General features: G+C 41.4%; 2 protein-coding genes across 2 annotated transcripts; one reads left to right on the top strand and one right to left on the bottom strand.

Annotated features, from left to right (window-relative positions):
* Positions 1 to 1,591: 1,591 nt before the first annotated feature.
* Positions 1,592 to 15,166, top strand: myoc (myocilin). Its single transcript, XM_062038867.1, has 5 exons — positions 1,592 to 2,191; positions 9,019 to 9,084; positions 9,158 to 9,241; positions 11,635 to 11,846; positions 13,822 to 15,166. The coding sequence occupies exons 1-5, from the start codon at positions 1,756 to 1,758 to the stop codon at positions 14,401 to 14,403; spliced, it is 1,380 nt and encodes a 459-aa protein (XP_061894851.1). The 5' UTR covers positions 1,592 to 1,755; the 3' UTR covers positions 14,404 to 15,166.
* A 4,862-nt stretch (positions 15,167 to 20,028) lies between these two features.
* On the bottom strand, positions 20,029 to 63,074 carry prrc2c (proline-rich coiled-coil 2C). Its single transcript, XM_062039052.1, has 34 exons — positions 62,730 to 63,074; positions 48,717 to 48,884; positions 48,426 to 48,600; positions 45,652 to 45,761; positions 45,416 to 45,538; positions 44,987 to 45,285; positions 44,835 to 44,914; positions 44,591 to 44,730; positions 43,021 to 43,108; positions 42,775 to 42,958; positions 42,059 to 42,704; positions 41,777 to 41,952; positions 41,428 to 41,689; positions 41,122 to 41,332; positions 38,592 to 41,036; positions 37,075 to 37,229; positions 36,836 to 36,990; positions 36,341 to 36,722; positions 36,179 to 36,264; positions 35,903 to 36,097; positions 33,720 to 33,977; positions 33,548 to 33,640; positions 33,332 to 33,433; positions 30,729 to 30,897; positions 30,431 to 30,649; positions 30,226 to 30,347; positions 27,541 to 27,695; positions 27,244 to 27,475; positions 27,055 to 27,165; positions 26,793 to 26,987; positions 26,617 to 26,717; positions 21,860 to 21,986; positions 21,527 to 21,778; positions 20,029 to 21,448 (listed from the first exon to the last, which is right to left on the bottom strand). The coding sequence occupies exons 2-34, from the start codon at positions 48,829 to 48,831 to the stop codon at positions 21,215 to 21,217; spliced, it is 8,397 nt and encodes a 2,798-aa protein (XP_061895036.1). The 5' UTR covers positions 48,832 to 48,884; positions 62,730 to 63,074; the 3' UTR covers positions 20,029 to 21,214.
* Between the last annotated feature and the right edge of the window lie 9,015 nt (positions 63,075 to 72,089).

Raw genomic sequence — 72,089 nt, 5'->3', positions numbered from 1 at the left:
GTGGTCTGACGAGTCCACATTTCAAATTGTTTTTTTGGATATGTGAACGTTGTGTCCTCCGGACCAAAGAGGAAAAGAACCATCCGGACTGTTATAGGCGCAAAGTTCAAAAGCCAGCATCTGTGATGGTATGGGGGTGTAATAGTGCCCAAGGCATGGGTAACTTACACATCTGTGAAGGCCCCATTAATGCTGAAAGGTACATACAGGTTTTGGAGCAACATATGTTGCCATCCAAGCAACATCTTTTTCATGGATGCCCCTGCTTATTTCAGCAAGACAAATACCAAGCCACATTCTGCACGTGCTACAATAGCGTGGCTTCGTAGTAAAAGAGTGCGGATACTAGACTGGCCTGCCTGTAGTCCAGACCTGTGTCCCATTGAAAATGTGTGGCGCATTATGAAGCCTAAAGTACCAACAACTGTTGAACAACTTAAGCTGTACTTCAAGCAAGAATGGGAAATAATTCCACATGAAAAACTTCAAAAATGTGTCTCCTCAGTTCCCAAACGTTTACTGAGTGTTGTTAAAAGGAAAGGCCATGCAACAAAGTGGTAAAAAGGCCCCTGTGCCAACTTTTTTGCAGTGTTGCTGCCATTAAATTTTAAGTTAAGTTTCTCAGTTCGAACATTAAATATCTTGTCTTTGCAGTCTATTCAATTGAATATAGGTTGACAAGGATTTGTAAATCATTGTATTCTGTTTTTATTTACCATTTACACAACGTGCCAACTTCACTGGTTTTGGGTTTTATACATACATACATATATATATATATACTAAGCAATGTCAAGAATATATCTTAGCTTTGCGTTACAGGTGTCAAAGAAAACGAGTGTAATATCTAATAATATTTATTTTTAATGATGGATTCGTTTTACCAAGACGATATGCTGATAAAAGAAAGCTCTGGGTTAAAAATTAGGTGCACTTAGCACAGCCCTGCTTTAAAGTAAAATGTAATATTAAAGTGCTCAAAGTTAAAGATGACGATATAATTCAGCCTCAAAACATCAAGAATTTCATTACACCAGTACCTCTGTTTTCTTACGAAGAGTGGGGCCTATGAAAAGCGAGGTTTTTTCTTGCAGCCACTAGGCGGCATTGTTGCAAGATCTCAGGGTAGGGTTATGCTATGTTGTTGTATTTGTATTCACCCCAGTTGTACACTCTACTTACTCATTTATTCATTTAGTTGGTCATTATTTGTCCATACAATGTATTCTAAGTAGATTGGTATTTTAAGTTGGCGCTGTGACCACCTGGAGGTGTCATCGGTTGACTCGTGGTAACCCCCCAACCCTTCCGACTGCCGCCCCTGGGGCCTGATGAAAGGGGACACCCCCCCCCTTTCAGGAGGTAACCGTATACCAACTTCCTTGTCAGCGATAAACCTCATTTAAACTCCCTGGAAGGCATGAGAATGAGGATATGAAATAAAAGACAGGAAAATAAAAAAAGTTGTTTGGGTTATTGAGGCATTAAAAATAGAAAGTGCTGGAAAAGCATCCCCCCCTCCTCTTCCTACGTAAATCCAGCTTTCTCCACTCCCTCCCTCCTTTACACCTCTTTCACTCTTTCCCTCCTTCCTCGCAAGCCCTCCAGGTTGTATAAATATCAGTGAGGACTTCGGGGAGAGGTCAGTGTAAGCGACTTGCAGGAAAGACAATCCCAGAGCTGAAGACAACCTGCATTTGGGATTTAAAAGCACCTGAAGTTCCCCCCAAAAAAGCCGACTTCCTTACCTCCATCATGTTCCTCTTGCTCTGCCTTGTGGGGTTTCTGGCCCGAGGGGACGCTCAGGACCGCGCCGCTCTGTGGAGAGGGAACGACCGCAGCGGGCGATGCCAGTACACCTTCACGGTGGCCAGCCCCACTGAGGCCAGCTGCCCGCAGACTGGAAGCCCCGAGGTGGAGGGCCTGAAGGCCAGACTCTCCCTGCTGGAGACCCTGGTGTCCAGGCTCCCCGGCGGCACCCCGCAGGATGGAGGCCGGAGCCAGTCCCACCTTCAGGAGGCGCTGACCCGCGCGATGGGGGAGAGGAACCTGCTGCAGGGGGAGAAGGAACGCCTCGAGAGGGAACTGGGGGGTCTTCAGCGACGCCTGGAGGACACGCAGAGGGAGATGGAGAGGCTGAGGAACAAACCCTGCCCACCCCAGACCCCCATGGTCCCGCCAAGGCCTGGAGGTAAGAAACACAACAATATGGTCAGTGTGGTGGCAAGTTATCAATATCAGTAAGGCAACCTGAGTGGGTCTTCAAAACAGATCTCAGGTCAGTTAATGCTTATTAAAGGCTCAGCCAAAAAGCACATTTTATTGGCTTGGACTTACAAAAGAAACTACTTTTTTTGTCATTAGGTTTTATCTATAAATAATTTATACAGTATTTTATTTGGTAATAAAAATATACTGATAAAAAAAGCTCAATATGAATTATTAATAAAATATATTTAAAAAAGCCAAATAAAATGTAAAAAAAGGTTTTATGCATATATAATTCTATTCTATTTTACGTAGGAAACATATCGATTTTTAATGAATTATTAAATAAAAAAATATAATAATAGATTTTTTAAAAAGGTATGGTCACCTAAATTGGAAAAATTAATTCCTCAACTTTTTAAGATATATATTTAACATATTTTTGGTAGAGTGGCCGTGCCAGCAATCGGAGGGTAGCTGGTTACTGGGGTTCAATCCCCGCCTTCTACCATCCTAGTCACGTCCGTTGTGTCCTTGGGCAAGACACTTCACCCTTGCCCCTGATGGGTGCTGGTAGCGCCTTGCATGGCAGCTCCCTCCATCAGTGTGTGAATGTGTGTGTGAATGGGTGAATGTGGAAATACTGTCAAAGCGCTTTGAGTACCTTGAAGGTAGAAAAGCGCTATACAAGTATAACCCATTTATCATTATTTATTTAACACTTCTTTTTTTTTTTAGCAACATGCTTATTTTTTTTGCTTAAATGTTTTCATAACTACAGAGCTGCTATTTTAATTATTTATGTATTCATTACTATTCTACTGATGATATAAAATTGCTTTTTATTACATACATGTATTTCTTTAATCACACATATAATTCAAATGTTTTTCCTGCGCGTCATAGTTGTCCCTGTTGAACACCCACTGAAGTGACCTAACATGGATCCTTGCTTAATTAAAAGGCTTGAGTCAGTATGACGTAGCAATCATTGTTTTCCTTAAAATGCAGTGATGTGATGCACACAAAAATGCGCAGTCCTCCTCTGGTGATGACAGATTCAGAGGTCATTGGTAGGTTTTGGAAAGAAGTGATGACACGTGTCGTCTATGTGTGGAACATCACTCACAACACACAACTCCTGTGCAAGCATGACATGTCCTGCTAGCACTCAACAGAGAGAGAGCAATGGCGGACGTTTGGGTCCAAACACACACACACGAAGGTCAGGTCGCAGACTATTTATGAGTCTTGATGACGGGGGGGCTTCCCTTCCACATGGCGAGCAGGGTGCAAAGTGCTTGGTTAGGAATGAGGGGGGATGCGCTTGAAATGTGACCTGGAAGTAAAGGTCCCGAGCGCAGTCTTTTAATGACGGCAGGTGGGGGCGGGGGGGCGGAGTCCACGCCATACATGGAGGAGACATGTACGAGCCAAGAATGTTAAGCTGCATGATTGTGTCTGCAGATGCTAAACATTCATCTAATTAACCTTCCCTGCTCGGCTGGTAAGCACCCCCAAAAGACCTTCTCTTGCAGTCATAAATCCTTCCTGGTGTTTACACCTGCAGGTTGAAGCACATGTAAAATGCATCACACGCATCTCGCTGCAACCACACAACTCTGCCCACTTAATACACAAATTCAGTTAACTCAGTCTGCACCGATTGACTAGGGTTTCTGTTGGAGTCCCGCCTTCCTGCGCGGTCATTGGCGATGAGTTGACGAGTCGTCATTTAGGTCAGGGGTCGGCAACACAAAACGCTGAAAGAGACCAAAAATATAAAAAACAAATCTGTCTGGAGCCGCAAAAAATGAAAAGCCGTATGTATATAAGTGTTATAATGAAGGCAAGACATGATGTAAGTGTCTATATTAGCCTACTATCAAAATGACTATGTGTCACGGGCTGAAGCAAATCTACGTTGACAGAAATGTTGAAATTTAATATTTATTCTACACATTTTTACAACATTAGAAACCATTAGTAAATCAGAGGCTACTCAGAAGGTGCGATAACTCCTGGAAATTAATGGCCAAAGTTATAGTTGTGTGTTTCCAAGTTAAGGCTGTCTTGTTTTAATCGGTTTATTACAATCTTTGGCAAGCTAGGTAATGTTTGCAGTGGTCTGGAACAACATGGCACACAAACAACTATCACAAATGCAGCCAATATTACACACAGATAATGTGTCATGAGACATGCAAATATAAATTAAATACACAGAGGACATAAGTAAAGGAAATTAAATGAGCTCAAATATACCTACAAATGAGGCATAATGATGCAATATGTATACATTTGACTAGTCTGCACTTGATACAGTCATTGGTCCGCCTTCATGCCAGTTTTTACAGAAAAGTGACTAGTCTGGACCTTATACAGTCATTGGTCAGTCTACATGTAAGTAATGGCACACAGCAAAGTGACTAGTCTGCACTTTTTACAGTCATTGGTCAGTCTGAAAGTCCGTTTTTACAGAAAAGTGACCAGTCTGCACCTTATACAGTCATTGGTCAGTCTACATGTAAGTAATGGCACACAGCAAAGTGACTAGTCTGCACTTTTTTACAGTCATTGGTCAGTCTAAATGTCAGTTTTTACAGAAAAGTGACTAGTCTGCACCTTATACCGTCATTGGTCAGTCCACATGTCGGTTTTTACAGAAAATTGACTGGCCTGCACTTTATGCAGTCATTGGTCAGTCTACATGTTAGTAATGGCACACAGCAAAGTGACCAGTCTGCACTTTTTACAGTCATTGGTCAGTCTACATGTAAGTAATGGCACACAGCAAAGCGACCAGTCTGCACTTTATATCGTCATTGGTCAGTCTCCATGTCATTTTTTACAGCAAAGTGACTAGTCTGCACTTTATATCGTCATTGGTCAGTCTCCATGTCATTTTTTACAGCAAAGTGACTAGCCTGCACTTTATACAGTCATTGGTCAGTCTACATGTAAGTAATGGCACAAAGAAAAGTGACTAGTCTGCACTTTTTACAGTCATTGGTCAGTCTAAATTTTAGTTTTTACAGAACAGTGACTAGTCTGCACCTTATACAGTCATTGGTTAGTTTACATGTAAGTAATGGCACACAGCAAAGTTACTAGTCTGCACTTTTTACAGTCATTGGTCAGTCTAAATGTCAGTTTTTACAGAAAAGTGACTAGTCTGCACCTTATACCGTCATTGGTCAGTCTAAGTCTACATGTCAGTTTTTACAGCAAAGTGACTAGTCTGCACGTTATACAGTCATTGGTCAGTCTAAGTCTACATGTCAGTTTTTACAGCAAAGTGACTAGTCTGCACGTTATACAGTCATTGGTCAGTCTACATGTCGGTTTTTACAGAAAAGTGACTAGTCTGCACTTTATACAGTCATTGGTCAGTCTACATGTAAGTAATGGCACACAGCAAAGCGACCAGTCTGCACTTTATATCGTCATTGGTCAGTCTCCATGTCATTTTTTACAGCAAAGTGACTAGTCTGCACTTTTTAGTCATTGGTCAGTCTACATGTCGGTTTTTACAGAAAAGTGACTAGCCTGCACTTTATAGTCATTGGTCAGTCTACATGTAAGTAATGGCACAAAGAAAAGTGACTAGTCTGCACTTTTTACAGTCATTGGTCAGTCTAAATTTTAGTTTTTACAGAACAGTGACTAGTCTGCACCTTATACAGTCATTGGTTAGTTTACATGTAAGTAATGGCACACAGCAAAGTTACTAGTCTGCACTTTTTACAGTCATTGGTCAGTCTAAATGTCAGTTTTTACAGAAAAGTGACTAGTCTGCACCTTATACCGTCATTGGTCAGTCTACATGTCAGTTTTTACAGCAAAGTGACTAGTCTGCACGTTATACAGTCATTGGTCAGTCTACATGTCGGTTTTTACAGAAAAGTGACTAGTCTGCACTTTATACAGTCATTGGTCAGTCTACATGTAAGTAATGGCACACAGCAAAGCGACCAGTCTGCACTTTATATCGTCATTGGTCAGTCTCCATGTCATTTTTTTACAGCAAAGTGACTAGTCTGCACTTTTTATAGTCATTGGTCAGTCTACATGTCGGTTTTTACAGAAAAGTGACTGGCCTGCACTTTATAGAGTCATTGGTCAGTCTACATGTAAGTAATGGCACAAAGCAAAGTGACTATTCTGCACCTTTTATAGTCATTGGTCAGTCTACATGTCGGTTTTTACAGAAAAGTGACTAGGCTGCACTTTATACAGTCATTGGTAAGTCTACATGTCAGTAATGGCACACAGCAAAGTGACTAGTTTGCACTTTATACAGTTATGAGTTAGTCATGGCACACAGAAGAGTGATTGGTCATTATTTTTTGCAATGTATGCCGTTATTGGTCAGTCTACACATCTATTTTTACACAGCACAGTGATGGGTCTGCACTTTATGCAATCATTGGTCAGTCTACATGTGGCACACAGCCTGTGACTGGTCATAATATCCCTCACAAGTATTGCAGTTTATGGTCAAGTCTACATGTGGATGTTTACACCTCATGTAGTCATTGCAGAGTCTTCATTGAAACACTAAATATGATCAACTTAATTTAAGCCACAACATCAACATCACAGACTGAGGTCTGTCCAAGCCTAAAAAGGCTGATGGAGGCGGGTTTAGTAGAAGGTTTAAGACCCAATGAAAACCTTTGGTGATTCTAAACCAAGATGGGGGCACATCTGGAGTGTGTTCACACATTGGGGAATTGAACAGGGCTGTTTACCTGAAATTATGATAAACGGCTACATCCATTAACCTCGGGGCCTGCCTTCTGTTTTTTGTACTCTTGCTGACCCCATGTGACTTCTTTCCGTGTCCCGTCATCATTTTTTGTTTGCATGACTCCATCAGCACTTGCTTCCACATGCAAATCATTAAAAAAAAAAAGGTGTTCCGCATCATTAAACCTCTTTGTTTGTGCCATTCGGACACCGCACGTGCAGAACGGCAGCCTGCAACGTGCGTTTGGCTTTGCCAGACGTTGTTTTCGTGTGGCGCAGCGTACAAAACTAGACAATTTCAAAGAGGACGGCGTGAAGGTGCGGGCCAACCAAGCGGACAGTGTGGGGGCGCCACACGGGTGCCATGAGCGTGTCACGTCATCTTCCGACTGGCTGTCTCCACAGCAGCTGGGAATGCGTTCAGCGGGTGTCCCTTTCCTGCTGTCATTGCTGTCACGCGCCCTCACAAATACACTTTTATTCGTGTGTGTACTTTGTCTGCTAACAACCTCAAATATATCAGACACAAATAACACTTCCTGTCATTAAATACTTGCTGTGTGGTCTGTCATGCCCCCCTGGGGGACAGTCATTTTTACATTTTGTCACGCCCCCCCTAAGTTGAAATACTGTTAATAATCTGATCATATATATTTATTTACCTATTAACTTAGTTAACTTGTTAAAAAAATAGCTTATTCTATTTAAAGATATTATACAATAAATCCCTATTACTTCCCATATTCATGGTAAGTCCATAGCTATGTAGAAGGGCTGCTCTCGGTTTGGTACGTACTTCGGTATCAAGGCCACGGTTCGGAAAAGGTATAGACACCACTGGTGTGTGTTGACGAGGGCTGGAACAATTAATTAAACATTGTAATTGATTAATTCGATTAGAAAAAAGCTTAATTGATATTCTGTTGCTGTGATTGATCATCGAATGAGTGTAACTAATAAACATTTATAAAATCCGGACTGCATGAAATAAGGTAAAACAAGTTAAATAGAAGATCGTTAAAGAAGGTAGAATCTAAATAGTAGGTAAATAAAATGTAAAAGAAAGTAAAACAAGTTAAATAAAAGGTAAAATATGATATAAGAAGGTACAAGGTAATCAAAGTAAATTGAAGGTAAAAAAAAGGTAAATAGAAGATAAAACAAACTAAATGGAAGAAAAAGGAAGGTAAAAGAAGGTAAATCAAGTTCAACAGAAAGTAGAAGAAGGTAAATTAAAAGGTAAAATAAGAGAAGATAAATAGAAGGTAAAAATAGGTCAATAAAAAGGTAAAGGAAGGTGAATAGAAGATAAAATTAGGTAAATAGAAAGTAAAGGAATATAAATAAAAGGTACAAGAAGGTAAATAGAAGCAAAAATAAGGTAAATGAAAGGTACACAAAGGTAAATAGAAGGTACAATTAGGTAAATAAAAGGTACAGGAAAGTAAATAGAAGCTAAAGGGGGCGGGGGGGAGGGGGGTCACCCACATCTGCGGTCCTCTCCAAGGTTTGTCATTGTTATCCCACTGGGTTGAGTTTTTCCTTGCCCTGATGTGGGATCTGAACCGAGGATGTCGTTGTGGCTTGTGCAGCCCTTTGAGACACTTGTGATTTAGGGCTATATAAATAAACATTGATTGATTGATTGATTGACTGATTGAAAATAATGTAAATGAAAGGTACACGAAGGTAAATAGAAGGTAAAATTAGGTAAATAAAACGTAAATAGAAGGTAAAGGAATATAAGTAGAAGGTAAAATAAAAGGTACAAGAACGTAAATAGAAGCTAAAATAAGGTAAATGAAAGGTACACGAAGGTAAATAGAAGGTAAACGAAAGTAAATAGAAGGTAGTGAGGGTTATGGCAAGCAGAAAAATATTTGCATTTTAACTATTTTCCCTAAAATACACATTGAGGTTATTAAAGTGTGTTTTATCTGATTACTCTATTAACCGAACAAACTAATCGATAGATTACTCAACTACTAAAATAATCGACAGCTGTAACCCCAATGTAAACGGAAACGAGCCCTTGGATAAACTTCTTTGTGTCTCCAGGTTCGAACCCCATGTCTCACTTGTTGGCGCATCCCAACAGGCAGGGAGACAGCAGCAGTTTGAGAGGTGAGTCCACGGCGGTCACGTTACACCATCACAAAAAGCTCAACATGACGCTTACAACTGTTTTTTGTGGCAGACTCAACGTGGCAGCAGGGACACGCTGGCTTCCAGGAGCTCAAAGCCGAGGTGACCGAGGTCCCCGCTCCCGAGGCCTACACAGGTTGGAAAACTGGATTCTTATCTGAAAAATGAATTACGCAACATAAACACTGTTTAGTTGGAGCTAAAAGTCAATTGTGTTTTTGGACGAGTAGTTAGAGCTGGGAAAGAGCCATTCCCAATGAAGGTAAACCTTAGTACCGCAGCCAAAAATATACATTTTGGTGCAAGTCTGGTTTGATAAATGGTCATTGTTCTATAAATCAGGAAGTAGCCTGCTCTAAAACAAACATTTGATTGGTTGGTAACTTGATCAGTCTACTTGTCAATTACTATTCGCAGTAGATAGGTATCGGATCTGGAACTTTTTTGGCACCGACCAAATTCCGCCGGTCCTACTGGGCACCGATTCAGATAAAATCCAATGGTGTTATGTTTCGGTACCGGAGTTGCGCCTCACGTCACAGCCGGTTGAAGTGCTCTTGGCAATCATTCCGGAAGCAAACTACCTCTCGGTAATGTTGCAATTTTCAATGTCAACAAAGAAACTGATTTAAAAAAACGCCCCAACGTAAGTTAAGTAAGTCTCCACTATTCCAAAAATGCATTAGCTTTGCTAAGGACATTCTACTGATTAGCATTAGCGATTTTAACTTTTTAATTTCAATGCCTTCAAATGTGTACGTGAAAACTACAACTAAGATGCACGTTACAATCAAACAGCTGGTGCGTAACTAGTACAATACTTACAGTATTAACACTTTGTACGGCGCAACAGACAGCAAAGCCCGCAATGACCAACACACCATAAATCAGGGGTGTCAAACGTACGGCCCGAGGGCCGGATCAGGCCCGCGAACAGGTGTTATCCGGCCCGCGGGATGAGTTTTTATGAAAGAAACTGCTGTTCTAAATGTGTCCACTAGATATCGCAATAGCAATTCTTTGTATCTTTGTAGATGATGCTACATATCTACAAAATAAACCACATGATGTTAGTGCATCAGTCGAGGAAAATGATCAAACTACATGAATAATATTCTGTAATTTGATTTTGATACAATTTGTTTATCTTGATAGATTGAAAATGAACACCAATGAGTTGACTGATGAACATTATCACATAATTTATTCAGAAAATATAAATAACGACAAATAAAGATAGAATACTATTAACCGCAACAGGTAAGTGTAAAAAAAAACAACAACATTATGATTTGTACAATTACAGAATGTGCTTGTTCTATTTTTAAACAAAGAAAATAATCTGAAGTTGTCTTTATTTTTACATTATCGTGCCGTGATTTTACCTGTCCGGCCCACTTGGGAGTAGATTTTTCTCCATGTGGCCCCAATCTAAAATGAGTTTGACACCCCTGATGTAAATGATACACTACTGCTAACGTCTTGGACTTGGAACTGCAGTTGCAACTTAAGTGTCAAACATGCAAATGAGATAAGAAATGTGATAATGAAACAAAATAAAACAAGTGGACAGAAGTTATTATAATAAGCCAATTTTTAAATGTTGCAATAAAAAATGTGATTTTCTTATCAAAAACAATTAGTATTTATTTACACACAAAAGTCCCGAAAAACGGTACAGTATCGATTCCCAGGTACCAGGAATCTGTAACGTATCAGTTCAAATGTGAACAGTACCCATCCCTAACACATACCCTTGTGTGAATGTCTCAGTCAATGGTCAATCTATAAGTATATTTTGCTGGACTGTCTACTCATTTTGTCCAGTCACTGGTCAGTCCACATGTCAATCATTACACAAAGCATAGTTACAATCTCTCATTTCTTTTGGACTTTGGTCAGCCTACCAATGACTGACCTAACTAGTAACTCCCGGTAAGTAGTCACTCACACAAAGCACAGCTATCTGGTCCAAATGCAGCTCTATCACTCTAGTCATTGGTCAGTCTACATGTCAATCATTACATGCAACAACAAGGACTGACCTCAACACGCTCTTGAAATGAAGTTAAGTGCTTTCTTGTTTGGATAAATGAGTAGAGCTAGAAAGGAACCAGTCCAAAAACTACACACTAGGTAAAGAACACAAAGTGGCAGCGCTTTGATGATGACGTCTCTCACATCTTCCTCTGCTTCCACCCGTCTGACCCGCAAACATGACACTGACCCCACCCCCAATAACAAAAAACACCCCCATGGTGACAGTCTCAAAGCAAATACTGCTATTAATACTGCAGCATTAGGGGGTGCGAATACCAGGCTAGTGCGCCATGGCAACAGGATGTCTCACTCCGATGACTTTGACGACATAGACAAATTCCCACCAAACTCCCAAATCTTACACCCGAGACCGCGGGTGTGTTTTCAGGAGGCGAGAAAAACACCTTCACTTTTGAGCACAGGCTGTTTTTCTAGGTCGAGTTCAGTTAGAAACTCTTCTAAGAAACTCCCTCCCGTCTTCTTCTTCAGGTTGTGGCGTGCTGGTGTCAGTGGCTGAGCCAGTCACTCACAGGAAAGCCGAAAGTATCGCAGGAAAATATGGCGTCTGGATGCAAGACCCCGAGGCGGTGACCCCGTATGGGCAAGAAATGGTGTGGCGCATCGACACCATCGGCTCTGACGTCAAGCAGATGTTTGGGTACGAGGACATGGAGCAGCTCTCTCGGGGCTTCCCCTCCAAGGTGAGTGTCACAGTACCATATTTCCTCAAATAAATAGTCAACTGTGCTCTAAATTATGCCTCGGCCTTGCAATTATATCTATAGATCAGTGGTTCTTAACCTTGTTGGAGGTAGCGAACCCCACCAGTTTCATATGCGCATTCACCGAACCCTTCTTTCGTGAAAAAAAAAGTTTTTTTTTTCATATTCAAGACAGAGTTATATATTTTTTTTACTGGTGCACAAAATGAACCGTGCATGAACAAAACCAACACAGTGCATGAACTCACAACAAATGACACACCTGCAAATCAGATGGAAAATTAGAGGGAACATTGTTTGGGGATATCCATAATACGCCGATAGGGAGAAGTTTTTATTTACACCATGAGTCGGGTGTGTCTTGACCTCCGCGGCGGAGGCTCCGCCGAACCCCTGAGGCCAACTCGCCGAACCCCTAGGGTTCGATCGAACCCAGGTTAAGAACCACTGCTATAGACTATACCAGGGGTCGGCAACCCAAAATGTCGACAGAGCCATATTGGACCAAAAATAAATAAAAAAATCTGTCTGGAGCCGCAAAAAATGTAATAATAATATATTGTTATAATAAAGGCAACACATGATGTAAGTGTCTATAATAGCCTACTATCAAAGGCTGACGCAAATCTTCGTATTTTCATTTTTATTCTACACATTTTTGCAACATAGGAATCAAATGGAGGCTTCTCACAGGATGAGATAACTTCTAAAAATTACTGGCTCAGAATGGCCAAAGTTTAAGTGTCCAGGTTTAAGGAAACAGCAGGCTGTCTTCTTCTAATGGATTTATTACAATCTTTGCAAGCTGGGTAAATAACTATGAGAAATGCAGCCAATATTACATACAGATAATGTGTCATGAGACATGCAAATATAAATTAAATAAACCGAGGACATAAGTAAAGGAAATTAAACGAGCTCAAATATACCTACAAACGAGTCATAATGATGCAATATGCACATGCAGCTAGCCTAAATAGCATGTTAGCATCAATTAGCTTGCAGTGACCAAATATGCCTGAAAAGCACTCCAGCAAATCAATAAAATCAACAAAGCTCACCTTTGTGCATTCACGCACAGCATAAAACGTTCGGTGGACAAAATGAGACAAAGAAGGAGTGGCATAAAACGCGTCTTTCTGTGGCAGCGTCAGAGAAAGTTGCACATGTAAACAAACTACGATGAGTTCAAGGATCGCTGAAATTAGTAGGACAAAACGGTGCTTGCCAAATACTCTCATCAGTGAAGCATGTATAACATAAACAGTGGGATTTCTAACAAATAGGAAGGTTTGTGTCATGTTTGTTTTCCTACAGAATATATATTAAAATAAAAAATATGTTATATTCTTCATCTTTTTCCATTTTCACACATCTCTGAAAGAGGTCCAGGGAGCTACTAGGGTGGCACTTAAGAGCAAAAAGTCAAAGCCCTATCTCAAAATGAGGCCTTGTTTAAAAGGTAAAGTTAAAGTACCACTGATAGTCACACACACACACACACACACACACACACACACACACACACACACACACACACACACACACACACACACACACACACACACACACACACACACACACCAGGTGTGGTGAAATTACTCTCTGCATTTGACCCATCCCCTTGTTCCACCCCCTGGGAGGTGAGGGGAGCAGCGAGCAACAGCCACACTCGGGAATCATTTTGGTGATTTAACCCCCAATTCCAACCCTAGATGCTGAGTAAGGGCGGTAATGGGTCCTATTTTTATAGTCTTAGGTATGACTCGGCCAGGGTTTGAACTCACAACCTACTGATCTCAGGGTGGACACTCTAACCACAAGGCCACTGAGCAGGCCAGAGTTTAAATATGTTTAAATAACCTGTGTAGTAAAATAAGGCCTTGATCCCCAATATTTACAGAAATAAGGTGTTCTTCCAAGAAAATGTGGATCTGATAATTCTTCCGGACAGGTTCTGCTGCTGCCGGAACCAATGGAGAGTACGGGCGCCGCCCTGTACCGAGGCTCCCTGTACTACCAGAGACGCCGCAGTCGCACCCTCATCCGCTTCGACCTAGCGTCCGAGAGTGTGGCAGCCCGCCGGGACCTCCCGCATGCCGGCTTCCACGGCCAGTTCCCTTACTCGTGGGGTGGCTACACCGACATCGACCTCTCCGTGGACGAACAGGGCCTTTGGGCCATCTACTCCACCAGCAAGGCCAAGGGCGCCATCGTGCTGTCGCAGCTGGACCCCCACAGCCTGGAGGTGAAGAAGAGCTGGGAGACCAACTTCAGGAAGAACTCGGTGGCCAACGCCTTCATTATCTGCGGGCGACTGTACACAGTGGCCAGCTACACGGCGCCCAACACCACCGTCAATTACATGTACGACACCGAGACGAGCCAAGGCACGGCGTTGGCCATCCCCTTCAGGAATAAGTACCGCTACAACAGCATGATCGACTACAACCCGGCCCAGAAGAAGCTGTACGCTTGGGACAACTTCCACATAATCTCCTACGGCCTGCGGCTGGGGCGTCCCGTGGCCGCCTGAGGCCCGTCCCCTGCCGAACCTCCCCCAGAGAAGTGACTTTGGCTCGCCTGGTGTCGCTTCAAAGACTCAGAGCTTTATTTAGGGTGCGTGGTGGCTGAAGGCCAACAGTATCCATGCGTAAGAGCAGCAACCATAAGGGGGCGATGTAGACCCTCTAACTTGCTGCAGAGGAATTATTTTTGTACCGCCTTTGAGTTCGATGTTTGTTTTCGTTGTTTTTTTGTGAAGATATATGCCATGTCCCCATAACCACGGGTATTTCTTTTTTAATGCATTTTGCACACAAACAGTCATGAAGTTCTTCCCAAAAATATATTTCTTTATCTTGTCCCCAGTGTGTTCTTGAATTGTTGCAAACTTGTGTTTTTAAGTGTGATATTACTATCAGACCACATGACTTATGGTTCTCATTTCCCGCCTTTTCCGGAAATAACTTTCTTCCGGCTTCCTATTGGTTAAAATGGCCCCACCAACTGTTGCTTTGGCACGCACAACAAACATATTAATAATACCCGTGTACTTGTGGACATAGCCGCTGAATGTGCACGCTCCCTTGCCAATTGAAACGGCATATTTGTGAGTATATAAATATAGAAAGTACAATGTGTGAACTAGTTGACGCATAATCGCATATCAGAATTCATAAAACACTCCACACCAGGTTATTATGCTCTCTTCCTGCTGACACCATCATATTGCATGTATTTGAATACTGCATTCAACTAATGTACACTGTTTTTCAAATAAAATCATGTTTAACGACCCAGTGCTTTTGATTAAGACTAATTGTATGGTTTTCTACACCAAAATTCATCTATTTATTCTTCTTCTTCTCCAGATTTCGGCGCACTCTACCTTCCACATTTTTCATACGATTCCAACCGTTCCAATTATTCAGCCTATTCGGTAATCGCGGGCTTTCCCTTGACAAATTCCCGGATTTCCCAGAATTCCAGGTTTTCCGGGACATTTTTTCCAATTTAAAATGAATTGGCCATTTTTCAAACTTCCAATATTTCCAAATTTTTCAACTGATTCAAACCATTCAACCTTCAACATATTCCACTTATCCTGCACATTAAACTATCATTTTTCCAAGGTCAAAAAAATTCCCAGAATTCCCGTTTTTTTTCAAACCCTTTTTTCACCTATTTTTCTGTCGACTACTCCTTCCACATTTTTCAACCCACTTCAACCGTTCCACCGTCAAAACATTCCTCTTAATCAGGACAAAAATCAAAGTTGTGGAAAAATTCCCAGTTTTCCCGAAATTCCACAATATCATTACTCAACTAAATATGTTACTACTTCAACATTTCTCGACAGATTTGAAAAATTCCATCGCCAACTCATTCAGAACATTCACATGTTTTAACTTTTTCCAAAAAAATTCCCGCTTTTCCCGAAATTTCCATTAAATTCCCATTGAAAAGAAAGGGACATTTTTCAAAGTTCCACAACTCCCACATTTTTTTATCCGATTCAAACCGTTCCAACTTCAAAATAGTCAGCCTGTTCAGGAATTGTGTGCTGCCTTTCAACATCTATAAAAAGAATCCCGGATTTCCTAGAATTCCCAGTCTTTAGGGACATTTTCCGCATTCAAAATTAATTATCCATTTTTTAAACTTCCACAATTCCCACATTTTTCAAAACATTGCAACATCAACACATTCCACTCATCCTGGACATTCAAAGTTCCAAAAAATTCCATGAATTCCTGTTTTTTCAAACCCTTTTTTCTGTAGACTACTCCTTTCACATTGTTCAACCCACTTAAACCGTTCCACCGTCAAATCATTCCTCTTAATCAGGACAAATAACTATGTTGTTTTTTTAAATGGAAAAATTCCCGGTTTTCCCAAAATACAATTTCTCAATTAAAAATGGTACTACTTCAACATTTCTCGACCGATTTGCAAAATTCCAACACCAACCATTCAGAACATTCACATTTTTTCCACATTTTCAAAAAAAATTCCCGCTTTTCCCGAACTTCCCAAATTTCCATGAAATTCCCACTGAAAAGAAAGGGACATTTTTCAGAGTTCCACAACTCCCACATTTTTTATCCGATTCAAACCGTTCCAACTTCAAAATATTCAGCCTGTTCAGGAATTGTGTGCTCCCTTTCAACATCTATAAAAAAAATCCTGGATTTCCCTAAATTCACAGTCTTTAGGGACAATCTCCCCATTCAAAATGAATTATCCATTTTTCAAACTTCCACAATTCCCAGTTTTCAAAACATTCCAACATCAACACATTCCACTCATCCTAGACATTCAAACTATAATTTTTCCAAGTTAAAAGAAATTCCATGAATTCCCAGAATCCCTGTTTTTTCAAACCCTTTTTTCTGTCGACTACTCCTTCCACATTTTTCAAACCACTTCAACCGTTCCATCGTCAAATCATTCCTCTTAATCAGGACCAAAAAATAAGTTGTTTTTTTTAACTGGAAAAATTCCAGTTTTTCCCAAAAATCCTCAATTAAAATTTTTACTACTAGAGCTTTTATACCCAATCATGGCACCCACCTGTTCCCAATTAGCCTGTTAACATGTGGAAGGTTCCAAATAAGTGTTTGATCAGCATTCCTCCACTTTCTCACTCTTTTTTGCCACTTGTGCCAGCTTTTTTGCAACTTGTTACAGGCATTAAATTCCAAATGAGCTAATATTTGCAAAAACTAACAAAGTTTACTAGTGTGAACATTAAATATCTTGTCTTTGCAGTCTATTCAATTGAATATAAGTTGAAAAGGATTCGCAAATCATTGTATTCTGTTTTTATTTACCATTTACTAGAGATGTCCGATAATATCGGCCTGCCGATATTATCGGCCGATAAATGCTTTAAAATGTAATATCGGAAATTATCGGTATCGTTTTTTTTATTATCAGTATCGTATTTTATTTTTTTTTAAATCAAATTAACATAAAAAACACAAGATACGCTTACAATTAGTGCACCAACCCAAAAAAAAACCCTTCCCCCACTCATTCACAAAAAAGGGTTGTTTCTTTCTGTTATTAATATTCTGGTTCCTACATTATATATCAATATATATCAATACAGTCTGCAAGGGATACAGTCCATAAGCACACATGATTGTGCGTGCTGGTGGTCCACTAATAGTACTAACCTTTAACAGTTAATTTTACTCATTTTCATTCATTACTAGTTTCTATGTAACTGTTTTTATATTGTTTTACTTTCATTTTTATTCAAGAAAATGTTTTTAATTTATTTATCTTATGTTATTATTATTTTTAAAAAAGGACCTTATCTTCACCATACCTGGTTGTCCAAATTAGGCATAATAATGTGTTAATTCCACGACTGTATATATCGTATCGGTTGATTACGGTATCGGTAATTAAGAGTTGGACAATATCGGAATATCTGCAAAAAAGCCATTATCGGACATCCCTAGTTACTACTTCAACATTTGTCGACCGATTTGCTAAATTCCAACACCAATCCTTCAGAACATTCAAATTTTTTCCACATTTCCAAAAAGATTCCCGCTTTTTCCCGAAATTCCCAAATTTCCATGAAATTCCTGAAAAGAATGGGACATTTTTCAAAGTTCCATAGCTCCCACGTTTTTTATCCGATTCAAACCGCTCCAACTTCAAAATATTCCGCCTGTTCAGGAATTGTGTGCTCCCTTTCAACATCTATGAACATTTTTTTTACCGGATTTCCTCAAATTCCCAGTTTTTTTAGGGACATTTTCCCCATTCAAAATGAATGATCCATTTTTCCAACTTCCACAATTCCCACATTTTTCAAAACATTCCAACATCAACACATTCCACTCATCCTGGACATTCACACTAACACTTTCCCAAGTCCATCCCATCCATCCATTTCCTACCGCTTGTCCCTATTGGGGTCGCGGGAGGAGGGGGGGGGGGTGCTGGATCTCACCTGCATTCAGGCGGAAGTTCCACACCAAATTCCGGTTTTCCTGGAAAATCTAACTCTTCAACATTCAAACTATTCTTACATTTGTACTACATTGTCAGCATTTATCCAGTTAAGTGCGACTCACTCTTCAGTGGACAAGTGTTTTAAGCATTTTGCCACTTGGAAACCGCCATTTTTTTAGGTAGCTAAGCTAGTACCGGTTAGCTAATTAGCTCGCTGTTTCGATACACAGTTTAGAAAACACATGGACGTTTTCAGACAAGTATATGTGTAATTAAATTACCTTGGAAACGTGTTCCAAAAGAGCTCCAGGAGCGTGAACAAATGACATATTGATGCCAACGGAGGGTCGAGCACGGTCAATAGTTGGCGTTTGCCGCCAATGTAAGTCCAGATGACGCGGTGTATTCTGGGAATTGTAGTATCCATTTTTAAGAGCACACTTACATGAACATTTTGTTTCTTACTTCTGTTCTTAACTCGATTTCCAATCAAATTTGCTCTTGAGTTAAAACATGAGCAAAATATTTTTTTTTTTGTTTTTTTTATAAGCGCCCATACACTATTACTTTCTGCTGTCAGTAGATCTGTAAATAACCTTTTTTTTGTTAATTTTACATGATTAGCGGAGTTCAATTTCAATCTTAGTACTCTTACCACTTCTAACAATAACCATTATAAAGGACTAAATTTAGCTGGTTGTGACATATTGTAGCCAAAGGCTGATGTCCATCTGCATCTCATTGCAAAGAAACAAGTCCAGGGCTCCCACTAATTCAGCGTTATGGTGAGTTGTATTTTTCATGCACTTATTTTTGCTGTATTCATCTGGCACAAGTGGAAAGCCAATCCCTGAAAATAATGCCTACACAGTGTTTCCCATAAACTGCCAATACCTGTGGCGGTGGGGGCGTGTCTATGGGCGTGGTCACGATGACATCATCGAGTAATTTGCATAATTTACTACAATATGATTTTCTCTAAAAAGGCTCAAAAAATTTATACTTTTTAAAATTAATAACAGTTTTAAACGTCCATCCATCCATCCATTTTACAATATAATTACAACACTTTATGTACATATTTATATACAGATTTAAACAATAAGTTATTCACTGAAATATATTTATTAATTGTGGTTCTTACAAAAAATATATCTTATAAAATATAAAAGCTAAAATGTCTCTTAAAGCTCTGCCCCTTTAATTAGTGCGTACTAAATAATTTAACTTGAGCCTACTACTACAACCATATTATTTACCAGCAACATAAAGTGAAACAGAGGCAGAGGTGTCCTGCCACAGTCAGTAACAAATAAACAGAAAACAGTAGTGGTCAAATACAAATAAGGCAACAAGAGAAGTATCCTACACTTCTCTTTTGTAAAGTAAATCTGAACAGCCTATATGGGCATCTACATCAACTATATGATTTGCCTGAGAAGCTGGACAGGACAAAAAAATAAATAAATAATAATAATAATTTAAAAAATAATAATAATAATAATCTATTTGTGGCGGACGTAATTCTTTCGTGGCGGGCCGCCACAAATAAATGAATGTGTGGGAAACACTGCTACATTAACCTGTCCCTGGTGGAAAAAAGGCTGGGGACGCCTGCAACGGTTGGAATGTCACCTAGTGGTCAAACGTGGTAATTGCAGGGAGCAAACAGCACACGCAAGAAGCATCTCAACAGTATATTACTTTTTATTAGTTTCTGTAACCAAACCAGGAGAATGTAAATAAGACCGTACATAGTTTAATACAGCGATGTAACCCCTGTACAAGTACAACAAAACAAAAGAAAAATCCTCACTCTCCCTCCCCTCATCCATCCTCTCCAAAAGAAGGAGCTCCACTTCAGTCGACTCACCGAAGGAGCGTCCACAAGCCAGAGATAAGAGCGTGGTTGGTTGGTTGGTTGGTTGGTTGTTTGGGAGGCGATGGCAGAGATAGGAAACAGCACTGATTGCCCTCATCAGTAATAAAAATAAAAAAACGAACGAGAAACAGGAAGTGTCCATCTGCCCATACATGCTGCATAATTCACATTTCAGCTCCTTCTTAGCCATGTTTTTGTCGCATGGGTTCAACAGCCTCAAATCCAGCTATGGGCACCGATATCAGACACGAGTCGCAGGTTCGGCTGCTTGAAAGTAAAAGTGTGTATGTGAGTGTGTGTGCGAGATCAATCAACAATCCTAAACGACTTCATCCCTGCGTTTTCTTTAACCTTTGGCTAAATATACAGGTGTGACCCCACTTGAATACCTCTCCCACACACACACAGGCAAGGGAAAAAGAGTGAGAGCGGAAGGCAGGAACAAACGCTCACTAACACGACATATCAGTCTTCGCCATTCAAATCAACTGCTGCATCTTTCACAGAAAAAAAGAAAAAGGATTTCTCGTTTTGTAGCCTTAGCATGGGGGCGCGGGGGGATATTTGTGTGTGAGTGTGAAACAGTCAAGTGAAAGCACACAAATCTCTGGATTATTTGAACCGTTTACCCTTAACAGGATTGTTTGGACTACAAAAAAACAAAAAGGATAGATTCTTTCGTCAACCAAACAGGTCAAAAGTGATCCTATTCAGAGCAAAAAAACAAAAACAAAACATGTTTAAAAAGAAAGGAGCTGAACTCAAATGAGCTATAAAAAAACAACAACTCAGCAGCAAATCTCATTTCGATTCTCTTTATCTACTGTCACTGTAGATGTTTCTATGGAGTAACTTGAGCAGCCCGTTTCCGAAAAAGAACAAAGGGAGCCGAGTCTAGCGGCTGCACCGCCCTGACCCCGCCCGACATACACGCACACAGAGCTGATAAGAGGCGGTGATTGAGTGGCTGGATTCTCCCGTCTGTTCTCTACTTGCCCTCCTCTGGCTTGATGGCCTGCGGTTTGATGGGCCCGGTCCGTATGGGCTTGGCCGAGGAGATGGGCGGCTTGTCTGCGTCGGGGCGCTCGCTTCCCCCTTGGTGGTTGGGCGCCGGAACGTCCAGCGGGGGCTTGATTACCTTGATGGCTTGCGGAGCCTTGAGTTGCTGCTGCTCCGAGAAGAACCGGTGAGTGGACTGCAGAACCTCGGCCCGCTGTTTAGCCTAAAAGGAGGATGTAGAAAAAGGGGATCAGCGACCAATCAAAAACTGTGACATCATTAGTAAAGACGCCCTTTTAACCTTTAGGTCCTGCTCAGCTTTCAGCGCGGCCTGCATGCCTCTGGGCGGCATAGGGGGGCCGCCGGGCCCTCGGGGAGGGTGCTGGCTGTGCTGCAGGTGCTGCTGAGGTCTTGGGTGGGGCATCAGGCCGCCGCCGCCGCCCATGTTGGCCGTCATCGGAGGCCCCATGGCCGAGCGCTGGACCCCTCCGGTAAAGGAGTTTGCGTGAGGCGCTCTCACCAGAGGAGAAACCAAGTTGGTTTGGGACAGAATCTGAACACAAGTGAGGGTGCCTTAGCAAGAGCTCCTGGTCACGTTGACAAGGTGAGTCGGGTTTCCAGAGGACGTCCTCACCTGCGGGTTGAACTGGCCGGGGAAGTGCTGAGTCATTCTCATGCTGCCAGAGTTGGCCTGAAAATGCTTCTGGTACAACATGCTGTTCATCTTTGCAGACTGGCTGCTGGGGGAGGTGGAGCTGGCCCTGCACACACAAGCACAACTCACTCCATACATACCCGTTTAAGCGTAAGACATTAAGACTGGCAACATTGCGTAGAGCAGCAAATAAAAGATCTATGGCCCCCGGGATGATAGTATTCTAATACTATCATCCCGCAGGCCACAGCCGCCTGCTGCTGTTTTGCACGCACCAATATTCCATCAGTGTTGGCGCTAGGAGTTTTCAAAATGGGGTCTCAGGGACCCCATCAAGTCATAAAAATGGGGTCCCACAGTAAATTTTTGGGGTCCCATTTTTTTGTAAGCGTTTTGAAAACAAATGATAAATGTATGCATTCTCCTGTTATATCTCACATTCTATGTTGTGTTTTGGAAAAATGTCATAAACATTAATTATAATAATAATAAAAATAATACAAAAGAAAACACATTTTTATGCATATGTAAATTTATTCAGTTATAAACTTCACTTTCTTCTTTCATTCATGGATTTTAACATTACTGCTGCCTGTATTTTTTTCTATATTTTTATTGTAATATTTTCAGAATGTGTTTGTTTTATTTGTCTTACTTTGGCCAAAAATAAAACAATCTGAAGTTGTCTTTATTTTTTAGTTTTAATGCCATGATTTTAATAGTCCAGCTCGCGTGTGCACAGATTTTTCTCCATGCTAAAATGACCCTGGAGTAGAGCAAGAAAATGCTGGAATTTAAATGTCAACTTTTCAATTATTTCATTGATACACAGGCAGCTCAAACATTCTGAAATAGGTTTCATAAAATGAAAAAAAAAAAAAAATCTGTCAAACACAATACATGTATAAATGAGGCCAATAGAACTAAGCCAAGTAGATTCTGCAACAAGACTGAAACAAGTAGATTCACATCTCTTGTTGATTGACAAAAATAAAAAATACAATATTTTTTTCTAAAAAACCTTTCTTTTAAAAAAGCCTTTTTTTAGATGCGTGCTAGTTCTAGTTTTTATTATCTTTTTAATATTTTTTTAATACACCGTAGCACTTTGAAGTTGTTTGCGCAATGTAAAATGTTTTTTTTTTTTTTTACAAATAAAATCTATTTTATTTTTTTTACAAATAAAATCTATTATTATTATTATTATTTATTGCCTCTTAGAAAGGCAACATTCAATTGTAGAACAAAACAAATCAGGGTTCAAATGATAGTGAATTTTTTTCCCCACTAAGAAATATTGAAAGGTAAACAGAAGTTACCTGTGCCTCCAGTTAAACTTAAATAAGTTATTTGGCCCTCAGGTATTTTTTTTCACACTGTTGCCTCTTAAACGCTTTCCCATCAGTCCTGTGCTTTACGTTTGCAGCGGTCGCCGCTATTAACGCTGGGTCTGCTTAGCAGCATCGTACTGCTTCCATAGATCTTCAAGATGGTGAATTTCAAGGTGACTTATAAGATTGTATTCTGTTGAAGCTCGTCTTTAACCATCCCTGTTTAATTTCTGCGGAACACATTTTGCGAACTACCTTCTTCTGACATGCGAAAAAGAAGCCCACACCAGCGACTGCTGCACCAGGAGGGGAATAACAAAAAATAATTGAGAAGCACTGCCGTCGGGGAAGGGGGATGTTTGAGTAGCCAGGCAACAGCACAAGCCACAGTGAGACCAAGGATCAGCATAGAGGGGCTGCACCATTTTGAAAAAAAAACACTAATGCGGTTATTTCTCTCCAAAATGGCCATTGCAATTCAATTTGCAATTTTTACATTTATATATAAAAATGCAAAAATAACGAGTGAAGGAACACATGCTACTTTTAGACTGTCAATCAACATATTCTTGTCTCAAGGTGCAACACACTAGAATATGCAATAATTTACTTTAAAAGATATTTGGCTTTATGCAGACAGACTCAGCTTTTGTCTACATCGTGCTCCTAAACTGAAGAAATAACCGATAAAAACTGTACAGTGTTTACAACGTAATGTAATTATACTATATAATATTAAAAGTAACTATTTAAAAAGGACATACATTTATTTCTCATTACTGTAAAATTGTTATATTATTCACAATTACAAAGTGTATGCACTAAAAGGTTTTGCCGGCCCGAATGAAATTATTGGTGTTTACGGCTGTCACTCACCTGGTATCGTCAACACGTACGCGCAGGGAGCGCGTGCATACATACAAAAGCAGTCCAAGTGAAGCAACAAACAATCTGCAGTCATGTTGTTATGATAGATGATACATTCAATGACAGCTTACGCTAGCTATCCAAATTGCTATTATTAACTGACAACACCCAGAGCTAATACATGTGTTACGTACGCACGTAATTACGCCATTATGTAGGTAAGATACCTTGAAAAGTTGGTGCCCTTTAGGCATCTGTGTAAATGTTGCAAACAGACCCTTTAAATAAATATAAACATCTAAAAGCGCATTTTTTCCCCAGTTGGAAAAACAAGGTTGGCTTGTCTTTTTGTTTATTGCCATCACGTCATAACAAAATACTCACTCGTTCGTCCGTGTTGATGGGCTCAAATTGCCCATCCAATCTGAAGCAGAAATATTACCACAACGGGACATTTGGCTTTGGAATTATATTTTTTTCCTCCTAATTTTTGTTACTTTGCGGCACTTCTCACTTGCCAGCCGCGAGTAGGGAGGTTCTCTGTGCTTTTTCTGTGTGTGTAAAGCTGGCTCTCCGCCAGCAAGACAGAGATTGCACATGAGTGAAAAGAGGGCTCACTGTGTTCAGTTAATTCTACTGTTAAATAAAAGCGCTCAGAGCGATGCACAGAGTGAGACGTCTTTTTCCCTGCTTGAAGTGAGAGACGAACAAACACGAGGCTCAACAATTCTGATTGACCAACATGACTGTCACGCAGATGTCGACAGCAGAGGGGAAGAAAACAAAAACAAACTCAGCCTCTTGCAGTTATTTATTGCACTAATTAAAACCTCGTAGATACGATGACGATTTATTGAGCAGCCCTACTTCATAGGGCTGCATAATTTACCGGTTGTCCGCTCCCCGCCTCTTACCATCCAAAATCGCTGCCATTGTGTCCTTGGGCAGGACACTTCACCCTTGCCCCCCGGTGCCGCTCACACCGGTGAATGAATGATGAATGAATGAGTTGTAAAAATTAATGATGGGTTCTCACTTCTCTGTGAAGCGCTTTGAGTGCCTAGGAAAGCGCTATATAAATCCAATCCATTATTATTATTATACAGTTCAATATCTTTATTTTTCCTTTTTATGAGTCAGTTAACCACATATCATGCTTTTTCATGTCGGGAGGGAGAGAGAATATTTGATCTATCACAAAATTATGCCTATCTACGAATGAGGCAGCTTGCTTATTTTTACCCTTTGAGATGCTACCTCAGTAGAAGCATTTAAGTCCCATCTTAAAAAACTCATTTGTATACGCTAACCTTTAAATAGACCCTACTTTTAGACCAGTTGATCTTCCGTCTCTTTTCTGCTCTACACCCCTCTCCTGCGTGGAGATGTTATTAGGGGACCACTGTTCAAAGACGGGACCCAGGGTGGACCACTAATCTGTGCATCAGTTGGGGACGACTCTGCGCTGCTGACTTGTCTCCATTCAAGATGATCCCCTGCTGGCCCCACTATGGACTGGATTATCACACTATTAACTAGATCCACTCGACGTCCATTGCACCGGTCGCCCAGGGGGGGTCCCCACATCTGTGGTCCCCTCCAAGGTTTCTCATTGTATCCCAATGGTTGAGATTTTTCTTGCCCTAATGTGGGACCTGAGCCGAGGATGTCGTTGTGGCTTGTGCAGCCCTTTGAGACACTTGTGATTAAGGTATATATAAATAAACTTTGATTAATTGATTGATTTCCAAAGTTCTATGAGGTGACACCAAAACACGATAATGTGTTCTTAGATTTTTGTTCATTTTGGGTAAAAAATAAACCAAGGGTGTCCAAAATCTTTCCACACAAAGACGCATACAAAAATGTTTATCTAATTTTGTGCTACAACCAACGTAAAATGTGGGCAAAATGTACCAAAATATATTCAACTCAGCTTTGTGTTCTAGCTGACAAAGCAAATAAATTGTTTGCATGTGAGGCCATGTTTAAAATACACTGCGGATGAGCAAAATAAAAAATAAAAAGTGCTCCAGGCCACAAATAAACCATCTATGGGGGCTGTTGTCAACTTGCTCACAGTTAGATTTGTCTAAGTAAAAATATAACTAAACTATTGGATAGCTTATGTTACCATTAGTGGATTAACGGCAAACATTTGTTGTTTTTCACAATTACTAAGTTTATGTAATTTCGACCCGGATAAAACGATTGCTGTTTACGGCAGTCACTCAACCAGTCTCGTCCACACCCAAGCGCGTGCACACATACAAAATCAGTCCAAGAGAAGCAACGAACAATTTGCAGTCATGTTGTTATGGTAGAATATACATTCAATGACAGCTAACGCTAACTAATCCAAATCACTATAATTAGCTAACAACACCAAAAGCTAAAGTGCGTGCACGTGTTACGTACGTAATTATGTCATTATGTCCTAGAAGCCGTAAGAGGGCGGGATATACTGTGTAAAATACATTGGAAAGTTAGCGCCCTCTAGGCATCTGAGTAAATGTGAATAAAAGTGGTGGAGTTTACCTGTAAGGGCTAGATGTGGGCGTCGTGCTCCTGCCGCTGACTGGAGGCGTTCCGGGCTTTATGTCCATCCCACCGCCAAAGAGTTTCAGGTCCATGTCCATCTGCAACAAGTTACAATTGACTTAAAAGCTGCACTACCAGTAGGGAGACCCGGTTCTGCACCACTCAGACAGCACCTTGCTGGTGGGAGGCTGCATCATGCTGTGGTTGGGACCCATGAGGCCTCGGTACGCCTGGGAAACAGGAGGCTGTCGGTTGATGTTGGGAGGCTGCCCCTGGTTAGGGTTGGGAGGCATTGCCAGGAGAGGCTGACCTCCGCCTGAACCATAGTTGGCCAAAGAGAGTTGGGAGCCAGGCAGGGGGACAGTCACCTGGAAAGATATGTTGGTTTAGATGACAACTAGACATTAAATGTGCCGCTTTTACTCCCCCCTTCACCTGTTGCATTCCAGAGGAAGGGGACTGGGTGTTGCTGTAGTAACTACTCTGGCCATGTTGCTGCACCTGCCCCGAGTACATGTTTGAGTGCTGATTCATCCCCTGTCGAGCCTGAACCAAACACACAAACGTCTTTACTGATCAAATACTCCTGAGCAGCATGTGTTCGGCGTGGGCCGACGAGCTTACCTGCAGCAGGTGGGTGTCAATGAGCTGGGAGCCCCCCATGCCAGAAGGCTGATTCAGCTGTGGCTCAAATAAGATGGGGATGTGCTGGGTGGACGAGGGCTGCTGGTAGGCCAGACTGGATTGAGGTTTTCCTAGCTCCGGGCCCTGCACGCCGGGATAGCTGTGCAGGGAGGGTCCTGACAGCATCATGGACGGCTGTGACAGGCTGCTCTGCATGAACGCCTGCTGAGACCTGAGGCGATGTGTAGAAGTCCTTAGCGGGTGAGTTTCATCACGCGGTGATAAAACACGGGGTACCTGTAAGGCTGCAGTGCGGAGCTGAAAAGGTCCTGTGGCTGCGAGACCGGTGGGCCGGTGCCGAGTCCGAGTTGCGCCTGGTGTGTGTGTTGGTGCTGAGGCTGGCTTTGCAGGGGAGCGTAGATCGGGATGGGAATCTGCTGCACAGCTGTTGGCTAAACAAAGACGAGCACAGCTTTTAGTTCTAAAGATACAATGGATCCCGTTTATGTCGACGCTCCTCAGACTAGCGTCAACATAACAAAAGCTAAAACTAACCACTGTGTGTACATGTATTTGTTTTTTTTGGGCAAGAGACTGGTAGAAAAGATTAAATATGAAAAGGTGTGAATTTTTTTTGCTGTGGTAGGTGTGGTGAAATCTTTCCTCTGCATTTGACCCATCCCCTTGTTCACCCCCTGGGAGGTGAGGGGAGCAGTGGGGAGCAGCGGTGGCCGTGCCTGGGAATCATTTTTGGTGATTTAACCCCCAATTTCAACCCTTGATACTGAGTGCCAAGCAGGGAGGTAATGGGTCCCATTTTTAGTCTTTGGTATGACTCGGCCGGGGTTTGAAATCACAACCTACCGATCTCAGGGCAGACACTCTAACCACTAGGCCACTGAGTAGGTAGGTAACACTGTCATGCTTTAATTTTGAAGCTTACTTTTCACTGAGCAGGAAGTCACTGATTGCATGCTTTAATGCTGTGTAACTAGATAGTAGTTATATTGTTGTTTTACGCTGCTTAACAATCAAGGATGTGAGTACATTTTGACAAAAAAAGAGGAAACCTGAGAAAAAGAGAGGAAAATTTATATCAGAACGAAGTGCTGCCACGCAAACCCTGAAGGTGCATTTCTACACTATGTTTTACCTTTAGATTTATTCTCATCTACCAGTCTTTTTGACACTTACACGTCCCATGTAATGTACCAGAGAGTCTTTAGTAGATCATTTAGGGACAGTATTGTCATTAAAATGTCACATGAAATTATATAACATGCATGCAAAGAACTCAGAAAACATTTCCCCATTTTGGCAACTCTATCCTGTATGTTGTGTACCGCACGCACGCACGCACCCACCCTACCTTTATGTTAAAATACTGAACAAATGTTTATTGGGATAAGGTAAACATCTGTTCAGTATTTTAACATAAAAGTGTTTGATTGTGAGGCATTAAAAGCCACAAAATGCAATGGGTCCATCAGACCCACAAACGCTGGCTGAGTAACAACAATATGAACATTACACAAGGGTTAAAGGCCTACTGAAAGCCACTACTACCGACCACGCTATCTGATAGTTTATATATCAATGATGAAATCTTAACATTGCAACACATGCCAATACGGCCGGGTTAACTTATAAAGTGCAATTTTAAATTTCCAGCGAAACTTCCGGTTGAAAACGTCTATGTATGATGACGTTTGCGCGTGACGTCAATGGTTGAAACGGAAGTATTCGGACACCATTGTATCCAATACAAAAAGCTCCGTATTCATCGCAAAATTCCACAGTATTCTGGACATCTGTGTTGGTGAATCTTTTGCAATTTGTTTAATGAACAATGGAGACTGCAAAGAAGAAAGCTGTAGGTGGGATCGGTGTATTAGCGGCTGGCTGCAGCAACACAACCAGGAGGACTTTGATGACTTGGATAGCAGACGTGCTATCCGACGCTAGCCGCCGACCGCATCGATGATCGGGTGAAGTCCTTCGTCGCTCCGTCGATCGCTGGAACGCAGGTGAGCACGGGTGTTCATGAGCAGATGAGGGCTGGCTGGCGTAGGTGGATAGCTAATGTTTTTAGCATAGCTCTGTGAGGTCCCGTAGCTAAGTTAGCTTCAATGGCGTCGTTAGCAACAGCATTGTTAAGCTTCACCAGGCTGGAAAGCATTAACCGTGTAGTTACAGGTCCATGGTTTAATAGTATTGTTGATCTTCTGTCTATCCTTCCAGTCAGGGGTTTATTTATTTTGTTTCCATCTGCAGTTAAGCCCGATGCTATCACGTTAGCTCCGTAGCTAAAGTGCTTTGCCGATGTATTGTCGTGGAGATAAAAGTCACTGTGAATGTCCATTACGCGTTATTGACTCTCATTTTCAAGAGGATATACTTTCCGAGGTGGTTTAAAATACAAATCTGTGATCCACAATAGAAAAAGGAGAAAGTGTGGAATCCAATGAGCCCTTGTACCTAAGTTACGGTCAGAGCGAAAAAAGATACGTCCTGCACTGCACTCTAGTCCTTCACTCTGATGTTCCTCATCCACGAATCTTTCATCCTCGCTCAAATTAATGGGATAATCGTCGCTTTCCCGTCCGAATCTCTCTCGCTGCTGGTGTGAACAATGGGGAAATGTGAGGAGCCTTTCAACCTGCGACGTCACGCTACTTCCGGTACAGGCAAGGCTTTTTTTTATCAGCGACCAAAAGTTGCGAACTTTATCGTCGATGTTCTCTACTAAATCCTTTCAGCAAAAATATGGCAATATCGCGAAATGATCAAGTATGACACATAGAATGGATCTGCTATCCCCGTTTAAATTTTAAAAAATTCATTTCAGTAGGCCTTTAAGTTTGACGTTGACAAAATATATTATCCCACGTGGGGACTTTTTTTTAGTAATAATAAACAGGTTGTCGACATAGAAGGTTCCAATGTGTCATGAAGAGTGGTTTTGGCCATGACTTTGCCTACCTGCGAGAGGCCTGGCTGGAAGCCTTGCTGCTGCGCCAAAGAGGGAGGAGCCAAGCGAGGGTGGGGGGTGCTGAAGAGATGGCTAGTGTCCATGTAGAAGGCCGGAATCTGAGCTGCAGAACCTAGACGCACACCAAAAGCATTTCAAATAACCAAATTAATTAATTCAGCCTCCAACTGCACTTTGTTACCACGCTGGTCTCACCTGCTGCAGACTGGGAGACGTACACCTGCGGGGTCTGCTGCTGCTGAGGCAACAGTGGGGGCACACAGCCCAGCTGGGAGAAGCCGCTGCTACTGCTGCCGCCGGACGAGGCCAGGCTTCCGCCCTGGAGCTGCTGGGGCTTCACCTTGCAGATGTTGGGCGGGTCAGAGGCTGTGGTGGTTTTGGTGCCGAGGGACGAAGTCGTGTAAGTGCCTGAACCTGCGCAACGGGAGGTCAAATCATTCTAGGTGAACACCGATTAGTGTTGTGCGGACAATTAAAAAGTGGGGTTACATACCTGATAGCGAGGTGCTGGGCGTAACGGATGCTACTGGGATCTGGGACATGGACGCCGAGGAGAACGAGTATGAGGATGCGCAGGATGTGATGGGGGAAGAGGAAGAGGTGACTGGGGAGTTTTTCTCCAAACTCGGCGAGTTCTCCCAGGCTTTGCGAGCCGATTCCATCTGACAAAACAAGGATGTTGCTTTTAATGTAAACAGATAAATTCACAGCTCATGTTGGATTTTAGGAGTGGTCATAGGCCACACCTGGGCAAATTAAGGCCCGGGGGACCTTAAGCTTTTCAATCTGATCCGCCGGACATTCCCAAATATTTTTTTTAGATCTTTAAGATGGAAAGTGTAGCTGCCATTATGATGTGCAGTGATGTTTTCTAATGACCGTAAGTCTTGAACTATGCAAAGTATTTCAATGGTTGGAATCCGCACTTTTGCATGATATACTAGTTACTATGGTAATCTAATTAGTTACTATGGCAATCTAAGTCACAGCAGCCCAGACGAGGCACCAAGCAGTGTGGGTGGGGAGCGTTTCCACAGAGTGTGTTTCCAGAGTAGCCAGCCTGAAATGTGGGTGTCAGGGACAGACGCGGAAGGAGATTTTCACAACAAAGTTCTAAAGCTTAGTGATGTATCAGATATATCAGATTGTAGGTGTTATTTTTTTTTTTTACCCTTCGCGTTCATATTTCAATTTGTTTGTTGCATTTCGCTTGATTGTAAAATTTGTTGATCGAGAGGGTGTCACGTTCATACGTTGTCAATATTCAGTATTTATCCTTCAGTTATTATTGTAAATCACACATTCTTTATTTTCATGTACATTCTGGGTGTCTCATTCAGTCAAAAAAAAAAAAAAATCCATTCCGTTTCTTTAGGCGGTCTGTCATAACGTTTTTAGCATTCAATCAGACATTATTGTGAGGTTTTGTATTAGTGTTCCTAAAAAATAGATATACCGGGCACCCAGACACATTTTGTTCTCTAAATTTGACCCCCAAGTCAAAATAATTGCCCAGGCCTGTCATAGGCAGTATTTGATTGTTGTGTCTTGAGACATGTGAAGTAAAATTGAGTGCTCCAGCGGAGGTGATGATAATTCAGTCCCAAAGAGTCCAAAGATCAGCACAAATCTGAGGTTGAGTTACAGCAGTGCTTCTCACTTTGCGTTTGGTGTATAAATTCAGTAAGAACGAAACAGTGCAAAAAGGTGTGCATTCACAGAAAGTGATGTTTCCCTCTTACACACACGTTTTTGTGTGCTATGACTAAGATGTCTTTTTTTCTTCCTTGGCCTCAGTCTGGACCCCCTCTCCAGGGGCCCAGGTATAGACAGAATTATTTTTTCTCACCCCCCTCCCCAGCGTTTACCTGTTTCTCACCATTTTGTAAGGGGCGCCGGAAGTTGGCAGACCCGTCAGCGATCCTGTTCTGTCTCCCTGTAATGTTTGTCCGCTCTTGAATGGGATTGTGCTGAAAATGTTAATTTCCCCTCGGGCATTATTAAAGTATTTCTGATTCGAATTCTGTGTGGTTAAGTTCATCGCCAAAGACAGGCTGCCATTTAATTATGATATCAAACTAGCATTTCGAAAAATGCTGCAGACATTTGTCGTGTCATGTTGGCGTTTCCTCACTCGGAATCTGCCAAACTTAAGGTTTTTATTTTATGCAAACGACCTCTTAATAAATATGCTTATACTGTAGTGCTTATATTGTTACTCAGCACTTTTGTTTACAAAGGTCCTAACTTGATCGTGAGTTAAGTAATGTACAACTCCATCTCTGCCTACATGTTCAATTTTAAAGTGCAACTTTGCCAATACTTTATTTAGCCTTTTTATTCATTGTTATGGTTGTGTATATTTGAAAGCCCCACCTGCCCCCTCCTTAACATTTTATTGCTTTTGGTTGGGATTTTTATTAAAGTGCAAAATTTTGCGAGCAGACAAAGTATATGTTATTATTTGTTTTATTCAACTTGATTTAAAAGTTACATTCCAATTGCAATGTTAAAATATACGAGAAAAACAAATTTATAGCATTTGAAAGGATTTACATGCATTATTACTTATTATCACATCAGTGAGTAATTTGGTCTCAAAATAATAATGGCAATAATACCATTTATCAGCAATCATTTGTAGGTAAATATCCATCCATCCATCCATTTTCTACCGCTTGTCCCTTTTGGGTTGACGGGGGGTGCTGGAGCCTATCTCAGCTGCATTCGGGCGGAAGGCGGGGTACACCCTGGACAAGTCACCACCTCATCGCAGGGCCAACACAGATAGACAGACAACATTCACACTCACATTCACACACTAGGGCCAATTTAGTGCTGCCAATCAACCTATCCCCAGGTGCATGTCTTTGGAGGTGGGAGGAAACCGGAGTACCCGGAGGGAAATATATCACCAAGAAATATTTGTTATCGGCTGAGGCTTACATGCCCCCACTCAAGAGGGGCCTGCCCCACTATTTGAGAAGAACTGGGTTATAGCTATGCTATGGCAACTTTTCCGGGGGGCCATTTTCAGCTCAACAAGACACTCAAAACAAGAGTTCACAACATTCACCAGTGTCAATGCTTGTGTACCTTTAGTGTTAAGTCAACAGTTGCAGGGGAGACTGTACTGAGAGAGGAGGTCTGCTGTAGGGTCTCTCGTCGAGGAAGAGGCAACGAGTGTGGCAGTGACACCTAAAAAGCGTGCAGGAAAAAAAAGGAGCCGTAAGCATGTTGTACTATTGTTTTGCTGCATTACATTACATTGGCAAGTGGCAAAAACATGGCAATGAAATATTGAGTACACACATTGGCTACCAGACTCTCCTCCATTTGTTTGCTTCCCGTGGGAACACTGTCTGCGAGAGAGGACGAAGGCGTGGTGTAGTCTGTGACGGACTCCTGGGGACGGGAAGATGCAAAGTCTCACACGTGCGTGAAGACCAAAACAAGCCTGCGTAGTAACTTATATAAACCTCACCTTGGTGTTGCTGGTGTATTCTGCGGAGGGGACAGTGATCATGCCCTCAATGTCCCCGCCCAGCTCGGTCACAGCAGTGTCACTGGCAGTAGGACTGGATTCAGTGGCCCGGCTGACGACGACTCCAGACACCACCCCCTCAATACCTTCGCCTTCACCTCCGCGAGCGTCTTTAGCCTTGCGGTTCTTCAAGTAGCGCTCCTTACCAATGGGACCTGGCTTGTACTCCTTGGTTTCCACTGGCTCCATGTCAGGAAGCTATCAATTAAAGACATTAAGATCTATATTAGTATGCTGTGGAATACGCACAAGTTAGTCCTGCTTGTGCCGACAACTCGTTTGTTTAACAACTTAACCCCAAGCCAACAAGTTTGGTTCTTTGTTTTAGTAAAAAAATCCTTGCTTAATTTGACGTCGACATACATGGTCATGAAATGGTAGACCAAAAGGGTATTTTCGAATGAACAAACGGTTTATTTATGACTGGTGTGGTAGTAGTAGTTATTGCTAAGCAACGTGAGAGAAATAACTAGTCTTTAAGCTGCCTTAAGTCCGTTAGGCCAAAGTCACAAGTACATGTGCAAGCAATGGCTAGTTTTGGTTACGTCGACAACGACGCGAGTTAGCTAGTTCCACGCATGTGAGGGAAAAAACTGGAAAACTGACGAAAAATTTATATTTATATTGGCACGAAGTGCTGCCATGCAAGCCCCCAAATACAAGTTTTAAAATCAAGACTACACTTCCTGCAATTGGGTGCATTACTGTTTTCACTGCTGGACTCTGGAAAGACTTTCGCAACCTCCAGGTTCTGTAACAGCTTCTTCCCTCAGGCCATAGGACTCTTGAACGCATCATAATAATCCCCTCAACTCCCCCAAAAAACGGATTAACTCGCTGGACTATAAAGACAATATAACATACATCCGTAAACGTGGATGCATATGCAAAACTGCAATATATCTATTTGTAGTAGTACAGTAAATCTATTTATATCTGCACCTTATTGCTCTTTTATCCTGCACTACCACAAGCTAATGCAACAAAATGTAGTTCTTATCTGTAATGTAAAGTTCAAATTTGAATGACAATAAAGGAAGTCTAAGTCTCTAAGTCCAAGTCTCTAATTTCTACACTATATTTTACCTTTAGATTTATTCTCATCTATTAATCTCTTTTGGCTGTGAAGTGAAGTGAAGTAAATTATATTTATAGAACACTTTTCTCTAGTGACTCAAAGCGCTTTACATTGTGAACCCCAATATCTAAGTTACTTTATTTTTTTTAAACTAGTGTGGGTGGCACTGGGAGCAGGTGGGTAAAGTGTCTTGCCCAAGGACACAACGGCAGTGACTAGGATGGCAGAAGCGGGGATCGAACCTGGTACCCTCAAGTTGCTGGCACGGCCACTCTACCAATTACTATTATTGAAAATTATATAACTGTAACATGCAAGAACTTAAATAACTCAACTCAATAAACAATAACTCCTAACAGTAGCTCTTTTGAGTTCCTTCTAAGTCTATAACAAGATCTGATAGCTCAGTTACAGCTCTTGTTATTACCAAATCTGTGTTATATGTGTTTTATGTTGCCCGATTGCACCAAGAAAAATTCCTAGTTTGTGAACCCGTTCTCAAACAATGGCAATAAAACTATTCTGATTCTGATTCTGATTCTGAAAAAAACAGTATCCATTTGGCAACTATCCTGTAGCCACGTCCCTTAGGGTCATATACTTCCAGGGTTGTGAACTCGGTTTACAACAGTCACATCAAAAATATACCTTCTCACTGGCTACTAAGAAATACTCTATAATTACAGCTGGATCAGAACTAACAGTGTTCGGATTGTAACCATCCAAATGTGATTAGAAGCAAAGTAGACAGCCGTCAATGTTGTGGCTCGGAGAGCGAATGGAGGCGACAACAAGTAAGCTAGCTAGCTGGTTAGCAAATTAGCGAGCTTGTCTGCCCGTCCTACAACCGTGAGCGTTCAAAAAAATGTTGTTTGGATCTTATTTTTATTTATATTTCATTTAAAAAATGCTGAAGTGATATGTTGATGCGAAAAGGAATGCTTAAAAATGCAGATTCCCACGTTTACGCTGACATTTCACATGCCTGTAGTTCAAGGTATGTGTTCCACTGTATTGTAATAAGAATTTGCGTGAGATTGTTTACCTTCTGAGTTTTGATTGGCCCAGCACGAGGTTGTTTCTGGCGCTGTTCTTTAGGAGCAGGAAGCTTGTTATCAGTGGTGGTCTCCAACATGGCCGGTACACCATCGCTGTCAGTGCTGCCAGCGGACGATGGCGCCCCAAACTGAATACTATCAATTGCCAGTTCAACGCTGCCCTCTGATCCAGGTTTACCACCCTGAAGAAAAACAAAACGGTATTGTTGCCACTACTTATTGGATCATACGCTAAGTTAGGAGGAGGAGGCAGGCATACACACCTCAGAGGAGACTGTGCCAGTAAAGGAGGTCAGAGGTTTGTTCCAGGCACTCACAGAAGGCGGCTGAGGAGGGCTGATTGGACCAACTGCAAGACATGTTTAAAAAAAGGGTTTTATTACTTCCATACAGCCGCTGGAGTTAACAAAAGTGACTCCACGTACGCTTCTTGACTTCAGGGAGGACGGTGGGGCCGGTTACTTTCTTCTCCCACAGCTCCGTGCCCAAGCTGCCGTGTGTCTGCGCCGCTGCGGCGGGCGAGCTCTTTGAGGTAAAGTCCACGGAGGCCGGCGAGATGGAGGGCTGTGTTGTTACTTCTAAGGTTTGAGGGGAAGGGGGAGACGGCTGGGTGGGGGCAAGGTGGGGATGCTGCGGGGCAGAAATAGCGGGCGGTTGCTGTTGGACTTGGGGGGCTGGTGCTGCTGGAGGCTGAGATTGGGAAGAGGCCTGATGTTGTTGCTGCGACGATTGCTTTTTAGCAAATCTTGGAGGCAGCTTTCCTCCACCTCCTCTGTTCTTGTCACCAGAGCCTTTTTTACCCCAACCCTGGAAGCACAATTTCAAAAATTTAAAATTGAATCAAACATGGTAAAAAATAAAATAAAAAAGGTGATGGAATCTGGAAGACTCTTTAATGAGAATAAATCATTCTGTCCTACCTGAGTGGTTTGCTCCTCTTTTTTACGTTTCTCCTCATCTTGGAGACGTTTCTGCTGTTTCCGTGAGACCACCTCTGTGAAACCATCATCGTTGGTGCTGGACTGTGGGTCATCTGTGGTTGTGACCTCTGGGTGGTCGTCGATAATTACGACGCCTGCAAGAAAATTGGCATATGGGTTAGGTTTTTGTTTTGCTTTTGTTCAAAGGGTGATGGTCACAATACACCAAGTTGACTTACTGGCATAGTTGTTGAGGTCAAACTGAGACAGAGCATTCTCTTTGGGCTTCTTTACCGCATGCTTGGCGTCGTCTTTGCGTCGTGCAGACTGATCTTTAGAAAGTCTTTGAGACCCCCCGGCGGATGGTGCCATTTCATTTTGCTGAGAGGCAGGGCTGGGAATTTTCAAAGAAAGATAAAGACGTTAATTATTAATTAATCATCATATTGTGTGAAACTGAGCCAGTACTGCGCATTGATTTTAACATTAACACAAACAAACGCGGAGCATAACCACATTAAAACATGCCAAAAAGGTGTTTGCATTTGATCTCACGACAAAACACAATCCAGATTAGTTTCAAATAGGGATGGGTACCATTCCCATTTCAACCAATACGGTACATGGGAATCGATACCGGTGCCGTACGGTACATGTTTTCGGTACTTTTGTGTGTTTTTACGTGTTACTAAATATTAATTCATTGAATAAATTTTTTTCAATTTGACGTATAACAATGAGCTGAAAACAACTGTGTTGTCCAGTTGTTAAATCTTCATTTATTTATATATTTTTTTACTTCTGAGTCTCTTTTATAGTATTTGTTATAAAGTATACTTTGCATGCATTTGCAATTTCAAGAAATTAAATCACAGCACATACTAAAACGTTTTTAAAACTCTCTTGGAGGTAAAAGGGGCTCAGTGACAGGCGTAGTAGTTCCATACAGTCTGTATCAGCTTAAGTTCACATAAAAACCACACCCCCGGCTTGTCCCGACAGCTCTGCTCGGATGAAAAAGAAACAGCTCCGACTCAATGATATAGAGTCCGCGAAAATATATTTATGGAGCCATGTTCCAATGAACACCATCCCGATTTAACCCCTGTACTCAAAACAAACTTTGCTCCTCCATTTTTCTCTTTAGCTATCAGACATTGGTGTGTATGAGGCAGCAGCGGTGTTTCCTCTTTGCCGCCACGGTGCTGTATTCCCCCTCTTCTTGGCCGTTGTCTTACCCTAGCGACTTGTATTTTCACATCATCGGACAGATTAGCCGGTGGGGTTGCTCTCATTGACCGAGGGACAGCCTGGAATAACAGTGGCAGCTTCGTCGCAGTTGTTTAACAGGACGTTCGCGCTTTTGTCCAAAAGTCGCCATAGTGGTCAGTCCAACACAAACTTATTGCAGTCGCACTACACAAAATAAAATAATACACTTAGAAAACACCTAAATGGCATAAGAAACGGGAGCAGCATGGATAGCCAGCTGCGGCGCAACCAGAAACGTCCACATGCAAAAGAGGTACCGACACATGGCACCGTTTGGTTTTACGTTTTACGTACCGTTGTAATTCGGTCGGTGCCTATAAAAGTACCTAGTTCGGTACCCATCCCTAGTTTCAAGTGCCATCTTCAAACAAAGCATACATTAACACACTTAAGTTGGAGTAAAAATACTATTTCTACTGTTCTACAGAACTTTAAAGCCAAGTAAAAAACCTAAAAAAAACATTTATATTGACTGAAAACTCACCCTTTACGGCCACCTTTGGCTCCTCCCCTCCTCTCCCCCTTTGCCCCGGCATAGCTGCGACCCGGTTTGGCTCCACTGTTGCCTCTGCGATTCTGCCTCTCTATAGGCCTCTGGCTGGAGAAACTCCTCTTGCCTCCGGCCACTACCTCGCGTTTTGGGGAAACCACTCCTTCAGGGGGGCTTTTGTTGGGTGTCATGGAGCCCTGAGGTGGTGCGGGCATCGCGGTGGCGGCTTCACTGGTAGCAGCCTGCGCTCCCCGCCTCTCTTCACGCTCTCTTCTTTCATTGAAGTCACTGCTCTCGGAGGCCGTCTCCCATTCCTCATTGGCTTGATCAGAGGAATTCTGGTTGGACAAGTCAGGGGATTTGGTGCCGGCGGCAGTGGCGGTAGGGCTGCTAGCCTCAGTGAAGGGTGCTTCAAGAGGAGAGGAGTGGTTGGGCGCAGATGCTGTCGCTTCAGCAGAAACGGTCAGAGGGGTTCCGGGTGCTCGCGATAAAGTGGGTGAGACAGATACAGGTGCAGACATGGAGCATGCAGCACTAGCAGGAGAGGGCGCAGCATGTAGAGGCACAGTGTGGTTTGGAGCTGGATCTCCACTTGTTAAAACTGCAGCCTCCCGTTCCTTCAGCCGCCGGAAGCGGGGGGGCTTATCTTGCCTGGGGGGTCTTGCTGGCCTAGCACGGCGGGGTCTCTCTCTACTACTCTGAGGGGCACCGTCCACAAATTTCTTGTTGTCAGACCTCGGTGGCCGCCGCTCAGATAGCGGATGATCATATCGCGATGTGGACTCCATGTCCTCAGGTCTGAACGTCTCCATAGGCTTAGAAGGCCACTGAGAGGAGGAATCTCTGGGTGCTGGTCTTCTCAGAGGAGCCGAGCGAGGGCCTCCTCGTTCCCTAGCTACACCCCGTCTGCTATACAATCCTCCTCTTCCCCTGCGAGAAGGCTCTCCTTTCGGAAGAAATCCTGGTTTGGGTCGGTCATCATCCATTCTTGAGCCCATCTTTTCACCCATGTGAGGCGGTCCAAAGCCTGGCTTGTGCATACCTGACCGGGCCTCGCCAGGGAGCTCACGTCTAATCGGACGGCTAGGTTTGGCGCTAGGCTCACGATCTGAAGGTCCAGTATCACTTGCAGACTCTCTACCGCCTTCACTTTCAGAATCTGTGTCCGAGCCCCGACGGCGTCGACGTTTTGGTATAACCTCGAAGTCAGAGCTCTCGCTGCGAGTCTCGCTTTCCTCCCTGTTCCGGAAGGCCGCAGCTGCACCAGGAGGTAAATCTGAGCGGGATCGAGGTTCTCGGTGAGGGTACTCCCGGCTTCGGCCACGACCACCCCTGCTTCGGCCGCCGTATGTCCCACGGAAGCTCCGCCCTCTGGAGTAATACTCTCCTCGACCTCGACCTTTGAAGTTAGCGTCAACGGGCCACTCCCTGTCCCTATCCCTCTCCCTGTCCTTGTCCATTTCTTTGTCCCTCTCGCGGTCCCGCTCCCTCTCTTCTCTTCGGTAGGTACGCAGAGCAAGATGTGACTCTTTCCTGGAGGGCAGTTTGGGCTCAGAATGTTTGTCACTGCTGGGTGGTTTGTCGGCCTTCTCCTCCTGAGAGGAAGAAGTGGGAGCCCCGGAGGAAGTTTGGGGCTCTCTGGCTTTAGGGAGACCAGCTGGCATTTCCTCAACCTCAGTAACTTCTCTTTTACCCTCAGCTGGTGGTCTGGAGCCTTCAGAAGCAGGTGGAGCAGCTGCAGCAGCCACAGAGGGAGCTTTGGAGGATTGGTCCTTTTTGGTCCTATCCCCTCTATCTCCTCTCTCATGACGCTTCTCCCTCTCTTCTCTTTGCTCTCGCTCTTCTTTCATGTCTCTTAGGACAGGCTTTTTTATCGGACCAGACCTTCGGAGGGGTCTCTCCCCGCCGGGTCCTTCTCTGCGACCGGGTCCGGATCTTCCACCCCACCGTAGCTCAGTCTTCTGCTTGCTAGGAGCGGGTAGAGGCAGCTTTTCTTGTTTGTGCAGTCCGTCGGCTGGTGGCGTGGCCCTGCTGCCAGTAAATGCGACCGGTGGGTACAGTTCGTTCTGAGGCTTATCATCGGCCCTGTCAATGGTGTCATGCAGCTCTAGTGCTTTGCTTCCCAGTGGCAGCCCATCAAACCTGGGCTCATCAAGCTTGAGGGAGTGGCAGGAACCCTGGGAGACACTTCTCTGCAGCATAGCTTTACCGAGTGCTTCTACTTCCTCCCCACTTGGTAGTCCTACCTCATCAGGGTCGAAGCCTGAGGTAACAGGAACTCTGTCTATAGGTCCAGGCACATCATCTGGGCCCTGCGAAAAGGCTGATATGGGCTCAGGGGGGTCCCGAAAGAAGTTACTTTTACGAGAGTCCAATGCACCGTGTTCCTGGGGATATATTGCTGGGAGACCTCTGTCCAGATCTAAAGCAGACTCCATCCTAATGACAGAGAAAAAATACAGTGAAACAAATAAACATTGCAAAACATATGCACAATTTCCCGTTTTATTCTTCTTTTTTTTACCTCGGCTCTTTGATGTCATCACGCACTTTAGGAGGAGTTACAGGGGGCAACGGCTCGGATGGCGAGTACGGGTCAGGTCCCCACACCATCCTCGAGTCAGAGGGCAGGCCATGGTCACGGATGGGTCGAGCCAAGTGGTCAAATGAATCGGAGCTGGAGCTGGAGTTGTCCCCGGGCTCTCTGCGTGCAATCTGCTTTGGCGGCATCCTCCCTGAAGAGGACCATGGAAGAGAGACTGGAAATCTAACTTTGTCTTAAAACCACAAAAATTCCTGCAACACAAGTAAGTGTCAAATATTTTTTTACCAGGGTGAATGTTTGTTGGCATATCCATGGGAGGACGCCCGGACATCATGCGGGGGTCCATGTAGGGCTGCATCATGAGCCAGCGGGGGTCAAAGCCCATGGAGGCTAGGTGTTGGTGATGCGGGCCGATGGGTTGATACATTGAGCGATGTTGCTGCTGCTGTTGGTTTTGTGGCGTACCATCGACTCTACTACCCGACGGCGACACGGAACCCCCGCTTTGCTGCTGCTGCTGATGCCACTGCTGCTGCTTCATTTGCTCCTATGAGAACAATAACGCTGATATATTACAGTACTGTCCTCTACTAATTTGCTTCAGGAGAAACACCCAGATGAGTTGTTTTTTCACCTGTTGTCTGAGGAAACGCGGCGGCAGAGATTTTTGAAACTGCTTTGAGTAGCCGGAGGTGAGGGAAGGACGCATAGCAGCGGCCGCCTCACCCTCCAGCTGTGGGGGTGCGATGGCTATATCTTCACCACCACTGGGGGTGTCCATATGAGGCAGCGACTGCTGCGGTTCATCCACTGCGTAACAAAAAAAATACAAATAGAAATGTGCAATACAGACGGACAGGGATAAGCTAAATACATCAAAACCAATGCAGAATCAGTGGTTTGTTTGCAATCTCACCTCTATTGTCCTCCATGTTGAAATAGTCTCGGATAGGCACTGTTGTCCTTTCAGTTTGGTTCTCATCGACGAGTGGACAGACCTCAGACAAAGTGATCGCTCCTTCGCTCGGGAGCTCAGGAGCAGTGACCACAGGCCTATGTACAGGGGACGGGGGCCGATGAGGCAAGGGAAGCTCCTCCTCTACGCTTGGTTCGACTCGCTCTAGATTGATTCTCTCACTGTCCCGATCCGCCCTCTCGTCTAAAGGAGGAGTCTGCACACCAGAGGGCTGTGGCTGTAAAACTGGAATTGAAGGTGCAGGACTTGATGCAGGATCAGGCACCGACGGAGCTTCCTCTTGTGGAGAGACACTTGCGACGCCCTCGTTGCAGGGGGTCTGAGGTGGGACTGCTTTGCTCTCAACTGACTGCCGATGTTTTTCATTGAGCCGTTTGAGTTTCTCAGCACAGGCAGCGAGGCGTTGTTCTTCCATCCTGCGCTCCTCTTCTTCTCGCCGCCTCCTCGCGCGTTCCACAGCTTCAGAAACCTCAGGTTTCTTGCGCTTCTGTCGCCAGGCCTCAGAGTCCTCCTCGGCGGCAGCAGCTGGTGTAGCCAGTGGTTTGGTGCCACGTGGAGCTTCGCTACTCACCGTACGAGCACCACCCTAGGAGGTTTGCAGAGTGATTACCTAGCTCATCCATGAACATCAGACGATGTGTGCAACACGTTCCTACCTGGTAGTCTTGCGGGGCAGACACTTTGTTGTACTGCCCCACAATTCCAGGCGAGGGCGCTCTGGGATCTACACTGTCTGCCCATGATGTTTTAGCAGCTCCTTGCTCCTGTGAACCCTCCTTGCAGACCTCCTGACCATCTGGCGGCCGCGGTCTCATACGTTCCACTTTACCCATCCACTCCCTGACAATTCATATAAATTCAGTTGAGGCAAGCTTTATCTAATGACTAAAAAAAATACCTACCAGTTTTCTCCCTTCTCTTTATTAGCGTGGTTCTCCTCATCATCACTAAAGTTCAGCTTCTCAGTGTAGTCCACCTCCATCTGAGCTCCTGAAATGGGGAAAGGTTGACCAATTTAAAAGGGGTCCTAGCATGCAAAAACATATTTTCTTAGCTATTGGTACCTGCTCATGTGTATTTGAGATCTGCATAAGTCCCGAAAATTGAAAATTACTGTGTCCATATTCCATACAGTCTTAGCAAAACAAAAACAACTACCAAACATAGCTGCGGGGCAGGGACGAAAGTGTAGTCAGCGTTTGGGGGCGTGGTAAGGTGGGCTTCATTTGCATCTTGCAATTACTCTCAAAACTAACCGTTTTTATAAGCAGCCAGAAAGTGCCTTAAGGATACGTCTTTTTAGCTAAATGTATGCACATCTTTTACTAAAGAACAATCATTACACGTTATGTAAACCAAAATAAATTGTTTCAAAAGTAGGGCTGTCAAGTGATTAATTAAAAAAAAATCGGATTAATCACTCTTCAACTGTGATTAATCATGATTAATCACAGGTTACTTAATATTTGCGTAAGAAAATACCCTAATATTTGGATACAAATGCAATTTGGTAGTCATGTCATTAAGGACATTTTTTTTTAAATAGTTGTACTGAACTGCAAGTTATTGATTTGCTCAAAACTCGGTGACCGTAAGTTTAGTAAGAATAAAGAGCTCATTTTAAAAGTCTCTGCAATAATAAAGCAAACTAGGTACAGATGTACAGTATATGAATAGATAATAAAATAAAGACAACTTTACATAGTGCACCGTTTAAATCTGCATTTACTCTTCCTTAGTTTAACCAGTTTTTTAAAAATAAACGTAAGCCATTTTCCCTTTTGTTGCTGCAGTTGAACAAACCCTGTGATGAATCTTCATTCAATTTAGGGCAATGCGATATTAATTATTAGTCAGTTGATGCCTTAAGGTGGACAGCCCTATTAAAAATAGATTTTTTTTAATAATAGAATACAATACAAAGTACTTTATTGATCCCTGGGGGAAATTCAGCACCACAGTTTGCTCACAATAAACAATAAACCCTTATGACACTTATAATATGACACCCTTTAAGAATTTTAAACCCCCCTGATTTCCCAGAATGCTCAAGATGGTGACATTGCAGTGGTCTAATAGAGGAATGAAATGAATAATATTTATATAACCCTTTTTCTCTAGTGACTCAAAGCACTTTACATAGTGAAACCCATTATCCACATCTTTAAGCCACGGTGTGGGTGGTACTGGGAGCAAGGCGGGTGAAGTGTCTTGCCCAAGGACACAACAGCTGTGACTGAGACTAAGCGGGAATCGAACCTGGAACCCTCAAGTTGCTGGCACAGCTGCTTTACCAACCAAGACACGCCACCCCAATAGAGCCTTCCTACTATTTTGTCATGCATCCATCAATGTTTTCTCACCACACAAAAGCATCTCCTGGGAATTCTCAGGAAACTGGGAATGTTTGTGCCTTTAGTGTCCAAGCAGGAGCTATTTAACACAATTTAGCGGTAACACAGCAGTACTGACCTGCCCAGCCTTCATCAGTATCCGTGTCCAAGTTGTCCAGCCCTTTGAGTTCTGTTGCGCTAATAATTGAAGGTCGATCTGGATCCTGGAGCCACGACTGAGGAGGTGGCTGCTGGGGCCGTGCTAAGCGAGGAGGACCCCTGGGAGGAAAACAAAATAGATCCAACAAAAGTTGCAACATCTGGGGTCATAGTAATTCTCTTCAATCTCTCTCCAAGTTGTTTTGATTTGAAAATCCTCTCACTTTGCTCCATCTTGTGCCACGGGGAATCGGAGGGTTCCTTGCTTTTGGCCGTATGACATTTGGGGATAGGCGTGAAACATCTGAAAAGAAAATCCAAAGATAAGACGCAACAAAGACAACAAATTGTGACGTTATCCTCGTAAGAGGCTTACATAGGATGGCATCATGCTTCTGAACGTGGGGTCAAAGTGGGGGGGCACCCCAGCAGGCGGTTGCTGTCCCCCGTTAAGCTTTGGCTGAGAAGGCCCCGAGGGCGGCATCTTCTCCTTGCCGTCCCTCTTCTCCCTCTGGCTGTCAGTGGTCAGGTTTCGGCCAGCCTCGTCAGCTTCCTCAGGCGGGGAGGAAGTATCGGGACCAGCGCTTCCCTCCTCTGGCGGCCTGCTGTCCATCTCAGAGGGGCTGGATGCCGCGTTCAAATTCCTCCCTCCACCTTCCCGCCAACTGCCAACATCTGTCAGGATGAAAAGACACATTTTATGTTTGGGTTGGATCTACTGATGGGAGTCCTGTGGGTTTCTTATAGCAAAAAAACAATGCATGTAAACAATGAAAAGGGATGAAATTAAAGATTGCGGCCATACTTTGAGGTCTGAGGCTGGGGCCTGGTCCATAAGGCTCCTCCTCTTGTCCGTCTTTCTCTCCATCGCCAGACGCCTGCAAGCTGGGGAATTCCTGGTGGAATTGGCTGCTCACACGAGGCGCTCCTGTCGATACAAGCACATTTTCACTGGTGTAATAGTATGCACACTAAGACCATCTTAACTTTGCTTTGTAACAGAATAATCTGTGTTGTCCTGTGTAGCTTCCGAATTCATACCGTCTATTTGTGTTTGCTTGCTGTTAGCCCAAGAACGGCTAGGCCCAGCTGGAATCTCTGGAGGCGGAAGCACTGCTGGTTTGATCTGTGGTGGGGGTGTCTCTTGTTGCCTACAGTACAAAACACCAATCAGTCACTAAGTCTCCATGCACTAAATTAGTCTGATTTCTCAAATAGTTCGTTTTTTTTGTATTTTCACACACTTATGTGAAGTCCAAGTGTCCATGCACTTTCTCTAAGTGCCTCCCGTACACTGGGGGGCGCTTATTTTCATTTTAGCGCAGTTAGCCATCTGCGGATCCTTACAACTTGTTTTAAGTGATGTCCGATGTAATATTGGCACAGATTACAAATGTTAGGTCTGTAATGGCAATGTAGATGTTAAATAGCAGACAGTATCAAGAAATTATCTTAGATTGCGCTACGATCATTAGACTTAGACTTCCTTTTAATTGTCATTCAAATTTAAACTTAAAGGCCTACTGAAATGATTTTTTTTTATTTAAACGGGGATAGCAGATCCATTCTATGTGTCATACTTGATCATTTTGCGATATTGCCATATTTTTGCTGAAAGTATTTAGTATAGAACGACGACGATAAAGTTTGCAACTTTTGGTCTCTGATAAAAAAAAGCCTTTCCCCTACCGGAAGTAGCGTGACGTAGTCAGTTGTTCACCTCCTCATATTTTCCTATTGTTTTCAACGCAGCTAGAGCGATTCGGACTGAGAAAGCGACGATTACCCCATTAATTTGAGCGAGGATGAAAGATTTGTGGATGAGGAACGTTAGAGTGACGGACTAGAATGCAGTGAAAGACGTATCTTTTTTCGCTCTGACCGTAACTTAGGTACAAGCTGGCTCATTGGATTCCACACTCTCGCCTTTTTCTATTGTGGATCACGGATTTGTGTTTTAAACCACCTCGGATACTATATCCTCTTGAAAATGAGAGTCGAGAACGCGAAATGGACATTCACAGTGACTTTTATCTCCACGACAATACATCGGCGAAGCTCTTTAGCTACTGAGCTAACGTGATAGCATCTGGCTCAAATGCAGATAGAAACAAAATAAATAAATCCCTGACTGGAAGGATAGACAGAAGATCAACAATACTATTAAACCATGGACATGTAACTACACGGTTAATAATTCTCAGCCTGGCAAAGCTTAACAATGCTGTTGCTAACGACGCTGAAGCTAACTTATCAACTTAGCAACCGGACCTCACAGAGCTATGATAAAAACATTAGCGCTCCACCTATGCCAGCCAGCCCTTATCTGCTCATCAACACCCGTGTTCACCTGTGTTCCAGCGATCGACGGCGCGACGAAGGACTTCACCCGATCACAGATGCGGTTGGCGGCTAGCATTGGCTAGCGCGTCTGCTATCCAAGTAAGTCCTCCTTGTTGTGTTGCTACAGCCAGCCCCTCATACACCAATCCCACCTACAACTTTCTTCTTTGCAATCTCCATTGTTCATTAAACAAATTGCAAAAGATTCACCAACACAGATGTCCAGAATACTGTGGAATTATGAAATGAAAACAGAGCTTTTTGTATTGGCCTCAATGGGGGAGCCATTGGGGGAGCTGTTCTACTGGCTACGTCACGCGCATACGTCATATCCAAAGTTTTCAACCGGAAGTTTAGCGGGAAATTTAAAATTGCACTTTATAAGTTAACCTGGTCGTATTGGCATGTGTTGCAATGTTAAGATTTCATCATTGATATATAAACTATCAGACTGCGTGGTCGGTAGTAGTGGCTTTCAGTAGGCCTTTAACAGTACAGATAAGAACGAAATTTCATTGCATTAGCTCATGGTAGTGCAGGATAAAAAAGCAATAAGGTGCACATATAAATAAATAGATTACTGTACAGATAAATATATTCCACTTTTGCATATGCATCCACGTTTATGGATGTAAATCCACGTTTATGGATGACGCTACTACCAAGAATGTATCGGGGAGGATGCCGGTCCGAAACAGACGGACCGGCGGAAGAGTTTTTGGACGACGAATCATGGAAACAAAACTTTTTAATGTCTCCGAGTTCATTCATAAGGCTCTGTCGATTGATGGAAGGAGTTTTAAATCCGAAGGAAAAGACTGTTCATGCCCCGACCGATACTGTTCCAGATGAAGTTTGCTAATGTTCTGGGCTAGCTTGCCAGTTGTGCAGAATACAGAGTTATCACTAATCAGTTTGGAGTGCACAAATGCAGCGTGTAGAAGTTTATGTACGCTTTATAATTCGCCTTTAATATCGCATCCCTATCATCTTTCATCTCATTCATATTTCACTCGGGAGTCCGAATTAAGCCGGCATCTACAATTTCCTTAGATACCTTCTTAAAATGTGTTGCTATTTTTCTACCATCGATGCACTTCAAAATTATCTGTTCTTTTCATATGTAAAACAAATAAAAAGTATCCTCTTCATGACAATTGTTGTTATTGAATGGTATCTGTTTCCGGGTTGTATTCCACGTGTTGAGACTGGCGCATGCACGATACGGAGGGTCCTCTCAGGCCGCACACACCCCCCCTCCCTCGAGAGATCGGGTTTCCAATCGCAAAATCCAGGTGTGTTAGTCCGCCTTTTCAAAAACTGAACACGATCGGATTAAGGTGTTTCCAGGGGCTTATTTAGAGCCAGACTATTTGAGAAATCTGACTTATTTCGTGCATGGACACGTACTGAGTGTTGCCAATCACGTGAGTCTAAAACGTCCAAGGTCAAAAACAAGTGAGGAGCACTACCTTTCCTCTCCCCCCTCGTTTCGGGACGCCCAGCCGCTACCGTCTTTGGGGACAATGTTAACGTTTGGGTCGTTTCCCTTGTTCTCGGCTTTCAAGCTGGGCAGGTTGGCTGGAGGGGGCATACGCCTGCTGGACGCAACCTTGCCCAAACTCTGCAGTCCATGTCTGGCAGCGACTGTTGCGTAAAAAGAAGAACAAGGAAAGGGTGAGTTAAGCATGTATCATCTCTGAAAGTCCCATCATAATGCGTTGATGTCCTGTTTCAGAAAGAGAAAAACATGGTTCTTCTACCTGCAGTTTTTTGGGTCTCCAAAGATTTGCCCTTGTAGGTGTTGAAGAGGCTAAGGGTCGCATACTTTGTTTTGCCATCCTTTGCCTTGGTGCTTTGCCCTGACTTCTCGGACATTTCGCTGGACACTCATTGAGTCTGGTCCTTTGGCCTCGCCCCAGAACCAGCTCCTAAAAGTAAAAGAATGAGAAAAACTAAGAATGGAGAAGACGAAAGAAACACTCCATCAAAATGACGATGATTAAATAAAAACATGGCCACAGACAAAGCAGGCGTGCATTGTTGCACCGTAGTCACGGAGGCCATACATTATTAAGTAGGTGGCAGCGACAGCAGGGAAAAGAGAGAGTGCGAGAGTGTGTGTGTGTGTGTGTCTGCCATACGGTAGGTCCCATATACTACATACTATTTTTCAAACGGTCTTTACAAGTCCCAAAGGTGTAAGGTTGTAAATCTATCCTTCATGCTGGAATTTAGACAGTTTTAAGGGCTTTCAGTAAGCCCTACTGAGAACACACTGTTTTGTGTATGCGAGTTTGTGTAGCTTTAATGGATGAGATGTGTTTCACCTGGACTGTCTCTCACAGTGTGTTTGTTTCACAGAAGTTATTGTGCAATTATCTACATTTTAGATGTACAGTCCAACTAGGCCTGAACGATATATCGATTTTATTGATAAATTTGAGTGTTTTGTTGCAGACGATTAAAAAAAAAAACAACTATACTTTTTGCCTCCATCAGCTTCCGTAGCCCTCGCCTGCCACCTTACTTCCTTAGCGGGGATTTAAAACAAGCGAAACGCTTGTTCCAAAGAAAAGAAAAGTGTTATTGTACTTTGGTTTTGCAGCAACAGACGTGCAACAAATGACTGCAAGGCGCAAGGTTTTTAAAAAGCAGCAGAGCAAATTTATTCCAGCATCTGAAACCGAAGCCTCTGGTGACGTGCGGGAAATGCAACTCAACAAGCCGAACAAGACCGCAACAACAATAAACTCCGCTTAAAATGCATCTTACTGCGGTACAATCATTACGATACCATGTATTAGAACAAAGCACAATGCACAGCACAATCACGATACCAGTCTGCTCTGCACACCGCCAAGATGTGTGACTGAAAAAGCCTGCCTTTATCCACTTACTAAAACTAGTATATTATCCTTTCAATGTTTTACTTGATTATTTATTTGCATACAATGTATAATACTACACCTATAAAAGCACAAATGTATATCTAGTCAAAAAAGAGCATTATTCAAATTAGAATTTGCTAAGAGGAAGATAAAGTGTATGCGGTGTCATTTCAGTTTTTGATCAAATAAATGAAAAACGTGTTTTGAATGATCTCTGTCATTTGTATTCAATGGTTACTTTAATAGGTAGGGAAAAACATCTGAAAATAATAAATTTTTTGTGAAAATATAGATTATTTTTAGGCCATATCACCCAGGCCTAAGTGCAACTCTGATCTCATCCAATGTAGATGCCATATACACTATATTGCCAAAAGTATTTGGCCATCTGCCTTGACTCACATATGAACTTGAAGTGCCATCCCATTCCTAACCCATAGGGTTCAATAAGTCATCTGTCCACTTATTGCAGCTATTACAGCTTCAACTCTTGTGGGAAGGCTGTCCACAAGGTTGCAGAGTGTGTTTATAGGAATTTTCCACCATTCTTCCAAAAGCGCATTGGTGAGGTCACACACTGATGTTGGTCAGAAGGCCTGGCTCTCAGTCTCTGTTTTAATTAATCCCAAAAGGTGTTTTATCGGGTTCAGGTCAGGACTCTGTACAGGCCAGTCAAGTTCATCCACATCAGACTCTGTCATCCATGTCTTTATGGACCTTGCTTTGTGCATTGGTGCACAGTCATGTTGGAAGAGGAAAGGGCCCGCTCCAAACTGTTCCCACAAGGTTGGGAGCATGGAATTGTCCAAAATGTTTTGGTATCCTGGAGCATTCAAAGTTCCTTTCACTGGAACTAAGGGGCCAAGCCCAACTCCTGAAAAGAAACCCCACACCATAATTCCTCCTCCACCAAATTTCACACTCTGCACAATGCAGTCCGAAATGTAGCGTTCTCCTAGCAACCTCCAAACCCAGACTCGTCTATCAGATTGCCAGATGGAAAAGCGTGATTCATCACTCCATCACTGCTCTAGAGTCCAGTGGCAACGCTTTGCATTGGACGTGGTGATGTATGGCTTAGATATAGCTGCTCGGCCATGGAAACCCATTTCATGAAGCTCTCTGCGTACTGTACGTGGGCTAATTGGAAGGTCACGTGAAGTTTGGAGCTCTGTAGCAACTGACTGTGCAGAAAGTCTTTGCACTATGCGCTTCAGCATCCGCTGACCCCGCTATGTCAGTTTACGTGGCCTACCACTCGGTGGCTGAGTTGCTGTTGTTCCCCAACTCTTCACTTTTCTTATATTAAAGCCCACAGTTGACTTTGGAATATTTCACGACTGGATTTGTTGCACAGGTGGCATGCTATGACAGTTCCACGCTGGAAATCACTGAGAGCGGCCCATTCTTTCACAAATGTTTGTAGCAACAGTCTCCATGCCTAAGTGCTTGATTTTATACACCTGTGCCAAGTGATTAGGACACCCGATTCTGATCATTTGGATGGCTGGCCAAATACTTTTGGCAATATAGTGTACATCACATACAACAAAGTAACATCAAGGAGTGGGAGACGGAGACAAAAGTTAGCAACATTTAGCATAGCTCTGTGCGCTACAGGGCTATCATTACACTCACATTTTACCTACAGACTAGGGAAGTTACAATAATCAGTATTAATGATAACCACAGTAAAACTTAAAACGGTTAGTATTATCATTTTAAATTAAAATGATCAATAAAACGTGTTTGATAACTGCACTTTGATAAACTCACAAACTGACTGGCCCCTGCTCGCTATATTAAATGCTAAAATGAAACCCAGAAATGAACGTCTTTCCCCGTTAAACAACATACCCCAATCTAAACTCTTATAAACACATTGCTGTCTGAGCAACTATGATTTTTAATTGTGTACATTAGACCTACAAACTGTTCTTAGTACAGGGGGATTGTTCTATATTCAGAGGAATACGAGAAAGAGGTGTTTTCACGGTGCATTCAAGGACCGCTGACCAGAGTAGTATACCACAACGCCCACCAGAAATGTGAAATATAGATTTTATTTGATACACACCTTTCATTTAAATAAACCTCAAAGTGCTACAGTACAAACCAACTATTAAAACAATAAAAGCTCACTATCAGTGAACAAGAAACACAAAACAAGCAAAATTTGGGGTTTTCTATTTACATAAGGTTTTAAAAAGAACAAAAGATTTCAGTGCGTAGAGGTACTTTTTGAGCATATTCAACAATATCGCGATAATAATGATAACCGTGGTAATTTTGGTCAAGACAACCGTGTTAGGACATTTCCAGCTCCCGTGTCTCTAGTTGACTGAGAAATATTTAGGGGGAGGTCAGAAGTAGTATGTCCATGACGGAGGACGGTTTTCCTTCACAACGTCAAGAAAAGCCGTAGCTTCAAAAGTGAGCATTTGAGCACCCGTTTTGTCAACAGCAGTGCAAACAAATAAGGGAGATGATGGATATAGCTCACATTTGGTGCTCATAACACCGACGCTAGTGTTACGTGCCAATGCAGGGGCACTAATTACCCAAGCAATGGATGGTAAAGATAGAAGGCAGTTGCAGTATAAAAAGGGGGACCTGTTATGCAAAAACAACTTTTCTTACCGATTGGTACCTCTTGTGCATTTGGGATTTGCGTATGTCCCAAAAATTTGAACTCCAACCATAGAGGCATTGCGGAGATATTTATAAAACAATCTTGCCTTCCTTTTTTCCTTCCTTCAAACGGTCTGTTTGGAATTTGCACCACCTGTGAGATCACTGGTGGGGAAAACCGTTAGCCATTTGTCGAAAATATATTTTTGACAAATAAAACCTATGTGGATACGGGTAGTGTCGGTGTCTATTTCGTTCTCAATATACCGATACGTTGAGGAAATGCGTTCCAACATTAGCACGGATAATTGTGGTTTCTGGTACTGTATGTGCATCAAGCACATTTGGGGTGGTATTTGCTTGGCACAATATAATGCATTACATGTAATGATTTTCTACTTTGTGTATTGACATGGTAGTAGGCTATATGATTTATGCGTAACATGGTTTATGCGTAACGTAGGTTAGCTCATAGAATTGCACTCTGCACTGAAAGATGGTGATGTGCGTACATGGTGCAGTGCGTCAGGTTGGATGCAACAGAGTTAAGTTGAACAAAATGTGGCAGTCATTTTTGTGTTGGCCTTGGCTTGCCTTCAAAGTAGGCCTATGCGATATATAATATATTATATATTATTATATACAATTATTTTGATGGTGGTCCCTGCGGTCAAACTGGACATTTTAGCAGGGTAACGCCAACAATCTGTCCCGACTACCGACGAAAATATTGCTGGTTAACTTTACAAATACATTTGGCTAATCGACATCAGTAAAATGTGGCATAATTACTTAGTAAACCATCTTGCAAGAAGCATAAACAAGAGAAACCTACAGCGTAGGACTCGTCGATTGCCATTTGAAGTTCCTTGGAGTAGGATTCGGCTTCGTATCTGGCAACCTCAGTCATGGAGAGTGGGAGGGGACCACAGAATTTTGACCGTGATTGCAGTACCATTTCTGGCCACATTATTACACATGGCATCTTTAAGACTGTTGTTAATTGAAAACAGCAAGAAAATAAAAATCTGCTGTCGGTCTTGTTAGGTCCGCTGACGTATTGCATATTTGTGTGACTTTTCAGGGATTGCTAGAGCCAGTTTTAGCGGGATTAATATGTTGTAAGCGCTCCCTGCTAGGTTTCGAATGGGTGCAACACTGCTGGTGTGAATGCACTCAATACAGCCTCGGGGCAAATCCCACAGACACATTAGAACAACTAATTCCCTCTAACAGCATTGAGCTTACAAGTGTTCTGTTACATGCATTGTGAAGTTGTCTGCTTACCCCAGACTCGTAACTGTCTTGCCACATGACCTAAAATTCAGTTCATCTTGAGTTTACACTACTAAAGTTAGGTTAAAAAAAATGCTTATCCAAATCTTTCTCAAGCTGCTGCACCTTCCCTGCACTATTCACGCTTTGCAAAACCCGCCGGATTAGAAAGAACGCTTTGACCTTTTTTAGTTGACTTGAATTTGAGTCAAATCTCTGGCTATCATTGTTAATAATTACAGCGTTTCGTGGGGTACATAGACTTATACAATATCGGAAAGAACTGAGCAAAAAAACAACCGAGTGAATGTAAAAGGTGGTATGGTGGTACAAACAAAGCTACGCTAATACCTATCACTATCATTATTAGAGAATCAAATGAATGATCAAGAGACGAATAATGTTATTCCAGTCCCGATTAAGATTGCGTTGACATTTGTGTTGTGGAAAAAATTCTAAATATTTTTCTGAAAAGATACTTGGTCACTTTAGTGCAGTCTGGTTTACATTCACACTTTTATTTTGGTCAGCAGACAAAATGATGCAATCAGTTCACCACATGCATATCGCGCCTTGACTACACGGCGTATGTGACGTGTACATTATCTAACACCTCCAAAACTACATGTCGTCTTCACATATAAAAGAGCACTGATGAAAGTTATGGATGCTGGCAGGCGAAGCATCACCACTCCGGGAAGCAAGAAGAGAGCAAGACTCTGGCATCGAGAGCTAAAACCTCCTATGCACAAAAGATCCAGGGTCACTTCACCTCCTCCAAGCATGTGGAAAGGCATCAAGTGCATTACGGACTACAACACTCCGGGTGTACAATGCTCTTAACTGGTTCTACTCCCGCTTTGATGACACCAGCATCAACATTGCCATTGCCAGACTCACATCACTGCCTGATAGGACAGAATATACTTTATTTATCCTACATTGGGGAAAATGTGGTTGCTATGCAGATCTTGCATACTGTAAGAAAAGTAAAACGTAATAAACACTAAAAACTAAAACGGAATAATAAATTATACATTGTACACTAAACGATTGAATTATATATACTGTAAATATAATAATAAATAACACTATCTTATCACCCATTAATAATGCACACTGCCGGAAAGTTTTGCATGCCAAGAAAAAAAGCACAGTAATTACACAAGTGTGTTGTAAAGTCTGACGGCTGTGGGTAGAACTGGCCCGTGGTACCTCTCCTTCCTGCACTGTGGATCTAACAGTCTGTAGCTGAGGGAGCAACTCTGGGCCTCCACAGTGTCACACAAGGAGTTGGGGATTAGACATTGTAATGTCATCATTCTGTCAGCCACCTCCTCAATGCAGTCTAGTGGGCAGCCTGGGACAGAGTCAGCGGTCTAAATCCGTTAGTTCATTAACTCTGTTCCTGTCTCTGACCGTGCTGCCCCCACCCGATGGCATAAAACACTGCCGTGTCATAAAAAGTGTGCAGTAGTGACCCGCACATAGTCTACTCAAGAGGTATAGGTTAATTTGCCCCTTAAATTGTGAGTCCAGCCCAGTTTATTGTTGAGGTGAACAAAGTTATATAAATGAGTCTCTATGCTTGAACCATGGATGTTCACCGATGCGAGTGGTGAAGCTGACTGCCGGAAATCAATCACAAGGTCTTTTATCTTGCGGGAGTTCCAGTGCAGGTGATTACGTGCACACCAGTCCACGAAGCCTGAGATGACTTCTTGGTATTTCTGCTCACTCTTCTCACCGTAGGTCCAGACAGCATCCCAGGGCGGGTACTGAGGGCCTGTGCTCACCAACTGACTGAGGCTTCAACAATCCTCTCTTCCAACCTACTTGAATATAGCATCCATCATTCTTTTATTGAAGAGTTCCAAATTACTATCAGCCAGTAGACCTTACTTCCATAGTCATGAAGTGCTTGGAGAAGCTGGTTAGGGGCCAGATTTAGACCTCCATCTATGTCACTGTGGACCCTCACAAGTACACAGAGAGGAAGAACCGCTCCACTGATGACACCATCTCATCAATGGTCCCCACAGCCTTCACCCACTCGGGGCTCGTGTCTGAAAAACTTGGTGTGAGCTCTACAATATGGTCGAAAGACCACGTAGGAATGTGCAACATTTTAGGCCTAGAATTCTTCTATAAGCAGTGAAAGTTACTCACGCATATTTCACCCCGACTGACAACTTTTTTTGTGCACAGCAAACTTTATAAGTTAAGCCACTGGAGAGCAGGAACTCTGACATCTGCCTGCTCTTCACCCCTGCCTTCAACACATTCATCCCACATACCCCAGTGAAGAAGATGGATACTCAAGGGGGGAGCTGGGTCCTGGACCTGGAATTACCTCTTTCAGTTATGGACCAAACAATTAATACTATAAGTGTTAGTATTAGTGGTTTTATCATGCTTCACATGGGACTTTTTTTTTTTTTACACCCCCCTGAACCCAACTACCACTGAGAACATGATCATACTTATTACTCTGTATATAACACTTTACATGTTGCTAGCACAAAAATTCTGCACACAACCACCCATAAGGCGCTCTAAAAACATCCAAAAACCTCAATCAATAGTTTGTTTTGTATACACGTTAAGTATATATGTAGTGTAGTAACAGGCCCATTCATAATAAGATGTCATATTTATGTATTTTCCTTCAACTACAACACTGACTACAACTCAGTCTTGGCAGACTTCATGAGAGACAACAAACATAATAAAACAATCACTTACTGTACAATGTCTGCTCTCACTGGGATTATATATACTTGTATGTTGTGTTTCTACCTTGCAGGTACTCAAAACGCTTTGACACTATTTCCACATTCACACACACGCATTCACACACTGATGGAGCTGGGATACAAGGCCCTAACCACGACTTTATTCAGTGTTTCCTATGAACTGCCAAGATACTTGTGGCGGTGGGGGCGTGGCTGTGGGCGTGGTCACCATGACATCATCGAGTAATTTGCATAATTTACTACAATGATATGATTTTCTCTAAAAAGGCTCAAAAAATGTATACCGTATTTCCTTGAATTGGCGCCGGGAATATAGTATTCGCCTGCCTAGAATTACAGCCGGGTCAAACTCGTTTCGCAAAATAATTAGCGCATGCTTGGCACTTCCGCCGGGTCAAATATGAGTCATTAAATGACTCCCGCCTCCAGGAGGTAGAGGGCGCTAGTGATCCTTCTTGCGACTACCAGTACTGCAGGAGACAGGTACTGCAGAAGAAGACAGCAAGCAGCAAGCATGCAGCAATTGTTTGCTTGCACTTTTAACATGGAGGATTACATATCTAAAATAAAACCGTTTTCTAAACTGGACTTTCAATCGAAGCAGGAGGTAATAATTAAAGGAATATCTCCAGAGACTTTTAAAATTGAAGAAAGATGAGAAAGACTGCCTTTGATCAGAAGCAGCTGCACATGGACCCATCTACAAGTAAAGGTAAGATCATAATAACGTTTTTTTTATTAAATGTGTTTTTCATGATAAGGTATGCGCCGGAGTGAGAAGAGGTTTTAAAATAATTAGAGCATGCTTGCTCATTCCGCATGGTTTTGGTAACCGCAGGAGTGAGAAGAGGTTTTAAATTAATTAGCGCCCCTGCGGCTATTCAAGGAAATACGGTACTTATTAATGAATAATAACAGTTTTGTTTTAAAGATCCATCCATTTTACAATATAATTACAACAATTTATGTACATATTTATATACAGATTTGAACAATAAGTTATTCACTGAAATATATTTATTAATTGTGGTTCTTACAAAAAATATATCTTATTAAATATTAAAGCTAAAATGTCTCTTAAAAGCTCTGCCCCTTAAATTAGTGCATACTAAATAATTTAACTTTAGCCTACTACTACTACAACCATAGTATTTACCAGCAACATAAAGTGAAACAGAGGCAGAGGTGTCCTGCCACAGTCAGTAACAAATAAACAGAAAACAGTAGTGGTCAAATACAAATAAGGCAACAAGAGAAGTATCCTACACTTCTCTTTTGTAAAGTAAATCTGAACAGTCTATATGGTCATCTACATCAACTATATGATTTGCCTGAGAAACTGGACAGGACAAAAATAAATAAATAAGTAAATAAATAAAAAATCTATTTGTGGCGGACGTAATTCTTTCGTGGCGGGCCGCCACAAATAAATGAATGTATGGAAAACACTGTTATTACCTCTGTTTGTTAGCAACTTAACTCAAGCGATTATTTGGATTTTGATGACATTTTCAGGAAATGTCCACAAAATAACAGTTCCTCTTATCTGCTACGAACACTTCATTTCCTGCTAACGGCGTTCCATTCCCCTACCTTGACACCAAACACTGCGCAGAGAATTATGTGATGTGTAGGCTAGCTAAAGCGACAAAAAAAACTACACTGACCAAGTTTTAGTTCAATATCGTCACACGTCATGGCACTATTGTGAGGACATTGAAACCGCAGTACCACAGTGTCTACAATACCGTTACATGCCTTAGAATTCATCTTAATCATCGTGAAGAGCTAAAAAAAAAAAGAAGAAGGTAAATGTAAATGGGCGTCTTTTCCTGATCTTTCTTGTCTCCATCTCTCATCTCCGGGTCTAAATTGGCTGTCAAAGTTGACCAACTTCTCGGCTATGGCCACATTATTCTACAATCTAGGTGAGAGGCATGATTTACAATCTAGAAAAAAAGTGTGATATAGATATTCACTTCACTAGCTGATCAATGCACCGCTAAAAGTAGGACCTTAACGATATCGCTAATACTTGGTTAATATTAGGGTCACTAAATGTAAATAGAGTATTGTTGCCGATTTTTTGATGTTTCTTTAGTGGGTTTTCTGGTAATAGACACAATTTCGTCATAACTCCCATTAGCTCCATTGTTAGTGGACTTTTATTTACGAGTCAGAATGCATTAAAAAAAGATAAGTGTTGTAGCCATTTTTGTGTTACCGTATTTTTCGGAGTATAAGTCGCTCCGGAGTATAAGTCGCACCGGCCGAAAATGCATAATAAAGAAGGAAAAAAACATATAAGTCGCACTGAAATATAAGTCGCATTTTTGGGGGAAATTTATTTGATAAAACCCAACACCAAGTATAGACATTTGAAAGGCAATTTCAAATAAATAAATAGTGAACAACAGGCTGAATAAGTGTACGTCATATGAGGCATAAATAACCAACTGAGAACGTGCCTGGTATGTTAACGTAACATATTATGGTAAGAGTCATTCAAAGAACTATAACATATAGAACATGCTATACGTTTACCAAACAATCTGTCACTCCTAATCGCTAAATCCCATGAAATCTTATACGTCTAGTCTCCTACGTGAATGAGCTAAATAATATTATTTGATATTTTACGGTAATGTGTTAATAATTTTACAGATAAGTCGCACCCCCGGCCAAACTATGAAAAAAATTGCGACTTATAGTCCGAAAAATACGGTATTTATATTTCTGTAGTCCAGCATATATTAGGTTTAATTAATTATTTGTTGCTTCATGAATGCTTGGGCCTACTGTGCTACTGCACTTTGGTGTTGGTCATTGTGGTGGTGCTTAATGAATACTTGGGCCTACTGTGCTACTGTACTTTATTTATTTTTTTCTCATTATGGTTGTGGTAGCCAATTTTGTGTTTGTATTTCGCTAGTACTGCATATATTAAGTTAAATTATTTGGGTTTTTTTAATTGCCATGAAAATATGTTTTGATGTATGTTTTGATATATTGTTAAGTTGTTATTGTTAAGTTAATAGGAGTGCACAAGTGAAACTGATTGGACAAATGTGGGGTTGAGAGACTGTTGGTGAAAACTTCTTACGCAACACTCTTGAGCCTTTGTTTTGTTTATAGCTTTGTATGTAGTCAAGTTGTTTTTGTTAACCTTGGATGGACTGTTGGAAAGAAGACTTTTTTTTTGCAAATAAAGCTATTTTTTGAGAAACCTAAGTTGGAGTTGGAAGTGCGTATGAAAGTGCACCACCTGTCCTGGCTCAGCCCACGGCCTTTGGTACTGGGAAAGATTGGAAAGGCTGATACAATAAGTGTTCTTGTTTTTCAAAATAATTGTCAATAATAGGCAAAATTCCCCAAAAAGTGCAGTTCCCCTTTACTATGGTCACAGTAATTTTGACGTAGCACGTATTTACTGGCCTTTTTAATTATGGTTACTGCGGTCACTTGTTTCCCTTGCTTCTGACGCCTCCTGTTTTTCTGTTCAATAATGTCAGACATTTCTCCTCTGTCAGCTGACTACAAGTGTTCCTGAGTGCTAATACTGGGTTGAACTGGCTGTTGGTTAGTACTGCTGCCACCTTGCTGGAAGCATGAACAAAAAGACACTAATAGTAAAGTTACCTGACAGAGGCCTACACCCCAACCATCAATATATAGTACAGCCTGCCTGCCTGCCTTATCAATTACTGATGGAAAGTGGTGCATTTATTCTAAACACAGAACGGTCTAATTGTATATACATATACACTATATTGCAGAAAAGTATTTGGCCAGCCATCCAAATGATGAGACACAGGTGTCCTAATCACTTGGCCCGGACACAGGTGTAACAAATCAAGCACTTAGCCATTGAGACTGTTTCTACAAACATTTGTGAAAGAATGGGCCGCTCTCAGTGATTTCCAGCGTGGAGCTGTCATAGCATGCCACCTGTGCAACAAACCCAGTCGTGAAATTTCCTCACTCCTAAATATTCCAAAGTCAACTGTCTGCTTTATTATAAGAAATTGGAAGAGTTGGGGAACAACAGCAACTCAGCCACCAAGTGGTAGGCCACGTAAACTGACAGAGAGGATGCTGAAGCGCATAGTGCAAAGACTTTCTGCATAGTCAGTTGCTACAGAGCTCCAAACTTCATGCGACCTTCCAATTACTCCACATACAGTACGCAGAGAGCTTCATGGAATGTGTTTCCATGGCTGAGCAGCTGCATCCAAGCCATACATCACCAAGTCCAATGCAAAGCGTGGGATGCAGTGGTGTAAAGCACGTCGCCACTGGACTCTAGAGCAGTGGAGACGCCTTCTCTGGAGTGATGAAACACGCTTTTCCATCTGGCAATCTGACGGACCAGTCTGGGTTTGGAGGTTGCCAGGAGAACGCTACATTTCGGACTGCATTTTGCAGAGTGTGAAATTTGGTGGAGGAGTAATTATGGTGTGGGGTTGTTTTTTCCCCAGGAGTTGGGCTTGGCTTCTTAGTTCCAGTGAAAGGAACTCTGAATGCTCCAGGATACCAAAACATTTTGGACAATTCCATGCTCCCAACCTTGTGGGAACAGTTTGGAGCGGGCCCCTTCTTCTTCCAACATGACTGTGCACCAGTGCACAAAGCAAGGTCCATAAAGACACCTCCGCTCCGGGCAGGCTAACCTCCTCTAACCTCCGAGGACAAAGCTACGAACAATGGGAGACCGGGCTTTCTGCTCCGCCGTTCCCAGTCTGTGGAGCGCTCTCCCTGACCACCTGAGAGCACCACAGACTGTGGATGGTTTTAAAAAAGGCTTAAAAACCCTTCTTTTTAAAAAAAAAACCTTTTTTAGATTTATGCGTCCTAGTTCTGGCTATTAGGCTGTTGTAGTTTTTATTTTTATTTATTTATTTTATTATATATATTTTTTAATACACTGTAGCACTCTGAGGTTCATTGCTCAATGTAAAGTGCTTTTTTACAAATAAAATATATAATTATTATTATTATTAAAGACATGGATGACAGAGTCTGGTGTGGACGAACTTGACTGGCCTGCACAGAGTCCCGACCTGAACCCGATAGAACACCTTTGAGATGAATTAGAACGAAGACTGAGAGCCAGGCCTTCTCGACCAAAATCAGTGTGTGTGACCTCACAGACGCGCTTTTGGAAGAATGGTCGACAATTCCTAAAAACACACACTGCAACCTTGTGGACAGCCTTCCCAGAAGAGTTGAATCTGTATTGGCTGCAAAAGGTGGACCAACATCATATTAAACCCTATGGGTTAGGAATGGGGCAGCACGGTGGAACTGTGCCTCACAATACGAAGGTCCTGGGTTCGATGCTGGGCTTGGAATCTTTCTGTGTGGAGTTTGCATGTTTTCCCCGTGACTGCGTGGGTTCCCTCCGGCTTCCTCCCACCTCCAAAAACATGCACCTGGGGATAGGTTGATTGGCAACACTAAAATGGCCCTAATGTGTGAATGTTGTCTGTCTATCTGTGTTGGCCCTGCGATGAGCTGGCGACTTGTCCAGGGTGTATCCCGCCTACCGCCCGAATGCAGCTGAGATAGGCTCCCCAAAAGGGACAAGCGGTACAAAATCGATTGATGGATGGGTTTGGAATGGGATGGCACTTCAAGTTCATATGTGAGTCAATACTCTTGGCAATATTGTGTAGCTTTCTACTCTTCACATGTTTCCCTTTGAAAGTCATTGGATTCTATGAAAAATATGACTTTAAGGAGGAACCCTTTCTGTGCGCGGAGGGATACACAGCCGTTACATTTAGCTCCCGGTGAATGATGCCAGCATCAATCAAAAAGATGGTTGTATGTGGTAAAAGCTGCAGTAATAAATGTAGGTTCGGGTAATTCTAGTAGCTAACAGTCACCGGTCGGCCGTCCGGCTCATGCCGGCGCACAGCGGTGCAGAGGCCCGCCTTGGCTCAAGCCACACCGGGGCACGCTTGGAAGCATGGAAAAAAATCGACTCAATGCAAGCACCATTGCTGTACAACTGTAAACAAATAAAACATAATTGTATGTAATATAAAGACTGCAGAAACGAGCAGGCCGCCAGCGAGCATCGTGGTTTCATTTCTCCAGAATCGCCATCACATCCTCTTTGAGCCCCCTTAGAAGTAGCCGCGGCGTGCTAGCAGCTAGCCACACCGACACCCTGGGGGAAAAAATGACATTTCACCGCGTATATTCCACTCAGACCTACCTGCCAGTGTCGGCGCGTTCTTTATCCTTTTGCTCGGCGTCAAAATCCTTTAAGTTTGAGACCGTTGCGCGGCGGTGGAGTTTCAGCGTCTAGCCGGCGGATTACAAAAGCTGGCTAGCTTTATGCTAACCCTCCAACTCCGGCTAGCGATGGTTAGGTTAGCAACGAGGCTGACAACAAAAACGCCCCTCGTCGGTCTGGCCTTCGCTTGTAGGAGCCGGTTCGGCAGTTGTCCGGTGGGCTCTGGGTCCCTCCACGCCCGTTACCCGGAGCAAGAGCGTTCTTTCTAAGGTGAGTGAGGCCCCGCTCTCGCCGTGGCCCGTCGCACAATCAAAGATGGAAGCTGGCGGTTGCCAGATTTATTTTCCCCCCCAACTCTGTTGGAAGTATAAACAAAAATCGCCAATATATTATTTATGTATATTTAATAAAGAATGTACCGTGAATTGATTAACGTGAACCCCCGACTTAAACAAGTTGAAAAACGTATTCGGGTGTTACATTTGTACAGAATATGTACTGTACTGTGCAATCTATTAATACAAGTTTCAATCAAAAACAAACAAAAAAATTAAGCAAATACAAAATGAAAACAGTCACGCACTGTTTGCATTTTTGAAAAGGACTGGTGATTTATGTGGGTTCCTTAGACTTAGAGCAGTGGTTCTTAACCTGGGTTCGATGGAACCCTAGGGGCAGGCCTGGCCCTAACCAATCTGGCGCCCTAGGCAAGATTTTAGGTGGCGCCCCCCCACATCTGCAGTGAAGTGTGTATACTCACAAGAAACCGAATAGCTTTGTCTTTGACCTTTTTTTTTTTACTTAAAGAAAGCAAATTAACATATTATATGAGAATGTTATGTTATGATTATCTTTAACCGAATCACAGCAGTGCTCAAATTAAAAAACAGCATTCCCTCTCATGTGATATTGCTTGATTAACATTAATGATGTGCACTTTAACAACTAGGCTTACAACTATACCTAATATATAAAGGGGTGGAAAAGTGACTATTACCTGCAGGGCAAACATTAGCTAACCAGAAGGCAATAATAATGTAAACAGAAAACACCTGCTTAAAAGATCTAATACAAATGTCCCTGAGGAATGTAAGGTGGGAGTACTGTAATTACCTAATGTTACATTATTATTTTCCATTACAATTTAGCCCCCTCCACAATATTAACCCGACGTTAAAACAGAACTAGCTATTTATTGATTAGCAATTGCCGAATCATGTAACATTAGCTTAATGCTAAAAAGCCCGGTTACTATCACATTCTGTAACAGACAAATCATTTCATGTAGGCTAACGTTACCTACCTGCTACCTCTGTCTTTTTCTCGTTTCTCCTCTTCTTTTCTCTTTTTTCTTCCCTGGGCACCTGACAGTTTTGGCCGTTTTGACATCTTGTGTTGATTTTTTGATGCGGTGACGTCCAAAAAGAGTCATGATACTGGAGGGAGGGGGCGCACCGTGCGGGGGCAGGGGGAGGGGGAGGGGGCGTAATGTTGTAACAAATAATATTTCTATTAAATAGGCTTTACTTTGCATTTTAATTAACGTGGGATTATTTTTTTGTATTTAGAAATAATAGTACCAACTTTTTTTTTTTTTTTTTTTTTCCTCCAACATTTGTGGCACTGGCGTGGCGCCCCCTGATGGACGGCGCCCTTAGCATTTGCCTATACGGCCTATGCCACGGGCCGGCCCTGCCTAGGGGTTCGGTGAGTCGGGCTCAGGGGTTCGGCGGAGGTCAAAACACACCCAACTTATCGTGTAAATAAAAACTTCTCCCTATCGGCGTATTACGGATACGGCAACGCTGACTGATTTGCAGGTGTGTAATTTGTTGTGAGTTTATGCACTGTGTTGGTTTTGTTCTTTGAACAAGGTGATGTTCATGCACGGTTCATTTTGTGCACCAGTAAAAAAAACATAGTAACACTTTAGTATGGGGATCATATTCACCATTAATTAGTTGCTTATTAACATGCAAATTAGTAACATATTGGCTCTTAACTAGTCATTATTAAGTACTTATTAATGCCTTATTCGGCATGGCCTTATTATAACCCTAACCCTCTAACCCTGACCCTGACCCTAACCCTAACCCTAACCAAATAACTCTAAATTAAGTCTTTGTTACTTAGAATATGTTTCCCATACTAAAATGTTACCAAAAACATATAACTTTGCCTTGAATTTGAAAAAAAACATTTTATTTTTCACTAAAGAAGGGTTTGGTGAATGCGCATATGAAACTGGTGGGGTTCGGTACCTCCAACAAGGTTAAGAACCACTGACTTAGACTTAGACATAGACAAACTTTAATGATTCACAAGGGAAATTGTTCCTCACAGTAGCTCAGTTACAAAGGATGGAAAGTGTACGGATGGAAAGGACATTTTAATTTTTAATTTTTAATTTATTATTTTTATTTTTTTCCCTGGTGATTTCCTTGAATATTTTGATATTGCAAAGAAGAATGACTACGATCAATATCTGCAAAATTATTGTCGTGTATATTTACGGCATTGCACCATGAATTGATTAACGTGGACCCCGACTTAAACAAGTTGAAAAACTTATTCGGGTGTTACCATTTAGTGGTCAATTGTACGGAATATGTACTGTACTGTGCAATCTACTAATACAAGTTTCAATCAATCAATCAAAAAAAATAAAGCAAATACAAAATGAAAACAGTCACGCACAGTTTGCAGTTTTGAAAAGTGCTAGTGATTAATGTGGGTTCCTTAGACTTAGACATAGACACATTTTAATGATCCACAAGGGAAATTGTTCCACACAGTAGCTCAGTTACAAAGGTTGGAGAGTGTACGGATGGAAAGGATATATATTTTTAATTTTTTTAATTTTAAATTGATTATTTTAATTTTTTTTCCTGGCGATTTCCTTGAATATTTTGATATTGCAAAGAAGAATGACTACGATCAATATCTGCAAAATTATTGTTGTGTATATTTACGGCATTGCACCATGAATTGATTAACGTGGTGGAAAAACGTATTTGGGTGTTACCATTTAGTGGTCAATTGTACGGAATATGTACTGTACTGTGCAATCTACTAATAAAAGTCTCAATCATAAATCAATAAAAATAAATAAATAAAGCAAATACAAATTATAAACAGTCACACACTGTTTGCATTTTTGAAAAGTGCTAGTGATTTATGTGGGTTCCTTAAACTTAGACATAGACAAACTTTAATGATCCACAAGGGAAATTGTTCCACACAGTAGCTCAGTTACAAAGGATGGAAAGTGTAAGGATGGAAAGGATTTTTTTTTTTTTTCCCCTGGCGATTTCCTTAAATATTTTGACATTGCAAAGAAGAATGACTACAAACAATACCTGCAAAATGTGTACTACACTGTGAAATCTACTAATACAAGTTTAAATCAATCAATCAATCAGAAAAAAAATAAAAAATAAATAAAGCAAATACAAATTGAAAACAGTCACACACTGTTTGCATTTTTGAAAAGGACCAGTGATTTATGTGGGTTCCTTAGACTTAGACTTAGACAATCTTTAATGATCCACAAGGGAAATTGTTCCACACAATAGCTCAGTTACAAAGGATGGAAAGTGTAAGGATGGAAAGGATAATTATTTTTTATTTTTATTTTATTATTTTTTTCCTGGTGATTTCCTTAAATATTTTGACATTGCAAAGAAGAATGACTACAAACAATATCCGCAAAATGTGAACTGTACTGTGCAATCTACTAATAAAAGTTTCAATCAATCAATCAATCGAAAAAACAAACAAAAAATAAAGCAAATACAAATTGAAAACAGTCACGCTTTGTTTGCATTTTTGAAAAGTGCTAGTGATTTATGTGGGTTCCTTAGACTTAGACATAGACAAACTTTAATGACCCACAAGGGAAATAGTTCCACACAGTAGCTCAGTTAAAAAGTGTGGAAAGTGTAAGGATGGAAAGGATTTTTATTTTTTTATTTTTTATTTTCCCCCCCTGACGATTTCCTTAAATATTTTGACATTGCAAAGAAGAATGACTACAAACAATATCCGCAAAACTGTGAAATCTACTAATAAAAGTTTAAATCAATAAAAAAATAAATAAATAAATAAATAAAGCAAATACAAATTGAAAACAGTCACGCTCTGTTTGCATTTTTGAAAAGTACTAGTGATTTATATGGGTTCCTTAAACTTAGACTTAGACTTAGACATATACTACCGTTCAAAAGTTTGGGGTCACCCAAACAATTTTGTGGCATAGCCTTCATTTCTAAGAACAAGAATAGACTGTCAAGTTTCAGATGAAAGTTCTCTTTTTCTGGCCATTTTGAGCGTTTAATTGACCCCACAAATGTGATGCTCCAGAAACTCAATCTGCTCAAAGGAAGGTCAGTTTTGTAGCTTCTGTAACGAGCTAAACTGTTTTCAGATGTGTGAACATGATTGCACAAGGGTTTTCTAATCATCAATTAGCCTTCTGAGCCAACGAGCAAACACATTGTACCATTAGAACACTGGAGTGATAGTTGCTGGAAATGGGCCTCTATACACCTATGTAGATATTGCACCAAAAACCAGACATTTGCAGCTGGAATAGTCATTTACCACATTAGCAATGTATAGAGTGTATTTCTTTCAAGTTAAGACTAGTTTAAAGTTATCTTCATTGAAAAGTACAGTGCTTTTCCTTCAAAAATAAGGACATTTCAATGTGACCCCAAACTTTTGAACGGTAGTGTATACAAACTTTAATGATCCACAAGGAAATTGTTCCACACAGTAGCTCAGTAAACGATGGAAAGTGTACGGATGGAAAATATATTTTTTTAAATTTTTTAATTTATTACTATTATTTTTTTCCTGGCGATTTCCTTGAATATTTTGACATTGCACAGAAGAATGACTACGAACAATATCCGCAAAATTATTGTTGTGTTTATTTACGGCATTGCACCCGGGATGTGTTGTATTCAACACAGAATTGAAAAATGGTGGCATAATTACAAAAAAAAAAAAAATTGGACACTTTAAATATAATGTAGGTACGTGTTAATATGTAATTAAATGCCGATCCTATACCCAAATAATCGCACGCTTCCTAAACGACAGTTACAAAATACCGTATCGCTAAACCTGGCAACCCATATGCTCGTGAGTCACGTGGTTACGAATCTTCTTCCGGGGTCTACCGGTGCCAGCTGGTTATTCTTTTAAAAAATATATATAACTTCAAGTTAATTCTTTTGGATGCTTGCACGTTGAGTAGAACACATATCCCAAAAACACAAAAATATTAATGTTTATTTATAACATTTAAGTTTTTAACGTGGTGCGTATGGTATAAACGGTGTGTAGTGCAAGTAAGCGCCAAAAAGACACACATGAAATGAATCCAGGAGCTCAAAGGGGGATTTCCTTCCTTTGCATTCAGTGTGATGATGATGATGATGATGATGAGTCACAGCATCGTGGCGCTTTTGCAGACCCTCCATTTCAAACTGTGTCTCCATGGTGACCAATAGATGGCGTCAATGCGCCACCGTGTGTGTCAAGAAGTGCAGTGGCCTCGATTCAACGTGTGTGGATTACTTCATAAATGATTTACGAGACACATATTCACACTTCAACTCATTGGCGTTGTTAGGCTTAAGCCCCCCTAAATAATTTGGTGTTAAAAAAAATAAAATATATATATATATATTTTTTTTTTAACAAATACATGCCGACATATTCATTATAAAGTGGCCAGAATATGAGTTTAAATAAATAATCCTATAACCTGTCATTATTCACTCAGTTTCCCCTCACTTCATAGTGTAAGGTAGAGAGCCCCTTTAGTGCGTCGGTATCCAATCCATTCCACTTGTTCATATAGAAAATGCCCACATCACTCCAAATCCAGTCCGCATTTTCTCTGCGACCTTGCTTGCGGTCCTGCAGGTGTACGAAGCACATTAGCACACAGCACTGCAGAACAAGAACCTTGTGTCTGCAATTGTAAATAATTTAGTTTTTAAGTTTTGTGTTTCTTGTAGAATCTATATAAAGTAATATACATTAGCCTATTGTTAAAATAATGAAAACAACATCATTAAATATATTTGTGTTATTGTATTGTTACATTAATAGCTGTTGTATTATTATAGGATGGCTTGTTAAACATTTCATTGGATTTTCAGAGGGTGGAAAAACCAAGACATTTAATATAAAATGTAAAATGAATAAATACATAAAAAGAAAAAGAAAAAAAATGGTTAAAAGCCATCGTCCCGGGGAGCATTTAATTTCGTCCCGTGCATTGTTTTTACCGTCCCCGGGACGACGGGACTACTTTAATCTCAAGCCCTGGAAGTTACATTTTATTGTTTGCATTATTTGTTTCAGCATTGCACTTTGAAGATGGTCCCTCAGCTCTTTGACAGCTTTGGCTCTTTTTCAGATCAGCAGACTAAGTCTTTCTTATTTACAGTATATATAAATGTTTCTCATTTCTATTCAGACTTCCATATATATTTAATTTCCTTAACGGCTTGCCATAATATATATATATATATATATATATATATATATATATATATATATATATATATATATATATATATATATATATATATATATATATATATATATATATATATATATATATATATATATATATATATATACGTATATATATATATATATATACATATATATATATATATACATACATATATATATATATATATATACATATATATATATATATATACATATATATATATATGTATGTATATATATATATATGTATGTATATATATATATATATATGTATATATATATATGTATATATATATATATATATATATACATATATACATATATATATATACATATATACATATACATATATATATATATATACATATATATATATGTATATATATACATATATATATATATATATATACATATATATATATTATATATATATATATACATATATATATATATATACATATACATATATATATATATATATATATATATATATATATATATATACATATATATATATGTATATATATACATATATATATATATATATATACATATATATATATTATATATATATATATACATATATATATATATATATACATATATATATATATATATATATATATATACATATATATATACATATATATATATATATATATATATATATATATATATATATACATATATATATATATATATATATATATATATATATACATATATATATATATATATATATATATATATATATATATATATATATACATATATATATATATATATATATATATATATATATATATACATATATATATATATATACATATATATATATATATATATATATATATATATATATATATATATACATATATATATATATATATATACATATATATATATATATATATATATATATATATATATATACATATATATATATATATATATATATATATATATATATATATATATATATATATACATATATATATATATATATATATATATACATACATATATATATATATATATATATATATATATATATATATATATATATATATATATATATATATATATATTATATACAAGCCAAATTATCCCGATCCAGATATTACTTTAATTCAAGTAATTAAGTAATATTTCCAGGGCTTGAATTTACAACCATTTTAGTCACATATGTGCCCAAAACGTAATCTGTGCAACTTCAAAATATTTGGGAACAAACAATTATTGTATAGTGAGCGAAAGCCTCTATGTTGTGAATGAATAACATAGAGGCTAATGCCATGACTTTCATTGTGTTTGAGTGTATCTTGAAGGATCATGCAAGTAATTGTTTCTTGTTGATGTTGTAAACAAAATGTCACTGTGCAAACCCATGTTTGTTGTTGTACTGAACACAGATTGAAACTAAACCGACTGAAATAATAATAATAACAATGAATAATTTCTAAATCTTTGTTAGCCGTTTGTGAAGTTTTGTGCTCGTGCGCTACGTTCGCTCGCATCCTGCACCTCCTGGGGGCTAAGCCCCCCTGTCCTTAAAAGCTAGTGACGCCCCTGCTTCAACTTATTTTTTAATCATGTGAATATTTTCCCTGTGCAACTGAGGTCATAATGTTGCAAAGCAGCTGGTAAGGGCTGCCTTTACATTCACTTCGATTAGTCATATATATAAAGAGAGTTTGATTGATTTATTGATTGAGGCTTTTATTAGTAGGTTGCACAGTGAAGTACATATTCCGTACAATTGACCACTAAATGGTAACACCCGAATAAGTTTTTCAACTTGTTTAGTTCAGGCACCATGTTTGGTTTAGGTTTAGGTGTGCGGCTGTCAAAATATAGTTTTAGACATATTGAACATATTATATATATATATTACATATTGTACATATAGTGATGGTATGGGGGTGTATTAGTGCCCAAGACATGGGTAACTTACACATCTGTGAAGGCACCATTAATGCTGAAAGCATACTTGCCAACCTTGAGACCTCCAATATCGGGAGGTGAGGGGTAGGGGGTGGTGGTGGGTGGGGGGCGTGGTTATTTACAGCTAGAATTCACCAACTCGAGTATTTCATATATATATATATATATATATATATATATATATATATATATATATATATATATATATATATATATATATATATATATATATATATATATAAGTATGAAATACTTGACTTTCTGTGAATTCTAGCTATATATATACATTTATTTATTTTATTTACATAAAAGAAATACTTGAATTTCAGTGTCCCGGTGGCTATCCATTAGATGGCAGTATTGTCCTGTTTTAACTTCTCCGTTCATGATGAGTATATCATTTCGGCCACCGTGTTCAATGGAGAAGTCTGTTCTACATATTTACAGGCAACATACACCTTCCCCTTCGAACTGTCCTGGATGAACTGAAATTCTTGTTTCCATTCGTTTTGGAACTTGCAAGCGTATTTCTTCATCTTGCTCGTCGACGGCGTCGCCATGTCTGTAATTTCCTCGTTCTTCTGCTTCGTCTCCTTGTTGTGTGCGCAGTTGTGCACTCTACTCTCTAAAAGCCCTAGATGTTATGACGTCATTGGGCAGGCAAGCTGTTTACATTGTGGGAAAGCGGACGTGAGGACAGGCTGTCCCCACTCAGTCTCAGGTCCGCATTGAGCTGGAGGGGGTGTGGCCTCCAGCTCCGGCTGAATACCGGGAGTTTGTCGGGAGAAAATCTCTGCCGGGAGGTTGTCGGGAGAGGCGCTGAATACCGGGATTCTCCCGCTAAAAACGGGAGGGTTG

The sequence above is a fragment of the Entelurus aequoreus genome, linkage group LG27 (genome assembly GCF_033978785.1).
Source record: "Entelurus aequoreus isolate RoL-2023_Sb linkage group LG27, RoL_Eaeq_v1.1, whole genome shotgun sequence".
Lineage (NCBI taxonomy): Eukaryota > Metazoa > Chordata > Actinopteri > Syngnathiformes > Syngnathidae > Entelurus > Entelurus aequoreus.
The sequence above is the reverse complement of the archived record's forward strand: the minus strand, read 5'-3'. Positions and strand labels throughout refer to the sequence as shown.

Excerpts from the sequence above, each read along its gene's own strand:
- myoc (XM_062038867.1), top strand. The coding sequence starts at position 1,756 with ATGTTCCTCTTGCTCTGCCTTGTGGGGTTTCTGGCCCGAGGGGACGCT. Across the intron at positions 9,242-11,634 it reads CGCTCCCGAGGCCTACACAG|GTTGTGGCGTGCTGGTGTCA; the intron begins GTTGGAAAACTG and ends CTTCTTCTTCAG. Across the intron at positions 11,847-13,821 it reads CTCGGGGCTTCCCCTCCAAG|GTTCTGCTGCTGCCGGAACC; the intron begins GTGAGTGTCACA and ends TCTTCCGGACAG.
- prrc2c (XM_062039052.1), bottom strand. The coding sequence starts at position 48,831 with ATGTCCGAGAAGTCAGGGCAAAGCACCAAGGCAAAGGATGGCAAAACA. Across the intron at positions 41,037-41,121 it reads GATGACATCAAAGAGCCGAG|GATGGAGTCTGCTTTAGATC; the intron begins GTAAAAAAAAGA and ends CTCTGTCATTAG. Across the intron at positions 30,348-30,430 it reads CGTCTCCCAGTCTGCAGCAG|GTTCTGCAGCTCAGATTCCG; the intron begins GTGAGACCAGCG and ends GTGTGCGTCTAG.